Below are 72,089 nucleotides of genomic sequence, written 5' to 3' on the forward strand. Positions count from 1 at the left end.
ATTTTTTCAAGGTCAATGGTTTCGACATTCCTGAAGCTTCAGATTCGCAATCCCCATACAAGGATTGTACATCCATGTCCATATCAGGATGTAGGTTGTCTAACCAAACTTCCTCTATAGGAGCTGACTTTAGAGTTAGGCTCCCATCCATTGACCTCTTTAACTTTTTCCCATTAGTGTGATGGCCAGTCTTCCTCTACCAATGGAATTCCGTCTAAGGCATTTTCGTTGTCCGGCACTATAAGTTCTGGCTCTTTTGTTTTAATGTGGGGTTCTACCACCACTTTGGATTTTTCTTGATTGTCTCTTACCGCAAGCTCTTCAGGTTTTACCATACTTTCAAGCTTGGGTTTTTGTTTTTCCAGCATTTCTTGCGTGATTCTTACCAAATTTTGATAAGCTTCAAGCTTAGCTGCTTCCATGTCTGGAGAAGGATAGTTTTTCCATTTGTTTTTCATGTTTTGACCTGCTTTAAGTCCTGCTTGGTAAGCTTCCAAGACTGCATTAATTGGCTCAAAAATTTTATCAACCAAAATTGATCCCCCAAATTTCACGGTTGTTTTTTTGATTTTGCTTTCAGTTTCTTTCATCTTTTCTTGGAATAGCTTCTTTGCTTTCTCCTCGATGTCAGCCTTTTGTTTCTGCCTTCTTATCTCATACCTTTTGCTTCTACTTCTTTTAGTCTTTTGAAAGGCAATTTTTGTATTCTCCGAATCATCATAGGAGTTATGTTTCTTTCTCTTAGCTTGGGCACTAGTGATTACCTTGATTGGAACAATTAGTTTACTCTCAGATGAGCTATTAGGTATCACTTGGACTACATTTACTATTGTTTTACCCTTGTTTTAGGACAATCTTCTGGGAAGTGTCCTCCCTTTTTGCAACATTGTATGCAATAAGCTTCAACCGGCTTGAGGTTCTTGTCAGGCTCTGAGTATTCATTTTTCCAATGATCATCTGCACCACAGTTATGACAATTTCCCGTTCTTGGCTTAATCATGGGTCTTACCATAGGAGGTCTAACACCTTGATTAGCCACATAGTACATTGGTGCAAGCTCTGATGGAGCATAAGTCACAAGTTCTTTCATTGGTGGTGGATGTGAATTATACCAATCTTCTTCTACCATTACTATAGATGGACTAGGCTCAGCATAAGGTGTAACATACACTAGTACTTGTTCATCTATGACTCCTTCTGAATGCATGTACTTTATAGGCACTGCATTATGTCTTGGATACGGAGGTTGGTGCCCCAACACGGGTTGAGGTCTTTTCATACCCATAGGTTGTCTTTGAGCTAGTGCCATGTTAGGCTGGTACATGGGTTGTCCTTGTGGCCTCATGGACACATACCGAACATTCCCATCATAATTTGGTCGGTAGTAGCACTCATTGGTCTCATGATTGGTCCATTTATCCCGATCGCACACCATTTTTGCGGTCTAATTGGTTGTCCCTGTTGAGGTATCCCTTGCCCTGGTCCCCTCATATGTGCTTTTTTCATGTTATTCATCTAATCATTCGTTCTTTTGAGCATGTCTTCTATGGCTGACAGTGGTGTTGCAGCAGCCGTTCCTACTTGTGTTGGTTTAGTGGATGCTGTTTTCTCACTTTGGTTATCCTTAGGGACATCTTCTTCATTGAAAATATCGCAATTGTCTCCTAAGTCAATAGCATCTGACACACACTCTTCTATGGTTGTATGCTTCTTGCTATACAGTATAGCATGGAGTTCTTTGTTTAGCAGTCCCTCTAGAAACAATGAAACTAGTCGTTCTTTTGCAGGTATCTCTAGCCCTGGGCATCTGGCAATGTATTGTTTCATTCAAGTTGCACAATCCCTAACAGACTCACCTTGTTTCTGTTTAAAGCTGTAGATTTGAGCTACTGTATTGTGTTTGATCCCCGTTTTGGAACAAGCAGCTAAAAATCCTTGAGATAATGTGTTCAAGTCCATGATTGACCTTGGTGGAATGTTTTGGAACCATGTCAATGCTTTCCCTTCTAATGTCATTCCAAACCCCTCGAATTGAGTATGAAAATCGAATATGCATTCTGCTCTTAGCACTTGCTTAAAGCTTGCTAAGTGGTCATATGGATCCCCTGATCCACTGTATTTTGTGACCCATTTTTGTCAGCTGGTCTGACACGTCTATTGGGTTCAATTCTCGGTCTCCTAACAGTTGGTCCTGTTCCGAGTCCTTCAAACTAGTATGTTGGAAATAGTGACTCATGTAGCACTTGACTGGCTTTAGTGTCACCTGGTTTTCTTCGTGATGAGGTGGTTTCTGGTTTTTTAACATTACTCTCAGAAGATCTCTCACGGTGTTCATCTCTTGGAATAGTTTCTAGTCCTTGGTCCAATATCCAATCCCTTCTTGAATACCCTTGATATTTGGTTTGTTCCACCTCCTCAGGAGTCATCATAACAAAGTTGTTGTTATAAAAATCCCTAAATAGGTAGGTTGGTAGATCTGTTGATCCCTTATCCTTGATCTTGAAGATATAGATGATCTTCATGGGCATTAGTTGTCCTGATTTAGCATACGATGTCCACAGAAGCTCTTTTACATTTCGATCCTCCCAACAATAGACTCCAATCCTAGGATATGAGTACTAAGCCGTTTCAAACGCTTCAAATCAACTTGATCGTATCTCTCGAATTCTAAAGTTGGTGGTCCTTCTTTTGCGGCCATATCTGGAATTATGGTATTTACTTCTAACCCCCATTTGTCTATCACATCAGGGTTTTCGACTTGTAAATACTGAGTTCTGTTTCTATCCATGTATGTTTTTCCTTGTTTGTTTGCCCTGATCTCTTCTTCGAACTCAATGCCATGGTCATCAATGCGAATAGCATTCTCTTCGTTAAACTTGAGCTCCATGGTGATTATTCTTATAAAAAGAGAGTGTATGCTTATAGCGCATTGTCATTCTGGTTTCCGAGTGAGACGAATAAGAAGACATCTCAGATATTGAATCTGAGAAAGTGTCTGAGACTTCTTCAAGGATAGTGTGCAAACAATTGCCTCGATTCATGCTTTTTTCAGTGGATACTCTATTGGAGGTTTCTCCAAGTATGCCTTGATTTCCTAGTACACGACTAGATCTAAGGTTCATAAAGACTTATGAAGCCTTGGGTAGAGTACTTACCTTGGATTGACTTGTTGTCAATTTCTTCCACTTGACTGGATTGCACTTCTGTCAAGCTACTGATTCCTTGTCTACTACTTGATTCCTGTACAAATTTGATCAAGTTAGCTATTCTTTCACCAAGACCGTATAGTTTTTGCTAGCTATTGTGATTGGTCTATGTGTATCACTTTTTTGAGCTAATTAAGTCAACAATTGAAATTTTCAAATTCGACTTTGGCAAAAATCAAAGGACTAATCTGCAACTTGAAAACTGAGTGAACATGTACCAACTTGGATCCGATTGAACCCAAAATTTTCCGGTGGCCTTGTATTATGTTGGTCTAACACTGTACAAGTTCAAAAGTAAAAAATGGTGGCTCTATGTAGCAGTAGTAAATAATTGCGATTATTTACTTTTGTCAGTTTTTTCCACTATTTGGCTTGATTTGCCAAGTATACAACCTGTTAAGGTTTTTGGACAAGTTTCAACAAGTTTGGACAAAATATGTTCAAGTTTATCAACTGCTTTCTGTCCACAGACTCGGTTTTCAAGAATCTGGCTTAAGTCTCAATTTTGTGATCCAAATTTTACCAGAATTGATTTGTGTGGTCTACTTGATATGCTTGACCTTGTGGTATACTCAAATATGCAAGATTGTCAATTTTTGACGCAGATGTAAATAATCACTATTATTTACACTAGCTAATTTTTGCAATTTTTTGTCCCAACCTTGACACAAATTTGTTAAGCACTTCAACTTAAGGTCTCTAGCTAAGTTTCATCATGTTTGGACTATTTTTGATCAAATGGTCATCAGTTTTGTGTCCGTAGACTGACTTTGCAATTTTGGTCACAATTTTCAATCCAATGATCCAAATCTTACCAAATTTGGTTTGTGGACTTATTACAACATGGTAAAACTAGTGGTATGCCAACTTAGTCAAAAAAATTGATAAATGGGACAGATGTAAATAATTGCGATTATTTATATATGGTATCTTTTTGGTCAAGTGAGCATGTACACATGTCTATCACATCAATATAAGCCTACGAATCAAACTTCATTGAGTTTGGATTTTTTTTTTCAATTTACACTCAAGTTTCAGAAAGTGAGTTTAGTTTTTTCCCAGTTTGGTGATCCAAATACAATGTGCCTTCACAAAAGTTGTTTGTACACATGCAATGAATGAGTCAACCTTGGTCAAATTTGAGCTGAAAGTAAATAATCATGATTATTTACTTCAAGCTTAAAATGGACCATTTTTTGCACTTTTTTCATGGATGGTCTTTTCATGAGTTATTTTAAGCATAGGAATCAAGTCAAAACTTAATTTGGCCTAAAATGTCAAGAAAAAGTATATAATCAGAGTTTTTGCAAACTCTTGAAATTTTTACCTCAAAGTATCAAATTGAGCTTACCCACTGGTTCATACAACTTTTAAGCATACTTTCCAGTCGGATTGAGTGGTTTGGAGTCTTTTTGTGCTATTTCTAACCGCCGTAGACCTAAAATTTTGCACTTCAAATAACAACTCACAATGATTCTTTTGGAGAGAACAATGTTCTGAAATCCACCTCGGATCCTACTTACCCTACTCCTAGGTTCTCATACAATGGGGTTGTCCACAAACACTTGTTTTCTTGTTTTTTATGGTTTCCTGAGCATTGATTTTAAGGCTTGTCTCGTCTATCATACATTCTCAAAATCCTAATCTAGTTCTACAATCTTACAAACCTAAAGGCGCTCGACAAGTACGATCACTTCCAAGCTGCCTCTACACAGCAAAAGACGACAATCTTAAGCTATGCGGTTTTTAAAAAGAAAGTTTTTACTCTAGGAGATCATAGAGGAAGTTAAAGGATAACTTCACAAGATGCTCATGTTTTTTCCTAGTTTAGGTCTCTTTGATCCCCGGTATGCGGCGCCAAATGTGGGACGGGTGTCTAACCTCACTCCTATCTTATTGCAGATTTAGCTAGAACCTCGATTAAATTATCAATCCATGGGGCGAAGCTGACTCGACTAGTGCATAGAGGCTACAAGAGGTTGTCAATCTCTCAGAAAACAACAAACAACTTGCATCTAACTCAAGTGACTGAAATCACCAAAAGCCAATCGCTCATCGACAAACAAATCACATCCGTTACAACATCAAATGACATCCAAATGTAACGAAACTTCTAGGACATGTATATAAGACCTAATCACACATGCTTAGGGTCTCAAATTCCACTTTAGGTCAGGTGAAAAATCGCGATTATTAACAACAATGAATTTTTGACCTAGTCGTTTTTGACCCAAAATGCACCTAAATGCTTAGCCAGGATGCCCCAATACCTCGCCTATGCTTAGTTTTTTATTTTGAAGTGTAAATTCCTACTTATGATGAAATTAGGCCGCGGGTTGGTGACACCAAAAGGTACGAAATACTGTGATGTGTTTACGTCAATGCTAGAGCTCTTACCTGCGGTTGCAATGCAACAAACGCGACTGCAATGTGACAACGAGAGAGGGAGTAGGAAGCACAAGAAGGAGAGAAGTGAGCGCCGTTAGCTCACACTATGTATTTCAATATTCAAAACTTAATAATAACTTACAAAAATTGGCTTTTATACCTTAGCCAAGGTTTTTGGTGGTCAAAACTGATAATTTGGGAGCTCTAACTAAAGATAGGTAATGACAGGTTGATACAATCTGGAAGCTTGTAGCCCCGGCTCATCAATTACAAGGTCTACCCGAAAAATAAGAGTTACAATATTCCCTATTTTTCGCTTCGGCTCATCAATTACAAGGCTTACCCGAAAAATAGGAGTTAAAATATTCCCGATTCATAAAAAATAATAAGTGTTCTTACATGGGAGCTTCAAAAAATGGTATTCGAGCTAGCTTGCTGCTAACAATAACATTCTCATGTTTGAGAGGGGAGATGAATAAATCCTGTTTGTCCACATAGCTTTGGACATGAAGCATTAATTTTCCAATAAAAGAAGTAACTGAGACGTCTTGTCCCTTGATAGCTCCATTGGCTGTCAATGCATCTCCCACCTCATGGCTTGTATACCTAGCTTAGTAGTCAACTCCGTGGATACGAAGTTGTGAGTTGAACCAGGGTCAAATAAAATAAAGGCAGCATGCTCTTCCATCTTTCCCCAAGCATAGGAAAGGAGAAATCCTGGCAATGAGCATCCTCTTTTGCAGCTTCAAACATAGAGGCTCTAGGAGTCTCATTGCGGGCAATTCTCTTGGAGCAAGGACGATAACCATGGCCTTGCTCCCCACACTTAAAACATTTGTGGTCCTTATGAAAAGCTTCTAGCTCTTTAGGAGAGATTTTATATTTATCTTTGTAAACTCCCTTCTCCTTGGACCGATTGTTGTTGTTGTTGGAATAGTCTTGGCAAGAATTTTGGGTATTGGTTTTCCTCTTGGCACCACTTTTGTCTTTATTTTCCATGGGCTTGACATTCCGTCTAGCCCCTTGTTGGAAATTGATGCGCAAAGCAACCATGGTGTGGTGGATTACTGCGGTGATAGAACTAGGCCGTTGAGAGTAGACATACTTGGCCATCTGTTTGGGTAATCCCGTATAGAATTGTTTCTTTTGCACGGAAAAGTCTATCTTTTGAAAGACACTAGCCTTGAGATGTAAATCCCAAAACTTTTCTATATATTTGTGGATAGACTCATGAGAGAGAAGCCTCAAACTCTGCCATTTGGTGAGTACTTTGTCCTTTGCATCACTTGCAAGGAATTGCTTCATGATAGAAACTCGTAGAGTTTTCCATGTCTTTGGGGCTTCGCCGTTGCCACGAAGGCTAGCCCACCATTGATGAGCCAATTTTTGGAAGTGCAAAGCTACATGGCGTAGCTTGGAGGACTCCCTAAAGCCCTCGTCTCCAAAGGCCGCATCAAATTGTTGGATGAAGGTCAATACTTTGTCAGTAGCACCAAAGGTGCCATCATAGTGAGAAAAGAGATACTCTTTCCTCCCTCTTTGAACTTCTTTAGCTTTTGTGACCTTCACCATGTAGGGTAAGATTTGTGATGTCCTGCCCTCTTGTACTCTCTAAGAGAATAGCCATAGCTTTCATCGGTAGAGGAGGAAGGTGAAGAAGAAGGAGAAGAGGGTGACCTCTTTCTTGCCCTTTTCTTCCTTTGTTTCATCTCTTCCCTTTTGGAGTGACGAGGAGAAGGACTATGGGTTGACCGTTTCCTCTTGGGAGGAGTTGATGCTCGTTTAGTCCACCTTCTTCGTGGAGCCACATCTTCAAAGGAATTTAGGGATTCATTACTTTCTTGATCTTTGGATTCCTCTGCTCGTATGGGAGAGAGTCTTCTTTTGGGGTCTCATCAAGAGGCCTCTTAAGCTCTCTCTCCTCTTGGAGAGGAAAGGAAATCCCATAAGCACGAAGTTGTTGAGTAACTTTGGCTTGCAAAGCGGGGTTGCCCATAGCTTGTTGCAACCTAGTGACAAGAAAATTAATAAACATGGGGGCATCATCATTAGCATCTTCATGTGTAAAATCAAAGATATCAATGTTCATTCTACTCTCTTGGTTATTGTCATCCATGTTAATTAAATTTATGTGCTTACTTAGTGTATGCTTTGGCACTCCAAAACCTTAGTTGCTACTTCTCTTAGCCTTTGAAAATAGGCACTTAAGTATCTACACCCACGACTCAAATTGGTTAATTATAGAGAGTAGTGGAGTGAGTCTAACATAGCGAAGTTGCCGAGGGATAGCTCCTTTCGGACTTCTTATGGCTCAATAATGGTAAAGCCGTAGGCAAGTCTAAAAAGACTCCATTATTAAGACCAAATCTCCCGAAGTGTGCACCATATCCCACATAGTGGGCTCAACAAAACCGATAATAGATCCCAATCCCACTTACCCTAATATAATTAACAAAATCAACCATTAATAGGCTACTTAAGGACATCTCTTCTTAAGCAAGAAAAGAGAAACCAAATGCTCTAATACCAATGTAATGAGGGTAGCGGAATTAGGATATTAGGTGAAGCACTTTTGTGAGATTACTTTGTGAGCAGAGCGGGTGAACTTAATTGATGGTAGCAACATAAAAATGGTCCTTAGCTAACTTGGCATGAACAATACTTTTACAAGAGAGAGACTTTAAAGAACATGACAATAGTTGAGGACCGGATTCATATGGAGCCGGTTCCCCCTCCAATAGGCTTTTGTATTATAGTTTCTCCCATCAAGTGAGACTTGGTACAATACAATCTTTGTGTTCCTTGTAACCTAGGTGATGCAATGAAGATGAAAAGCTTCATGCATCACAAGCATAACATAAACTTTGTAGAAAGCATTAACTATTCCAAGCCTCAATCCCAAGGCCTCAAACGCCTTCGAAGGTGGAGAGAGCTAGCGGGGAATGCGGGTAGGGAAGAAGAAGAAGAAACATTCCATAGGAGAAAGAAATAGTTCCTCACTTATCATCACTCTTCTTGCTAGCATACATAATAGCATAGTAATGAAGATGGCAAGCTTAAGCATTGAAGCATGGCTCTTGGTTGGATTTGCATTCCATAGCCAAGAGTGTTGGTGTAGGATCTCACTTCTCACAAGCTTGGAGAAGGAGGTGGAGTTCCTCTACTTTCACCAAGTGAGAATCATCCACAAAATGAGTGTGTGTGTGTGTGTGTGTGTGGTGTATACCTCCCCAGCACCCCCTTGCTTGCTTGGGGCAAGTTCTAGCCTTTCCACATGCTTCAAGCTCATTGGACGCCTCTCCCCCTAGCCAATCACATGCATCATGCATTCAAGTACATGGGTAGTCTTTGGACAAGCGTCCTCCTTACCCCTTAGAGAGAGAGAGAGAGCTTGAAAATATCTAGATATTTGCTGGATGAAACTAGAAGCTCATTGGACCCCTCTTTAGCCCAACCAATAGCATTCAAGCACACCATGTGGCTAAGCATAGGGAGAGTCTGACATGTTTCCCATGTGCCCCTTGAGAAAAGGGGCGGCCTTTGGGTGAGTGGGAGGTTAAGTCAAAGATTCCCCTAACTTTGGGACTTTTCCCCTCCTTTGTAGGGTCTCTTTTTGAGTGAATCACCTTACCCCCCATGCATGGGAAGCCACTCAAGCACCTTCCTCATTAAGTTTGTAGGGTATCTTTTTGACTTAAGCACCTTACCCCCCCATGCATGGGAAGCTTCTCAAGCACCTTCTTCATTAAGTATGACAAGCACCTCAAGTACCTTACTCATAAAGCACGACAAGCACCTCAAGCACCTTAGTCATCAAGCGCGAGAAGCATCTCAAGCTTAGGTCGGGTTCCCACCTCAAGCTCAGCCCTAGCTTGCCTAAGGTCAAAGGATTGTTAACACTAACCATTGGAAGTCTCTAATGAAGCTAACCCTAAGGTCTTTTAAGCTCCATTAGATGCACGTTGCTCTTTGATAAACTACCTCCTTTTGGACCCGTATTGCGATGTAACCATCTCTCCTCTTGGTCCCCTATTGAGATAAGTCTAGAAGCACTTATTGCACATTGCTCTTTGGTAGACCGTCTCCTTTTGGACCCCTATTGAGATGCAACCATCTCTCCTTTTTGGTCCGCTGCTGAGATAGGTCTAGAAGCACATGTCTGTATTCTAACTCTTGTTCATGTTTATTCTCCCACATTAAATGATCAGTTTAATATGAAACAATCATTTGGGTTAGCTAGATATTAGATTTTATGACAGAAAGCTTCATGCATCACAAGCTTAACATAAACTTTGCAAAAAGCATTAACTATCCCAAGCCTCAGTCCCAAGGCCTCAAACACCTTCAAAGGTGGAGAGAGCTAGTGGGGAATGAGGGTAGGGAAGAGGAAGAAGAATCATACATAAGAGAAAGAAACAGTTCCTGACTTATCATCACTCTTCTTGCTTAGCATAGCATAATAGCATAGTAATGAAGATGAAGAAGAGGGCAAGCTTAAGCACTGAAGGATGACTCTTGGTTGGATTTGCATTCCACAACCAAGATGTTGGTGTAGGCTCTCCACTTCTCAACAAGCTTGCAGAAGGAGATGGAGCTCTTGTACTTTACACTCCACACAATGAGAGAATGTGTGTGTGTGTAAGGGAGAGTATACCCCCCCTCTTATGCTTGGTCCACCTCTCTCTCTCTCTCTCTCTCTCTCTCTCTTATTAATTAATTATTTCATTTGGACATGTGTCCTCTTTTTGTTGTTTGAGAGAAAGAACTTAATTATTTAATTTTATGTATTTAAATTCTCATTGGACCCCTTGAAAACCTATCCAATAGCATTCAAGAACTTCATGAGGGTCACATGTGGAGGATCATTTGAACATGTGTCTTTTATGCTTATTGATTCATTTAGCTTGAATTGAATTCTTCAAGCACTTAGTGAATAAAATGTTGAAGCCTCTTGAGAGTTTATCTTTGAATTGAACACTTCAAGAACCTTAGTCATTTAAGCATGTGTGAAACACCTCAAGCTTTTGGGCAAGGTTCCCACTAACACTTAGCAAGTCAACAAGCACCTCATGCTTGGGTAGGATTTCCACCTCAAGATCAGCCCTAGCTTGTCTAAGGTCAAAGGACTTTTGAACACTAACTTTTGGAGGTCTTTAATGAAGATAACCGTAAGGTCTTTAAGCTCCATAGGTAGCATTGCTCTTTAACATAACATCTCTCATTTCGACCCCTTGAACCTTGGCCTCGTGTTGAGACAGATCCATAAGCACATGTCTATATTCTAACCCTTGTACCTATTTTTTCTCCCACATTAAATGATCAGCTTAATATGAGAAAATAATTTGGATTGGTTAGATAGTAGATTTTATGAAATTACCTCTCTCTTGAAATCATAGTTGTCCTCGACTATGAGGTAGAAGAGATAAAAGTCTTACTCATTCGTCTACGTTTCTTAGCAGATAGAGGATCCTTTTCACCTTGCGACACCATTCTAGAATGAATGACTAGTCCATTTGGTTCTTGGGAGACGTAGCTGCGCAAGCACGTCTGCTCTTGAGTCCAAATCATACTCCCAAAGTAGAGTGACAAATTCTACTTGGTGTTTGAGTGACGTCGTAATCACAAACATGATTCTAAGCATGCATACTATTTAAATTTGTGCACAAAAGAGGATTAGTCTTATAACACAAAAACATTGTTCATTTAGAAAGCATTTACATTTAAATGCTTATCTAGTGCAGCATTGTAAGCATTGACAAGGTTCATACTATCCTTAAGCTGTATTCCTTGCATCCATCTAGCATCTTGAAATTGATAATTTTAAACTTAATAAGATACCGTCATATAATCTTACCATGTGGTAGTACCTTGTCTTCATGCCGAAGGATAGCTTTGGGCACCTCTTCTTGGTCTTTGATTTCTAGAGGGTCTTCAATAATTGGTTCTATTGGTGGCTCTCCTTTGTAGGGCTTAAGTAGGCTCACATGAAAAGCATTGTGTATGAGCCAATGGTTGGCCAACTTGAGTTGATAAGTCATGTCATTGATTGGCTTCAAGGTTTGAAAAGGACCATAGTATCTTTTTGCTAATTTAGCATATTACTTTTGATGGCCCGTAGGATTTTTGCCCGTCGTTTGCCTCAATAAAGCCTTGGGAAACTTAAGTAAGACCCAATCATTTTCTTTGAATGTTAAGGTACTTCTGTGCTTGTCAGCAACAGCTTTTTGCCTTTGTTGAGATATGGATATAGCCTCCTTGACCTTTTGAAAAGATTCTTGTAGGTCTTCTCATATACTTTAAGTAGCAAGGGACTTTTAGGTCTTCCCTCTATGATCTCAAAAGGTGCTTTTCCTGTAGTAGTATGGATAGTATTGTTATGCGCATACTCTACAAGGTGTAAGTACTTCTCCCATTGTGATCGTTGATCTACTTTTGTAACATGCGTCTTTAGTAGATCGAGTATCGTAAGATTCACTATCTCACTTTGGCCATCCGTTTGTGGGTGGTAGGCCGAAGAGAAATTCAATCTTGTACCTAGAATTTCAAAGAGACCTTTCCAAAAATTACTGGTCATTCTAGGATCTCTATCGGACACGATGGATGTTGGTAATCCATGGTGTTTGAAAATCTGAGATATGAAGATGGTTGCCATTTGGTGTGCCTTAATAGTCTGTTTGACAGGAATAAAGCGTGCTTGCTTGCTAAACCTATCGACTATTGTCCATATTCCCGTATTCCCATGGATAGACTTGGGTAATCTAAAGATAAAATCCATGGATATACTCTCCCATAGTGAATTAGGGATGGGCAATGGCTAGAGTAATCTAGGTTTCTTTCCTCTATCATACTTAGTCTTTTGGCATCCACACATTTTGAAGCATACTCTTGTATGTCCACTTTCAAGTAGGCCAATAGAAGTACGTCTCTACTCCTCGAAGAGTAGGTTGAATGCCTCTATGCCCCGCATAGAGAGGAGAATGGGATTCATACATGACTTTCTCATGAAGGCAGTGGGTAACACATAGCCTATTGCCATGGAGAAGATAACCATCTTGCAAGGTCAATGGTTCCTCTTTCTTCCCCAAAGCAAGGGCTGACATTACATCCTTTAAAGTCAGGGTCTATAGCATACTCATCTATCATAGAAGATAGATAATTGTGAGTTGCTATAGACACCGCATTGACTTTTGGTCATCGTGGAAGTGCATCAGCCACTTGGTTGTGCTTACCAGCAATGTTAGCAATATGAAAATAAAATTGCGAAAGAAAATTTGCCCACCTCATTTGTTTGTCGAAAAGCTTGGTTTGCATCATGAAGTACTTGAGACTTTGGTGATCTATTTGTAAAATGAATGGAGTCCCCAATAAATAGTGCTTCCATGTGTCTAGGGCATGTAGAACAGCTCAAAGCTCTTTCTCATAAATGCCCAAGACCTGTTCATCCGTATTGAGCCTTCGGCTCTCATATGCTATGGCATATCCTTCTTGAAGCAAGACTGCTCCAAGGCAATCACCACAAGCATCACATTGGACCTCAAATGGCTTTGAGAGATCCGGGAGCATGAGGACTGGTTGAGAGGTAAGCTTCTCTTTGAGTTTGTCAAAAGATTTTTTCTCCTTAGCAGTCCATGAATACTTAACGTTCTTCTTTGTCAAGTCATGTAATGGTCCTGCTATTTGAGAAAATTTTGCTATGAAGCATCTATAGTATGCACACATACCAATAAAGCTTCTTAGCTCATGTAGATTCCTTGGATTAAGCCATGCTTTTATTACCTCTAACTTTGATGGATACATACGGATACCATCTCGAGAGATAATATGACCTAGGTATTGAATCTCTTGAAGGAAAAATTCACTTTTCTTTTGGTTGAGAAAAAGCTTGTTCTCCCTCAATGCTTGAAAAATCACTTGAAGATGTTGCTTGTGTTCCTCCAAGGACTTGGAGTAGATGATGATATCATCAAAGAACGCTCTAGTGAACTTGCGGTAGGGTCTAAACATTTTCTCCATCAAACTATTGAATGTGGCTAGTGCATTGGTCAAGCCAAAAGGCATGACTAGATATTCATCATAAAGACCAAACGTTGTACAAAACGTGGTCTTTAGGATATCTTCATCCACTATCCTTATTTGATGATAGCCACTTTTTTTAATCAATCCTACTGAAGTAGGTAGAGCCTTGTAGCATATCAAACAGATCTTCTACCTGAGGCACAAGAAATTTATTTTTGATAGTGATATGATTTAGTGCTCGATAGTCCACACACATACAATATGTAGCATCTTTCTTTTTCATTAAAAGGACTGGAGAACAAAAGGGAGAAGAGCTAGGTCTCACCATCCCTTTGTCTACCAATTCTTATACTTGCCTCATGATCTAGTCTTGTTAAGTGTGGGAAACTCGATAAGGAGGCTTGTTAGGTGGTGAGCTTCCTGGTAGGAGCTCAATTCGATGGTCATCCCCTCGTTTTGGAGGTAAGTCCATAGGGATATCATTGATGAAAACATCTTGGAATCCATTTAGAAAAGTAGACAAGTCTAACTCTTCTTGATTTCTACCATTTTCATTTGATAAACCATTAGCGTCATAGTGGATTCTTTGAGAAAAATCATGTATGCAAAAATCAAGCTTTTCATTGACTTATCAAAAGTTGGTGAATTTACAAGTGGTATAGTACGATTAGACTCATCAGCATCTATATACATGTTCTTTCCCCTGTAGGTGAAGTAGGTTTTCCTTTCAGGGAACTTCATGTTGGCAGTCATGCGATCAAACCATGGTGCCCTAGGATAGCATCCTCATGTTGGAGAGTGTTGACGGGCGAGCGTCAACGACATGGATTATGCTTCCATTGGTGTGTACACATATGTGTATGCATATATTTTTTGTATTTACGGGATCCACAGTGGGTTCCAAGTTGTACATTGATGATTAGATGAGCCTAGATACCTGCACCATGTTATACATTTTTTGGCCGGCCGCCCATTTTTAAAAGCCCTTGTATATAAGTCAATTCACAAGATGTGAAAGGGCATTCTTAGAGAAGAGAGTGTGAGGGAGTGTGGAGAAGAAGAAGAGGAGTGGCTATGGAGCTTGGATCTTCCACATCATATGTAGTAGTCATTGGGATTAATGGAAGCTAAGTTCTCTCTACTTTCTCTTGTCTTTCAAGCTTATGTGTGTTAATGGTGTATGATTAGTGTTAATCTTCTCTTCTCTCTCAAGTTTTTCCTCTTGTTTGAGCATTCTTGCTTCACATGTGTACTAGATTAGAGTGTGTGTACGTGGGCTGCATACATTTCTCTCATTAGGCTTCCTTGTGTATGTGATTAGAGTGTGTGTGCTTGAGATTAGAGCAAAGGGATACACCATTGTCTGCATGATTAGAGAGTTAGAGTGTAGATTGAGAGTGTGTGTGCATAGATCTTGCTTCATCGGCTTTCCCTCTTCTCCTCTCTTGCTTTACCCCTCTTCCTAGAGTCCTCATTCCGTCACATTAGGTGCATCCATGCCTCCATGCACTAGCCGGGTTCCGATCCACCGGATTGACATTATGTCGGTGGGTTGTGCACTGTGCTATGACCACCAACATTGGCGCCGTTGCCGGGGATCGAGCGCCTAAGGTAGAGGATCACCTGTGTGATGGTTTGAGTTTCTAATTTTCATTAGGATTAAGTATTGGTGATGGTGAATGGTTGATTTGTGATGAGATTTTGTTAAAAAAGTTGTGTGTAATTTTCATGTTTTCTCTTCATTTTCACTAATTGATCACTAATTTACTACTAATCCGCTAACAATTGGAGTGTTTTACATATTTATGTGCCTAATTAGAGGCTTGTGCATCACTCTTACAGGTTGAAATTTCATCAATTTTGCATGATTTGAGTGATTAGAAAGTGTGTAATTATGTGTGATTTATGCTAGTTTTGATGTCTAATTACTCACTAATCTTGTGTGTTTTTGGTGCTACACATGAATGAATCTCTAATTGGATGTTTTGCCTTCATGATTATGTGTTTGATTTGAAGAAAAATTATGCTACACATGATGCTTTGTGATTGGTGCTTGTAGGTGGAGATGCGGTGAAGCGGTTGCTTACACACACACACACACACACACACGTGTGTAATCGTCAATTGGAGTGGAGAAATCGACGTGATTCTTGTTGTAATGTGAGTGCATTAACCCACTTTAAAATCTGAAATTAAAGTGTAGGTTTGAGAATTGATTAGGTGCACTTAATCAGTGCAAATCTATGTGCACTAGTGTATGCCAACGTGAGGGCAAATGTGTACAAATTGGTGCTTGTTTTTTGGCAATTTTGATGTAATGTGTTTGATGCAAAACCATTGATTGATTATGGTCATTATGTTTATATGGTTTATGGTTTTTGATTGCCAATTTTGCACCGAACTGCTATCCAAATTTCGGTAGAATTGTGTGTGATTAATTGGTGCATTTTAGACTTAATTGTGCTTGTGTATACACACATAATTAAACTAATTGCAAGTGACAAAGTGGAGTGTTTATGATTGTATTGTGATGTTGGATTAGTGGTAAACAAGTGTATACGTAGAAATTTTCTAATTGAACCACCAATTGCGCTAATTTTTGGGTCAAAAATAGACAAAAAAGAGGTTAAAACGGGTCTTGGTTTGATTGGCAATTGATGTGTTAAACACACACACACACACACACACATACACCCCTCTTCATTTTTATTACTTTCTCTATCTCTCTCTCTCTCTCTCTCTCTCTCTCTCTCTCTCTCTCGGATTCACACACACACACACACACACACACACACACACACACACACGTCCAAAAAAAGAAAAAGAAAACGTATACACAAAAATCGCCCCCCTTTAAATATTCCTTGATTTTCTCTTTGTTTCTTTCACTCACACACACCACTCATACACACACAAAAGATCCCCCACTTAAATATACCTTGACTTTCTCTCTTTGTCTCTTTCCCTTAATCACTTCTTGATTTTCTCCTTTTGTCTCTTTGCCCTCTTTCACTCACCCACACAAAAGATCTCCATTAAACACTCCCTTGATTTTCTCTTTGTCTCTTTCTCTCACTCCAATTTACACACACACACACACACACACACACACACACACACACACACACACACACCCAAAAAAAAAAAAACTTCAAAAAAAAAAAACGATTTTTTTTTTCTTTCTTTCATTGCTTCTCACACATATTCCACACGCATCACATGCCCCACATACTCGACGCTCGCGTGCATGTACACACGATTAGACACATTTAGAGCAGATACGTCCGAGAGTTAGGTTTTGCCAGATTTGAGTCCGATTGTACGCATAAACCTCGATATAGTGCAGATTTTTATTTTAGTCTACATTCGACGAGTTGACAAGGTTTAGAGGCCTATCACACGCCGAGAGTGCACATATGATGGCCATGACCACTTCGTGCTCTGAGTACACATTGCTCACACTTGTTGTAGGCAAGCACAGAGGCCGGCCCTTTTACACGGACACATATGGACATTTCTTTGTCCAGTGTCGCGTCTCCTTTGGCCCCACACAGACCCTCCAGATGGTGCGAGTCCTTCCCAACGACACGCGGGATGGCACATTTAGAGATGACTATCACGCCACGTATGTGGTCGACCATTTGATTATGCTAGAGGAGATAGAGCTAGTACACGCAGATGATTGCCTTGAGGCCTTCGACCATCCCGTGCAGGTTACATTACGGTGGGTAGGTCCTCGAGTGATCTATATAGATAGTGCTTAGCGCATATATCGATTAGAGTGTCACACTTCTAGTAGACGCCTATCCACAGATGTTGTGACACTAGTTGGCGAGCCTAAAGACAGATGCTACATGAACACCACAGGCACTGAGCTTTACTTTTTGACTTGTGGATTGCCGTACGATCCTCGACCGACCCAGTGCCCTACTTCGAGTAGGAGTGCCTCACCTCCTTTAGACACAGTGCCACCACTCACATCACTCAGGAAACCACCGCCAGGATTCTCCTCACCTAGACTTGATTTGCCGCCAAGCTTTTCAAGCTATCACGAGTCTAGAGCGATGTACACAGCGATTGCTAGCACTTTGCGTACCACTCAGAGTGAGCCACGGATAGAGACCCAAAGCCTTCGAGACACGTACTTTAGAGAGTCTCAACCTCGACACCTTGCACCATCTAGAGACCCATGCCAGCCTTTGATGACACAGATTAGAGAGCATACGAGAGAGTCTATGACGACCACATCACCCCAGTTGAGAGCACCAGAGGTAGGGCCCGGTAGATCACCCATTGTAGATATGAGTGCCCCTAGACCACTGACCCCCACCCTTCAGACACTGTCCGAGACCAGAGAGACTAGGGATATCATGAGAGATATAGATGGTCAAATCTTGCATGTAGTAGGCCGATCTCCACGAGAGGTTGCATATTATGTTGACACTTATGATCACCCCTTTGTGAGGCTAGCCACCCCGCAGTGCATGATGTCTACACCTAGTAGGCAGATTGTGAGAGCCTATCCACAGGCCGATAGAGCAGTTTTTATTGATGAGCTCGGAGAGCAGTATCTCTTGATTGAGACCCTTGATTTTGATGACATTGAGCGAGCACACCTAGATGACAGCCTAGACACACAGACACATCCTAGGCTAGTGGAGCTTCAGAGAGTTGAGCAGACTGTGACCTATCTAGATGAGCTTGGTCGTAGGTATAGACGCCTAATGAGTGGTGGATCCAGAGATCCTTCAGCCCGCCTTCTTGCATATTTGATAGGAGATCCATGTGAGCGAGTTTATAGGGATGTCGATCATGCAGTATATGTTTTGACTATAGGTCTACCCTACTACCCTCGACTTAGACATGATGATTTATGTTTACCCACGACGACCATGCTAGCCCCAAAGCTATCGAGAGCTCCGAGTCCTCGAGAGACACCACTAGAGAGATCACCTCCTAGGCTTCTTTTGTCACGTCGTATTCTACCACCTTGGGAGATGCCATATGAGGATGATAGTGTGCCACGAGAGATAGCTCCAGCACCTAGCCTGCCACACAGGTAGAGCCCCTGAGACTAGAGCCCAGTCAGAGTATTGTTAGGGAGTCTACACCACCTACCACACTTATCCACGAGACTTCCAACACACAGCGAGAGATCTCACAGAGTCATAGAGTGAGTGACTCCGATGGCTTTGTTATAGATGAGACCACTCCACAGATTCTAGTTGCCCTTGAGCATCCTTGTTTAGATCTGCCAACCTCACAGAGGTCCTTAGAGATAGCTGTCGAGCTAGAGCCATCTACAAGAGTAGATCCGCCTATGAGAGAAGATGCAGAGCCGACAACATCGCTATCCCACTCTTTTAGCTTGCATAGCGGTGTCATAGCTAGTGAGTCACAGAGAGAGCAGCCACCACATATATGCCCTAGTGCCATCTACGAGTGCCGATTCATGATCAGATCACCCAATTGAGCGAAGACCAGCCACGAGCCGTAATTTTCTAGATCAGGTTCCTAGAGACCACATTACTGACACCACAGAGATAGAGGTTACACCACAGATACATGGACGTACACGGACTAGAGTGACCTCTACTGACACCCTATGTAGGGATACGATAGTGCCTGCTCGATTTGTTTGGAGACCACGTACACAGGCATCTCAGCCATGTGTAGAGCCTTCTCTAGGCAGAGGCTCTGCGACGATGAGTAGTGCCACTGAGGAGCGACACATGATAGATCAGGCACGTAGCTCTCCATGTAGAGCTTCCAGGACAACCCAACAGGTATTTGTTCCCCGTGATGAGATACATGCTAGATTTTTACCTTGTGATGACACGATCATATTTCTAAGGAGCCATATGACCGACGACGGACTTTCACATGGTTGGCTCACATCTAGACGGTCACTTGAGGCACATGATTACTTTGAGGGACAAAGACATGTTTGGGTACCTAAGCCACGATCGATAGCACACCTAGCACATACAAGATCATACCCTACAACGAGACCTCCATGAGCCAGATGTCGAGAGATGAGACTACCCCTAGAGAGGTCGGTACCTTCACAACAGATAGTATGTCCTAGAGCTAGATGCACACGTAGACATGCTAGGAGAGCTCAGACTGACATCCCTACGAGAGTGCGAGCATTACAGATTTGGCTACCGAAGAGCCTTCCACAGACTATTGGAGTAGAGGTTGATGCCCCCCCTACGCCCATTCCTTGTGCTGTTGAGCAGACTTTACATATGGATCTAGGTGTTAGCTAGCCCTTGACTATTAGAGATCGAGCTAAGAGATTGCAGATCATGCTTCATGGTGAGAGCTCTCTCTTGACTCCTAGTTGCACGAGATTTGAGATTTGTACACATTGATATGTGCACTAGATTTATGTGCATATACCAGAGGCACTTTTTTCTCTTTTGGGTTTTTTCCCTTTGGATATCCAGGTTTTAGACCCTAGCTTAGATGTTCTATTTTATTATTCTATTACTTTTGGTATTTTATCTTGCTGCTGACATACCTCTTGGAGGTACAGTGCTTTTGTTGATCTTTTGATGTAGCACGTAGACAGACATTAGCTTGCCCATGGAGATTGGACGACCATGTAGACATGATGTATCTCCAGACACGAGGAGCTTCCATGACATCGACCTCTTCATCGAGCCCATGCACAGGTGTACTCCTTCCTATGCTTTATGGTTTTGTACATTTATATTTGTTGATTGTGGCTTCTTCTTGGTTTGATTAAGTGCATTTAATTATGTTTTGTTATCTGCCATTAAAGATGTATAAACTTGTCCTTTCTTTAGTTAATTGATTTAGAGTTTAGTTTTATTGATGAGCCTTGAGGTTAGGAGGCCGTGACTTTAGGTTAACGCATTTACTTGACTACTAGTCCTAGTTGGTAAAATTATTTGAGTGTTTGAAACCTTAGGAGTGTTTTAAGCATAGAGAGGCTTTCTCACCCAAACAACCAAGAAAACTAGTGAAAATACAAAGGAAATGGAAGAAAAACAAAAGTGCCACAAGTGTAAAAGCTTAAGCTGGAAGAGAAATTCTGGCTTGATTTGGTACTTCATGCACATGTATTGCCTATGGTACTAGAGCCCTAGAGGTTCCCAGTGTGGGTGCTTTTCTGTGAGAAGCAAAAAGCCCCGGGTATACAAATAAGCACACACGTCAAATGATTTTGCAAAATGTGAAAAATAACAAATGAAAAGCAAGAAATGAAATGAGAAAGACTTCCATTGAGCTTCAAGTAAGAAAAATTCAAGCTTTTGTTTCGAGTTGTGAGAGTTAGTTAGCTAATCTATGACAGACATAATTAGGGAATCTTGCATTGGGATAAATTTACTAACTTAGCTAGTACTAGAGTAAATGTTTTAACCCTTAGTCGTAGCTAACTAATTGATAGACTCATTCATAAGCTTAAAACTCTTGATTGATTAATTTCAACAAGTGCAATTTATTTTTTCTTAATGGCAGTGTAACATTTCATAATTCTTTGAATTTACTCATTACTACATGTGCTTTGCCTTTTCCTTATGCCTTATCACCATATATTTGAGCTTGCTACCTCATCCACCTTTTTCTTTTTGCAGGCACATTCTTTCTCAAGCATCTACCATGACATGGCTTTGTCATGGACGACAAAGCTTTGGAAGGGGAGAGTGTTGACGGGCGAGCGTCAATGACATGCATTATGCTTCCATTGGTGTGTACACATATGTGTATGCATATATTTTTTGTATTTACGGGATCCACAGTGGGTTCCAAGTTGTACATTGATGATTAGATGAGCCTAGATACCTGCAGTATGTTATACATTTTTTGGCCGGCCACCCATTTTTAAAAGACCTTGTATATAAGTCAATTCACAAGATGTGAAAGGGCATTCTTAAAGAAGAGAGTGTGAGGGAGTGTGGAGAAGAAGAAGAGGAGTGGCTATGGAGCTTGGATCTTCCACATCATATGTAGTAGTCATTGGGATTAATGGAAGCTAAGTTCTCTCTACTTTCTCTTGTCTTTCAAGATTATGTGTGTTAATGGTGTATGACTAGTGTTAATCTTCTCTTCTCTCTCAAGTTTTCCCTCTTGTTTGAGCATTCTTGCTTCACATGTGTGCTAGATGGGTTGTGCGCTGTGCTATGACCACCAACAGAGAGGAGAGATGAACAAATTTTCTCGTCGACATAGCTTTGGACATGAAGCCTCAACTTCCCAATCAAGGGAGTAATGGAGTCTTGTTGTGCCTTGAAAGTTGTGTCAGCCGTTACAATATCTCCCATCTCGAAAGCTTGAATGCCCAACTTGGTGACCAACTCCATTGATATGAAGTTGTGAGTAGAGCCAGGGTCAAACAAGATGAAGGCATCATGCTCCCTTACCTTTCCCCAAGCATAGGAGAGAGATGATCCTTTGCAATGAGCATCCTCTTTTGGAGCTTTGATGGTGGAAGCCCTAGGAGTCTCATTGCGAGCATTTTTCTTGGGGCAAGAACAATAGCCATGTCCTTGCTCCCCACACTTAAAACACTTATGGTCCTTGCAAAAAGCTTCAAGCTCTTCATGAGAGAGTTTGTTTTTACCTTTGTAAACTCCCTTCTCCTTGGACCTATTGTTGTTATAATTATTGTTGTAGAAAGTACCTTGGGAAGAATTTTGGGCATTGGTTTTCCCCTTTGCATCATTTTTGTCTTTGTTTTCCATGGGTGGGTTTGAGATTCTGTCTAGCCCCTTGTTGGAAATTGATGCGGGAAGAAACCATGGTGTGGTGGATTACTTAGGTAATAAAACCAGGCCGTTGGGAGTTGACATACTTGGCCATTTCTTCAGGTAATTCCGCACCAAATTGTTGCTTTTTCTCGACAAAGTATATCTTTTGGAATACAGTAGACTTGAGATGTAAATCCCAAAACTTGTCCACATATTTGTGAATAGACTCATGTGAGAGAAGATTCATATTGCACCATTTGGTAAGTACTTTGTCCTTTGCATCGCTTGCAAGGAATTGCTTCATGATGGAAACTTGTAGAGTTTTCCATGTCTTTGGGGCTTCACCATTGCCATGAAGGCTAGCCCACCATTGCCGAGATGATTTTTGGAAGTGCATAGCTACATGGTGTAGCTTGGAGGACTCCGTGAAGCCCTTGTCTCCAAAGGCCACATCAAATTGATGGATGAAGGCCAATACTTTGTCAGTGGCATTAAAGGTGCCATCATAGGTGAGAAAAGAAATGCTCTTTTCTCCCTCTTGGAACTTCTTGAGCTTTTGTGATCTTTGCCATGCAGGATATGATTTGCGATGTCCTCCCCTCTTGTATTCTCTAGGAGAATAGCCATAGCTTTCATCGGGAGAGGAAGAAGGTGAAGAAGAAGGAGAAGAGGGTGACCTCTTTCTTGACCTTTTCTTCCTTTGTTTCCTCTTTTCCATTTTGGAGTGATGAGGAGAAGGACTGTGTGTTGACCGTTTCCTCATGGGAGGAGTTGGCGATCATTTAGACCACCATCTTCATGAAGCCACATCTTCAGAGGAACTTAGGGATTCATTACTTTCTTGTTCTTTGGATTCCTCCTCTTGTATGGGAGACAATCTTCTTTTGTGTTAGGTTTAATGGCCATGTGGCCGACCGCCCATCGTGAACTGCTACTAACCCTAAGTGTACAACTATAAACTTGTGTGAGTCACTAACGATAAGTACAATGTGTATTGTGCTTTATTGCATAAGATAGAGAAGAAAAAAAGGGGGGCACACAGTACATGTTGGGTCTCCCCCTTCAACCTGTGTGTGTGGCTATGGTGGTGTGTGTGTGTGTGTGTGTGTGTGTGCGTTTCTTCTTCCGCTTCCACTGTGCTCTTGACTCCTTTTCCTTCATTTGGTATCAGAGCCATCTCATTCCCGAAATCATTTCTGCACGTGCTCGTATTTTCAAGAGTACAAACAGGGTTTTGATTTTGGAATTGGCAAATTCAGCTTTATGAGATCGTTTCCCCCACATGTCCTATGGTTTTATCCCCCTTTTGGATCCATTCAAGGCATCAGAAACCCCATTCATGCTACGGTTCAGGAGTTGCGTTTTTAAGCCCTCTTTTGGTAGTTTGTGCTGCAGAGCTTCCATAACAAGTTACAAGTACCATTGTTGCAGTCTCTTCCATCTACGAGAGCCCACGGCTCATTCGGGAGTGTGTAGCCTCTTTTGGAGTGGCCTCATACACACACATAGAGTGGGAGTTTGATGGCATTGTCTTCTTTGACTACAGATACAGGTACAGGTACGGTTACAGGTATAGGTACACGTACAAAAACATAGAGCGGCTTGGTTAGCTTTCTCTGTGCTTCTCGGCCTCGATCTTGGCTTTGGCTACGACATTGTCATCAACTCATAGGCTACATGTTTTAGTGCTTGAGATACTCTCGTTCTAGTGGGAGCAGTTGTTTATGCGTACATGCATATGTTGACACTTTTGACATTGTTTAAGCTCTTTTGAGAGTGGTTTGACTCCCCGTAAGGATGTTTATTTGTATGCACATGCTTTTGATGCCTGTTTGAGATACTATCATTGTATGCTTTTGTGGAGCCATCTTTTGGCTAGTACGACAATTTCAACCATTTTTGAGACTTAGCTATACATTTTGCTGTATAACCTACGTTGTTGAGGGTCAATAGCGTGAGGTTTTTGAGTTGGGGTATTCTCAAATGTGGAGATACTTTCGGCGATATAGGTAGCTGGAGCATCCCTTACGAGATCTTGCCATAGGACATGTATAGAGTGGTATAGGTGCTTTTGATGCCGAGATGGTGGTCTATGGTCAATTTGACAGTTTATGGACCTCAGTTGGTCTCTATACAGTGTGCTTTTGAGAGGCATTGCCCTCTTTTATGCTTTGTGAGTGACATACTCATTTAGTCTTGTATTTTGGTTGACATAGTCCCATATACAAAGGAGACTGTGTCGAAATCTTTCCAGAATCTTTTGGTAGTTTTATCACCATGTCTACTAGCAAAGACCGTGACATTTATGACATAAAGAATTTTGATGGCACTAATTTTCAGCTTTGAAAGAACCAAATGCATGCTGTGCTTGTCCAAAAGAAGAAAAAGTTGCATATTGCCTATGCAGCTAGAACTGAAGATATGCACATGATTTAGTTTCAGTGGGAGGAGCTTGATGAACTATGCAGGTCTATGATTAGACTCCACCTTGGTGAGTTGGTGTACTTTTCAATGTTAGAATGTGAGACTGCTCATGCTTTATGGAAGAAATTATGCGACACTTATGAAAAGGATATGGCTAGCAATAAGGTTTTCCTAATGCGAAAACTTTTCAACCTTCGTATGAAGGAGTCAACTAGTGTTGCGTGTCATAATAATCAATATCTAATTCTCCTAAATGATTTTCTCATGTTAAACTGATCATTTAATATGGGGAAGTGCCAGGGGAGAAAAAGCTAGAATATTGGTTAAGCTAGCAGACTAGCCACAATAGGGATCCAAAGGGGGGGCCATCTGTAAAAGAGCCATGTGCAACAATGAACTTAAAAGACCCTAAGGTTCAGCCCATTAAGACTTCCAAAATGCTAAGGTTCCAAAATTCAAAGGTTGTGTCCAAAGGTCAAACATTGGGGGAATTGGATGCTTTGTGTGTGTCCCAAAAGTCTTTGGCAATCCCTACATAGGAGGAGGCGAGACTTGCAAGTAGGGGATGAGAGATAAACTCTCTCTCTCACACACAAGCTCCCTTTACACAAAGGGAATGAGGGACACATGTCAGCTCCCTAGCCCAGATGCCCACAAGGTGTAACCAATTCCTATTGGATGGCCTTGGAGGTGGACCAATGAGAATTAGGCTAGAGTAAATCTAGTTTAATTGATTTTAAAACACTTAATAAAAGAACCAATAAGAATTAAGCTCTCTAGAAGACTATTGGACAGTCTCCCAAGGGGACCAATGAGCATTCAACAGCCCAATGGCTTGCCTGATTCCTATTGGCAAGGAGGTCCAATGAGAGTTTAGTTGAATAAAATAATTACCTAAAGCTCTCACAAAAGGCGAAAGGGGGACACATGTCAGAAGGCTATCACTTATGTTGCTTAATTATCATTGGCTAAGCCTGGGGAGGTCCAATAGGATGCTAGCAAGAGCAAATAGCAAGAGAGGTCGACCAAGAGAGAGAGGGGGATGATTTTTCAAAGGAATTATCACCTACACACTCACACTAGCTCATGTGTGAAGAAAAGAAGACTCTCTCTCCTTCTCAAGCTTTAATGGAAAGCTTATCACCTACTCCAAGCTTGTGAGAAGGGAGGCCTACACCAACAACTCTTGGCTTTGTGATGCAAATCCAACCAAGAGCCAAGCTTCAATGCATGCTCACCTCCTCTACCATGCTAATTATTATGCTAAGCTATGCTAATATGAGTGATTATGTGAGGAGATGTACATCTTTCTCGTAAGAACACTCCTTTTTCCTCTCAATCTACTCTCATACCCCACTAGCTCTCACCATCTTCGAAGGTGTGTGAGGTCTTGGGTCCGAGACCGTGAGGGAATTGATGTTGTGTTTGATAAGTGTTTTGTGTAGTGCATGAAGTTTACATCTTCATTGCACTAGCTAGTATTGAAGGAACACAAGAAATTGTATTGTAAAATGTCTCTCTTAATGGGAGAAACCATAATACAAAGCCTTTTGGAGGGGGGACCGGCTCCATGCAAATCCGGTCCTCAACTGTTGTCAATTGCTTAATTTCTCTCTCTTTTTTAAAGCATTGTTCATGCTATCTAACTAGGTGTTATGCTTTCTGTTGCTCTCTCCACCCAATCACTCTTGTTATTCTCATTAGAAAGTTATTCTAATGAAATTCTCACTATATTCATGCTATTTTCCGCTACACACAAGTTACTGTACCATTAAATGTTATATTGGTATCAGAGCACAAGGTTTCTCTTTTCTTGCTCAAGAAGGGAGGTCCTCAAGCTAGCTATAAATGGTTGGTACTATTAATTGCATGTGAGTAAGTAGAATAGGGATTTTTCAGCCTTGCAGTGCGCCTGCCTTTGTGCAGTTAACGGGGAATCACCGTCGAGAGCTATGGTCTTAATAGTGGAGTCCTACGGGGCTTGCCTACGACTTAACCACTATTGAGCTATTAGAAGCTTGACAAAAGCCGGTGCTGTTTTGGTGTTGAACGACCCTCTCTTCTATTCCTTGCAATTGATGGTATTGGAGCCACGGGTACAGTAGCTTGAGTACTTTTTCTAAAGGGGTAAAGAGGAGTAGCAACTAGGGCTTGAAGTGCCAAAGTAAACCTAAAAAGTTTACACCTAAAAAGTTTACACCTAAAAAGTTTACACCTAAAAGTTGTTAGAATGGTTGACAATAGTAAAGAGAGTGAAATTAATGTTGATAACTTTGATTTTGCTAATGATCAAGCTACTAATGATGCCCCGATGCTTGTTAACTATCTTGTTTCTAGGCTTCAACAAGCCATGGGCAATCCATCCCTCCAAAGTGAAGTGCAACGACAGCTTCGTGCTCATGGGATTCTCCAAGCTCCCCACCATGACAAGAGAACACCTAGGAAGCCTCCTTGAGAGACTTCCAAAAGAGGTCTCTCTCCGATTCGGGAAGTATGAAGGGCTCAAAAATTTGCTCCTTGATGACGCATCTCGTTATCAAAGGAGAATTCAAGAGCCTCCACCGAAGGAACGAGAAAGAAGCGAGTCTCCCGCCACCTCGGCAGAGATGGCTCCACGAAGACGGCGGGCTAAACACTCTCCATCACCTCCAGAATGAAGAAGAGCATCACATACTTCTCCACACCGTGCTTCAAAGAGGGATGACAAAAAGCAAGAGAAGAAAAAGGCGAGAAAGAGGACACCCTCTTCTCCATCTTCTTCATCCTCTTCCTCTTATGAAAGTGATGGTCAAGACAACAAAGATCAAGGCAAGAAAAAGGTGAGAAAGAGGTCACCCTCTTCTCCATCTTCCTCAAATTCTTCATCTTCTGAAGAAAGTGATGGTGCAACCTTTGAACCACCATCAAAAAGAAGAGGCGATAGGGAATCCTATGCTGCATGGAAGAGGTCATCCAAGCTCAAGAAGCTCAAAGAGGGAGGGAAGAGCATCTCTTTCCTTACCTACGATGACCCTTTTGGTGCTACGGACAAGTCTTGGCCTTTATCCAACAATTCGATGCAACGTTCGGAGATGAGGGTTTCAGGGAGTCCTCTAAGCTACGCCATGTAGCTATGCACTTTCAAAAGTCTGCCAGACAATGGTGGTCTAGTCTACGGGCCAACGGTGAAGCTCCACAAACATGGAAAGCTTTAAGAGCTTCCATTATGAAGTAGTTTTTGGCCACCGATGCCAAAGACAAAGTACTCACCAAATGGAGAATCTTGAAGCTCTCTCCCTATGAATCCATCCACAAATATGTAGAAAAGTTTTGGGACCTACAACTCAAAGCCATTGTCTTCAAAAAGTTAGATTTTGGAGAGCAAAAGCAACAATTTTGTGCATGCTTAACAGAAGAAATGGGGGAGTATGTCAACTCTCAAAGGCCACGTACCATATGAGCGGTAATACATCATACTATGGTGGCCTCTCGAATCAATTTCCAAACAGGGGCTAAGAGGAATTCTAAGCCCCCTGAAAACAAGGGTTCCAATGAGCCTAAGGGAAAGGACAATGTCCAAAAGTCTCCTAACGGAAATTCCAACAAAGCTAAAGAGAAGGGAGTTTGTAAAGGCAAAAATAAACTCTTTCTTGAAGAGCTTCAGCGTTATCGCAAGGATAACCGGTGTTTCAAGTGCGGCAAACAAGGGCATGCGTACCGCGCTTGTCCCCAAAAGGACAACCACCATGATCCTCCTAGAGCTACCTTGGTCGAAATCCAAGAGGAGGAACTCACCACAAAGGATCTCCTCCATGCCATGCTTGGGGAAAGGTAAGAGAACACGATGCTTTTATTCTCTTTGACCCCGGTTCTACTCATAAGTTTATATCTATAGAGTTGGCCACCAAGCTAGGCATACAAACCTATGAGATGGGAGATGCAAAGGAAATGGGTCACACTATACCCATTGTACATATGCAAGCTTTCAACAAGTCAATAAAGAGCTCTATTTTTGTGTACATGATTTTTGTTAAAGACTCTCAAAATGAACTTAATGTTTTAGCAAAAGAAAATATACACAATTAAATGGAAATAGAGTTATCCAATTTTCTCAAGGGGTTTCAAGATGTTTTTATTGACGACATCCCTTGTGAGCTACCTCCTAAACGAGGCAATGATGACCATGCAATTGAACTTCTTCCAGGAAGTTCACAGCTTAACAAACCTCCTTATAGAGTTTCTCAAGCTCAACAAGAGGAGATTATGCGGCAAGTGCATGAGTTAGTTGAGAAGGGCATGGTTAGGCCTAGCTCATCTCCATTTTGTTCTCCTGTGCTACTAGTGCAAAAGAAAGATGGCACATATTGTATGTGTGTCGACTATAGAGCACTAAATAGGATCACTATAAAAAATAGGTTTCCTGTTCCACGGGTAGAAGACCTATTTGATAAGCTACAAAGGTCCACCTACTTCAGTAGGATTGACCTAAAAAGTGGCTACCATCAAATAAGGATAGTTGATCAAGACATTGTAAAGACCGATTTCGCACTACGTTTGGTCTCTATGAATACATTGTCATGCCTTTTGGCTTGACCAATGCACCAGCCACATTCAACCGCTTGATGGAGAAGCTATTCAGGCCTCACTAAACCTTTACTGGAGTGTTCTTTGATGATTTCATCATCTACTCTAATTCATTAGACGAACACAAGCGACACCTCCAGGTAATATTTCAAGTTTTAAGAGAGATTAAACTTTATGTTAGTCGAAAGAAAAGTGAATTTTTCTTACAAGAGATTGAGTATTTAGGTCACATTATCTCTCAAGATGGCATCCAAATGGATCCATCAAAGTTAGAGGTAATAAAAGGATGGCCTAAACCAAAGAATCTTCATGAGTTAAGAAGCTTTATACGGCTGTGCGCATATTATAGACGCTTCATAGAAAAGTTCTCACTAATAGTAGGACCATCACATCCCTAATTGGCAAAGGTTGAAACAATCCAAGTTGCTTGCCTCTATCAAACTTTGTCTTTTGGCATACCACACATTTAGAAACATACTCTTATACGTTTGCTTTCATGGTAGGCCAATAGAAATATATTTCAATCCCCTTTAGGGTAGACTGAATCCCTCTATGCCCTACATAAGGAGGAGCATGAGATTCATACATTACTTTCTCACGTAGTGAGCTAGTAACACATAGTCTATTGCCATAGAGAAAATAACCATCGTGTAAAGTAAATGGTTCCTCTTTCTTCCCTAGTGCAAGGGCTGAAATCACATCTCTAAAATCGGGATCAATAGCATACTCATCTATCATAGAAGATAGATCACTGTGAGTTGCTATGGAAACCGCATTCACTCTCGGCCGTCTTGAGAGTGCATCGGCTACTTGATTATGCTTGCCAGCAATGTGAGCAATATGAAAATGAAATTGCGAAAGGAAATTTGTCAACCTCATATGTTTGTCAGAGAGCTTGGTCTGCATCATGAAGTACTTAAGACTTTGGTGATCCGTTCGTAGAATGAAAGGAGTCCCAATAAATAGTGCTTCCATGAGTCTAAGGAATGTAGAAGTACAAGGAGTTCCTTTTCATATATGCCTAGAGCTTGCTCAACAGGGTCAAGCCTTCGACTTTCATAGCCTATGGCATGCCCTTCTTGAAGCAAAATAGCTCCAAGGCAATCACCACAAGCATCACATTAGACCTCAAATGGCTTTGAGATATCCGGTAGTGTAAGCACGGGTTGAGAGATAAGCTTTTCGAAAGCATTGTTCTCCTTGGCAGACCATCAAATGGCAACCCTCTTCATTTCACAAATCTTTAAGTACCATGGCTTGCCAATGTCCATAGTGTCGGATAGAGATCCTAGAATGACCAGTAAATTTTGGAAAGGGTCTCTTTGAGAATTTAGGAACAAGGCTAAACTTCTCTTTGGCCTATCATCCGCAAACGGATGGCCAAAGTGAAATAGCTAACCTAATAATTCTTGATCTACTAAAAGCCTATGTAACGGAAGTAGATCAAAGATCCCAATGGGAGAAGTACTTACCCTTAGTGGAGTATGCCTACAATAACATTGTACATACTTCCACGGGAAAAGCACCTTTTGAGGTAATTGAGGGAAGATCAAAAAGTCCCTTGCTACTTAAGGTACATGGAAAGATCTTTGCTTCAGATGAGTATAGCCGAGACCTATAAGAATCTTTCCAAAAGATTAAGGACGCTATCTCTATCTCACAGCAAAGGCAAAAGGCTATTGCTGACAAGCACAGAAGAGCTTAAACCTTTAAAGAAAATGATTGGGTCTTACTCAAATTTCCCAAGGCTCGATTAAGGCACATGACGGGCAAGAATCCTACGGGACACCAAAAGTACTATGCTAAGTTAGAAAAAAGGTACTATGGTTCCTTCTAGATTCTTAGGCCAATCAATGAGATGGCCTATCAACTCAAGTTACTCAACCATTGGATCATACACAATGCTTTCCATGTGAGCCTACTCAAGCCTTACAAAGGAGAGCCACCTCAAGAACCAACTATTGAAGACCTGCCAGAGATCGAGGACTAAGAAGAGGCGCTGCAGTCCATTCTTCGACATAAAGACAAGGTACTAAGAGGTGGTAAGACTATCCGATGATATCTTATTAAGTTTAAGAATTATCCTTTTGAAGATGCTAGATGGATGCAAGGCATACAATTAAAGGATAACCTAAACCTTGTCAATGCTTACAATGCTTCCCAAGAGTAAGCAAATTTACAAATGTTAAAAATGAACAAAACTTTTGTCGTATAAGACTCTCTTTTCCTTTACTATGCACAAAACTGAAGTAGTATGCATGCTTGGATTAAGTTTGCGGAGACGACGTCTCTTGAACACCAAGTAGAGCTTGTCACGCAGACATGCTTGCGGCAGCCTCAGGCTCTTAAGCGCCAAATGGACTAGTCATCCAGTGTGGAATGATGTCGTAGGGTAACATAGGGATCCTCTACCCGCTAAAAAAAGGACTAATGAATATGCTTTATCTTCTCTACCCCATAGTCGAGGACGACTATGATTTCAAGAGATTGGTAATGTCATAATAATCAATATCTAATTCTCCTAAATGATTTTCTCATGTTAAACTGATCATTTAATATGGGGAAGTGCCAGGGAGAAAAAGCTAGAATATTGGTTAAGCTAGCAGACCGGCCACAGTAGGGATCCAAAGGAGGGAAAATAGGGATCCAAAGGGGGGGCCCATATGTAAAAGATCCATTTGCAACAATGGGCTTAAAAGATCCTAAGGTTCAACCCATTAAGACTTCCAAAATGCTAAGGTTCCAAATTCAAAGGTTGTGTCCAAAGGTCAAACATTGGGGGAATTGGATGCTTTGTGTGTGTCCCAAAAGTCTTTGGCAATCCCTACATAGGAGGGGGGCGAGCTGCAAGTAGGGGATGAGAGAGAAACTCTCTCTCTCACACACACACACACACACACACACACACACACACACACACAAGCTCCCTTTACACAAAGGGAATGAGGGACACATGTCAGCTCCCTAGCCCATATGCCCACAAGGTGTAACCAATTCCTATTGGATGGCCTTGGAGGTGAACCAATGAGAATTAGGCTAGAGTAAATCTAGTTTAATTGATTTCAAAACACTTAATAAAAGAACCAATAAGAATTAAGCTCTCTAGAAGACTATTGGACAGTCTCCCAAGGGGACCAATGAGCATTCAACAGCCCAATGGCTTGCCTGATTCCTATTGGCAAGGAGGTCCAATGAGAGTTTAGTTGAATAAAATAATTACCTAAAGCTCTCACAAAAGGCGAAAGGGGGACACATGTCAGAAAATCTATCAATTTAAGGATGAGTACAATTTCCTATTTTAGCAAAGAACATGGTTTTATAGTCAAGGGTAATATGGGTGGTGTAATACATGAAGTGTGACCCCTTGGATTTCTTAGAAGCCAAAAATACATAGGGGGTCATATGTGTGTGTAAGAGAGAGAGGGGGGGTGGGGCAGAGGAATATGGGGTGGGAGGGGGCCAAAGAGATAGAGGGTAGTGAGTTGGGGGGGGGGGGGGGGGGGGGGGGGGAGAGAGAGAGAGAGAGAGAGAGAGAGAGAGAGAGAGAGAGAGAGAGAGTTTGGAGAGATAAACAAAGTGAGCATAATGTGCATAGTTGATGTGACTCTTTTCCATTGATGCAATGTATTAGCTCGCATGGAGGGAAGAGGGATCTAAGCTGAATGTTTGAGATAATGTGTATCATCAACAAGGGAATACTCTCAAGCATATATGGGTGAGTACGGTTTTTTTTTCTAGCGAAGAACATGGTTTTTAGTTGCGAGAAATATGGGTACTGTAATGTATGAAGCGTGACTCCACTGAAGCCAAAAAAACATTGGTGTGTGTGTGTGTGTGTGTGTGTGTGTGTGTGTGAGAGAGAGAGAGAGAGAGAGAGAGAGAGAGAGAGAGAGAGGGGGGGGGGGGGGGGGGGGGAGGACGGATTAATACGGAGTGGGAGGGGGTCAAAGAGAGAGAGGGTAGTGGGAAAGGAGGGGGTTGGAGAGAGAGAGAGAGAGAGAGAGAGAGAGAGAGAGAGAGAGAGAGAGTTCTATTATTGTCCTCGGGTCAAATATGACCTATGGGACCAAATGAACATGTCAAGTGGTGTGAGTGGAGGTCATAAGTGACTCTCGATGCTCAAAAATGGCTGAAGTGATCGTCGCAATAGAGAGTCCACATCATGGTTGAGAGAAGAAGGTATGTAGGAGAGCTCATGGTTGAATATATGGGGAAAAGAGGACCTAATGTGGTCAAAAGCTGAGCACTCAAGTAGTGTGTGGTACTCACTCTCTCACACTTTACGAGGGCATAAGGTGCAAAGTTGATGACACTCCTCGCCAGTGCCCCAACGTCTTGTCTCGCAGTGTAGAGAATGGGAGCTAAGAGGAATGGAGGCAATGGTGCGGATCGCACTCAATGGGATGGGGTCAAGGATGTAGGGATGGGTTCAGCTACCTCGTTTGGAGAAGAAGAGAGATTTGTAGTTTGGGGCAACGTGTGTGGCGTAATGGCTAAAGCGAGAACCTCCGAATTTCTCGCAAGCCGTGATCCGTTGGCGTTGTAAGAAGGCCTCATTAACTTGGGAGTGGATTGACGCATCCTTGACCAAGTGACATGCATCCCATCTTCCAAACCATTTCTTGATGTCAAGCATCCACCCCGAACTTAGTATTTTGCTGTTGCATGTCTTTTGGACCTTTTGACTTGCTTCATATGCGATTCTAGGAAGTCAATGCAAAGGGCTACTTTGTGTCTTAAGCATGTACTCCACAACCCTTTGCATGCCCAAGACCTCAATGGGAAGTGATCCGGACTCAAGAAGTAAGAGCATGTAGGGTGTTTGTGTCTTGACTTGGAGGAAGTTGGTGAGAAAACGCTTTTGGACATTCTCAAACTCTTTCCAAGTAGACTTCCCGATGCTTCCACCCCACACCTCCACTCCATAGAGAAGCACCGGTGTCACCAATGTGTCAAAGAGGTACTTTTTGAGAGCCCAACACTTGATCTCTCCAGCATTGCACATGTTCTCAAATGCATAATAAGCGCTCTTTCCGGCTTCCAAGCGACACATTGCACAATCCTTCCATTTATGATTGGATGGAACCTCAAGGCCAAGGTACTTGCAGTGATCTACCACTTCAAGTTGCTCATTGTTGTATACAATGCATGGATTTTTGTCATTGAGGGTCTTTACAAGCATAACCTTGGTTTTGGATCCATTCACGATCAACCCGTTATGTAGGCAAAAGCATCCCAAGACACTCATAAGCTTTTGTGCATCTTTTAAGGTATGTGCCAAGAGCACTACATCATCAGCTTAAAGCAAAATCATGATCACCGCATTTCTGATCTTAATCTCTTCTATGCCTTCTTGCTGCATAAAATCAAGAACCATGCATTCCAATTCATCAATGAGTAGCCCAAAGAGGGTTAAGGAAAGTGGGCATCCTTGTTTGACACCAATGGTGCTTGCAAAAAATTTTGAAATTCCATCTCCCATACATAATCAACATATCAGTTTTTGGTTTTGAAGGCTTTGCATACATCTCCAAAGATTTCCTCGCGGTACCATGTCAAAAGCTTTCTTCAAATCCACAAAGCAACAATACAACCTTTTTCCTTTCAATCGAGACGCTTCCATAAGAACTCGAAGAGTGACAAAGTGATCAATAGTGCTATGATGCTTTCGAAAACCTGCTTGGCCAAGCGCACGTTTGCCATTCTTTTCAGTCCATTCACTTATCTTCATTTCCATGATACATCCAAATAACTTTTCCATCAAAGAACCAACCATTATAGTGTGATAGTTGTTCACATTGTTTACATCTCCTCCTTTGTGCATAGGTTTGATCCAATTTGCACTCCAAATATTAGGCATGCCATGCTGAAGTGCAAGGCTAAACATATCCCATATCCAATATCGTGTTTTCTTGCTTGTCCATTTAATCATTTTAGCCTTGACACCTTGAAGGTCCCTTGCCTTGCGAGTAGCAAGTTTCTCAAGCGCGCGGCATACATCTTCAATGGTAAAGAAGGGAGACATAAACGGAAGGAGCTACAACACTCCATCTTATCAACATTGAGTTGCTCATAGAGGTTATTGTAATGCATATACATATCCTCAAGAGTCAAGTCACCAAAACTCTCAACGCGCTTGCCTTTTAGATTTTGCCAAAACTTGCCACATGCATGTGCTTTCTCTTGTGCGAAAAGAAGTTGTTTTTTGACTTCCCACCTTCTCCTCTTCTTTTGAACAAGTGCTTTGTATGTGTGTGAAAATTCCAAGTAAACCTTGTCTTTGCTTGCATCCAATCTTAGCAAGTATTTTCGGGCTTGACTACATTCCATGTCAAACCATTTCTTCTTGGTGCTACCATTCTTAGACCTTTTGCAAGACATGTGTTTCACCGAAAAGCATTCCTTCGCACAAGAGCAAATTACTTCTTTGAAAACTTTCCACTTGCATTCTAATGTTGGGCTCTCTTGATGTTCTATCATGCTTAACATTTGGTCCACCATATCAGCATATATAAGTGCTTGTTTGAAGTCTAGACGTAGGTACAAATGATTTACATCATGATTGGAGGCTACATGCTCGGGCCGTTTACCACACTTAAGGTTAATACATAACATTCTATGATTCGATTTTGGATTCCATTCACCAAGTGTAAAGCTTTGTATGCATTCTAGAGTGGCTTCCGAGAACAACATATAGTCAATCACGCTATCACCATTGTGCTTTCTACATGTAAGGTCATTGGTGCCTTGCCATAGAGATACACCATTTACAATGAGCACGCCGGTACTATTGCACATATGTAGAAGTGACTTTCCATAGTGATCCAGTTCTTTTGCATCATTAGAACTTTGATTATACATGTATGAGTCATCCATTCTTCTTGAGACATGCGACATGTCGACTTTTTGTGTGTTATGTTGTAACATATTTGTGTGAGCATTCATGTCTCCAAAAACAATGACTTCACCTTGATCCTTGTAATGAGCAATGTCTTCCTCTAGTTCAACAAAGGGCTGATCTCTATCCTTATTCAAGCGAGCATAAAAGTTGGAGTCATAGTGAGGAATGTAGCAACCAGCCACAAACATGACTTGACCATTTGGTGGGCTGATTTTCAGCCATAAGTAGCATTTATACTTATCTTCTTTGACAATGGAAACATCTATCAAACCCTTTTTGGCCATACATGCTATGCCTCCTTGGCCTCTTTGTTTCTTTGCATTTTTGGCCCACATCAAAGAATGCACATCGTATTTGTCAAATCCAAGAATTCGTTGTGCATCATGCTCCCATGTTTCGACAAGAAGTATCACATCGGAATCATTGGTAAGCTCATCAATGCCAATTCTTGCATTCCATGGATACCCATTCCAATTCCAAAAGCTTATTCGCAAGCATGAGTTGGTCTCATAGATCATGTGTCCCTATTTGTTGGGTGGACTTGTATCCTCCTGAAGTGGCTTTTCTTCTTGAGATGACACCTTAACCTTCTTTTTTCTTTTCTCATATGCTTTGTGACGTACATTTTGTTGCATAAGAGTGCGATCCTCATATACATTACAACCCGTTCCTTTGAGGTAGATCCAACCATTGTCAAGGATGATCTTTCTCTTTACCTCATCAACCATTGTACATACAATAGGTCTTCTCCCGAGCGAGGGACTCCTTGTTTTCCAACTTGATGTGCACTATAAGCCATGATTCCTGACATGCCAAAGTGTGTAGCAAAAAATTCTTCAATAGCAACCGCAAGAGATTGGGGTGTTTCCATGCTTTCCTCCTTGATTCCATGAATGACGATGTTCTTTGAGCATTTTTGTCATTCTTGCAATTCTTGAGTGTCTCTCTATCTCTCTCCCTCTCCCTCTCTCTCTCTCTCTCTCTCTCTCACACACACACACACACACACACACACACATGCACCCACCCACCCCATTGTATTCAAGATTTTGAGGAATCCGACAGGTAAGGCTTCGTACATTACACCACCCATATTCCCCCCAACTACTAAACCATGATCTTTGCTAGAAAAGGAAATCATACTGACCCTTAATTTATTAACCTATCCGATTGTCAGCCATACACACTATCACAACCAATTGAATTAGTCTCACTTTTCTTAATGTTGAAAGGAAAGTGGGAATTTCTTTTAAACACTCTCTCTCTCTCTCTCTCTCTCTCTCTCTCTCTCTCTCACATACACACACACACACACACAATGTAAAAAACAAGGTTTGATGTATTTTTAATTGATTAAAATCACAAAATTTTGGATAAATTCCAAGATTTCCTTGTAAAAAAAGGTAAAATTTCATAAGTTTTTGCATGTAGTTATCTCCAAATGCTTGATATTTTTAAGCATACCCTTAATTTGTTTCATCAAGAAAAATATTTTTGGCAAAATTTGCATCTGCACATTCAATTGCTTCTCTCTCTCTCTCTCTCTCTCAAAATCATTTGTACTTTGCTCCCTTCCACCTTATTTTCCTCTTGCCAAAACACCTCTCTCTCTCTCTCTCTCTCTGGCCCTCTCCTTGTCCACTACCCTCTCTCTCTTTGGCCCCCTCCAACCTTATATCACCCGCAAGTCTATCTTCACCAAATTTTCCCTTTAGCAATATCACTAGTGGGGACGTGGTAGACTCTCTCTCTCTCTCTCTCTCTCTCTCTCTCTCTCTCTCTCTTACACACACACACACACACACACATGTATGTATGTATGTATCACCTCTACTATATTCTCATTTTCACTTCTCCCTCTCTCCCTGTGTTCATGGATAGAGATGGGGGGGGGGGGGGGGGGGGGGGGGGGGGGGGGGCGGGGGAGACATCATGGAACTGGGATCTTTCTAAAGAAAGGGATGGGATGGAGGGAGAAATAATGAGAAAGGGTGTATAAGAGGGATGCACAGAGAGAGAGAGAGAGAGAGAGAGAGAGAGAGAGAGAGAGAGAGAGAGAGAGAGGATTATGCAATGAAGGGAGGAAGGGAGGGGAAGAGAAGGAACGTGTGTGTGAGAGAGAGGAAATAAGTAGGTGAAAATGACATGTGGAGGCCAAGGGAGGGAGAGAGGGAATGGCTGAAAGAGAGGAAAGAAGTAGGCTAAAATGACACGTGGAGGCTAAGGGAGGGAGAGAGCAACAACGTTAAGTAAGGGGCACACGACGTGGTAGTGAGATCGAGAGGCTGATAGAGAGAGAGAGAGAGAGAGAGAGAGAGGGGGGGGGGGGGGGGGGGGGGGGGGGGGGGAGAAGTTAACGAGAAAGAGGTGTGAAGGCAAAGAGAGGGAGATAGAGCAGGAGAGTGGATAATAGAGGATAGGGAGGATGAGAGGGGATAAGTGGGGGTGGTGGAGGAGAAGAGTGGGTGGCTTTGGTAGCCAAGAGGGCAACAATAGTGGTGGCCAAGGAGGTGGTGGAGATGGAGAGGATGGATGAGAAGAGCTGGTGGCTTTGGTGGCCAATGAGGGTAGCAATGGTGGTGCACTGTTGGCTCCTCCTCCCAAAAAAAAAGCTCCCTCCAAATTTCACTTCAATAAGCTTGCTTCATATCCTAACTCCTAAAATGACACATAAACATTAAATAGAATGTTGGGGTATAAAATGGGAGAATCATATCATCCCAATTTAATACATGTACATAAAACCAAAAGATATGGTGACGCATGAGTTGGCTGCTGTGGTGAGGAGGTTTCCTCACATTGCAAGTGTGTTTGAGTCAGATTTTACAAAACAAATAATAATAATAAAGAAAGTTTAGATAACAACCCTATAGACAAACATAGTTTAACATAAATGAAATTAGTGATAAAGTTTATATGTTTTATACCTCACGAGGTTAGAACTCTAAATTTCCATGAGCTAAACAAAGCTACAACTTGCACCATAATTGCACTCAAATGGAGTAGGCTTGTGATTGGTCATCGCCCATTGTTTAAAATGATTGAAAGCAGCACAAAAATTAAATTAAGCAATGAATTGAAAAAATCAAGTCACAATTACTTACAAAAATTAAATGCAACTGTATTCATAAAATCACCCTCAAAGTTCGTCCATCTCCCACTATCCAAGTGGTGCGAACTCCTCAACTTCACTCATGCCTTTGATGCTTCTTTTTGTTGCTTGTACTTCTTGAGATTCTTGTGGAGTTCCTTCTTTGATTTCTTCTTAGATTCCTTGTCAACTCAACCCAAGATGGCTTAGGTGCACAAGTCTCTTCAATGTTTTGTATACTTCCAAGCACTTGTGCTTCAAGAAGTCATGCATCATGCATGCATCCATTTGGTGGAGAAACGATGCTCCACACTCTCCATGAAGCATATTGATTACCTTTTATTTGACATTGACTAGTATTTTGTTTTTCATTTCTTCATGAGGTGCTGATAAATTACCTATAAGCAAAAATTATGCATGGTAGTAGTCACCTTCCTACCATTCTCATCTGCCCAAATCTTGTTGGTGGTAGGGTCTATGGTGTAAGGGAGGGGAGGTCCACGCTTCTACCCTAGCAGTATTAAGGGGTCACAATGAGAGTCTTGGCAGGGGTGAGGTCATGAGTTGCAAGTGATGTGAGCGGAGGTGTGTCATGTGGTGTGAAGGAAAGAGTGGTCTACTATCATAAAAAAGCCGGGAAGTAGATGGCGCCCGTGCAGAAGCTATGGGGGCATCAAAATTAGGGGATATGAATGGGTGCTTGCTGACCACGAGGTGGTGCGGAGGCATTGATGGTGCCATCACCACAACATCCACCTTCTCCACCACCGAAGTGTCAAGCCTACGATGTCTCACGTGAGTGCCTGGTGGAGACAGATGACTTAGAGAAGTGTGATTGTTCTAAAGATGTAGAGTGTGAAGGTGATGGTTGGTGTGAAGTGCTAGCACTGTAAGGTGAAGGGGATGATTGGTGTGAAGTGCCAGCACCATCTCATGGTGTTGGGGATGGTAATTGTGATGGGTCAATGCCCTGAGCTAAGACAAATGAATGTCCTCATGCCATCCCCTCTGTGTGGGTGACAAAGATGATAAAACCTCCCTCATGTCCTATTAGTAGCAGCTAACATAGGCTACACCGATTATGCATCAAGCGAGAGATTTGCCATGGATGTGACTCACATTGTATAAAGTCTTGGGCTCATTGGGAGGTCCAAAGTTGTATATGCTAGCTAGAGGGCTCAAACTTAAACCCATAGTAGAAGGGATTGTGGTGAAAGCCTTTATGCAAGGAGGCTTCATTCTTGAGTATCCACTCTTGAGGATCCACTTTTGAGAGCTCTCTCTCTCTCTCTCTCTCTCTCTCTCTCGTGTTCACTCTATGGATTGTCTAACGTTAAGCTTAATGCCCATGCTTAAGAGGCTAGTGCTAATCCATTGTAATTAGTGAAGCTTTCTTAATCTAATCTTTACTTTCTCATTAGTTTCAATTCTTCTATTCGATTATGACTGTCATGAAGTAGTTTCACCTTTCTCATTATTCTAGATTTGAGTGCATGTGATGATTTCTTACTTATTAACCACTCTTATCTTTCTATGAACATTCAATTTGTGATATTTAACATCACTAATTAGGTTGATTAAGTTGATTCTTAATCTTATAATTAGTGTGACTGCCCTATTGTTTGCTTGTGTGTGGATAGGTTTTATGAAACTCTAGCACCATTCACCTTGTGTGTGTATCTTTTGATGAAGTGCCTTGATTGGCATGTGGTGAATGGAGAAGCCAACACCAATGCAATTAGTGTGTCCTTATCATTAGTGTCCTTTGGGTTTCTAGTCTATGGTAAGTTGACTTCAATGGACTTAATGTGTGTAGGAGATGCTTGGTTGATGATGTGATTAGAGTTAGTGTTTCATGGCTAATCTCTATTGCATTGGATGAGCATACTCTTGAATCTTCTCATTCGATACATCCGATGCTCGTGCTTCCATGCCCTAGCCGGGTTGTCAATCCTAGGATTGATAATTTTGTTGGTCTTGGGTCGATTAGGCTATGCTACAATTGTCCCCAACATTTGGTGCCGCTAGCAAGGATCGATAACGTAAGCTAGTGAGTATAGGATGTTTAAAATAGAGTAATTCAATTTTTGAGTGTGTGTAACTCAATTTTGGTTTGATTTGATGATGTTGTGCAAGTAATTGAAGCTAATTTTTGAGTTATGAATACCCCAAACCCCCAATTTCACTAACTTCTCACTAATCATTACTAATTTTGCTTCATTTCCATGCTAATTGTACTAATTTATGCTAATTTTTGACTAACTTTGCTAACCTAAGCACTAACATTTGAAGTATAATGTATGATTAATCCCCTTATAAGAGGTGGAATCATCACTCTAATCAAGTTAATTGTGCTAATTTATGCATAATTTGATGATTTGAGTGTTTGATTTTTGACATACAATGGTCAATTTTGGAGCGGATTTGATGGTGCAAACACTTGTGTGTGCAATGATGCGTCTTTGCATGGAGCAAAGGAATAGCTTGGAGTGTGATTACAATGTAAGTGCACTCACTTGCTCATGTCGATTCTTGATTGATTAATGTGGTTCAATGTGTGCTAATTATTTGCTAAATCTGGTGTGTAAATCAATTGACCTATACTTTGCACCTAATTTGATTCACTTGGAATGAAATTGATGGTCAAATTTTGATTATTGAACTTTGTGTCTGTCAAGATAATGCTTAATTCTCATCAAGAATTCATCTGTGTGCATAAAAATAATTGTGTGTGTAATGCACCAAAAGAGGGAAAAAACTGTCAAAAAATTCAAGTGTGTGTGCACCTAATATTGAGTGTGTGCATGCATAGAAATTGATAAACTTGATGATATATGAGTGTGCAATCATGTATTTGATATGTATGATACGCTAATTCAATCATTGGATAAGCTTAAATGCCAAAAAATTGGGCAAAATTTGAGTGTGTGCCCATCCAAGACCACTTGATTTTCAATGATTGATGGTTAATTGGGGGGCCCAAATGGATGTTAATTGTGAAAATGTGCATGGAAGTGCGTGCAAACATTAGGTATAAGCTTAAATCCATTGTCAATTGAGAAAAAATTGATCATTTGTGTTTAAATTTTGAAGTGTGTGTATTGCTTGATTGGGTAAAAATAGTGCTAATTTTTTAGAAATTAAGCATACATGCATTTACTTATGCTTGATTGATTTTGCAATTTCAACATTACATTGTGAAATTGATGGATTAGTTGTAAAAATATTTGGCCTAAATTTGGGTGTGTGTGCCGATCAATGGCATGTACAATCAAATTTGTGAATGAATAATTGGTATTTTTTACCAATTATGATGATGATTTGACCAAATAGTTGATATGGGTATCACAAATTGGGTCAAATATTGAGATAGATTGCTCAATTAATGCCCAATTGTAAAGATTTTTATGTGTTGCCATGCTAATGATTGATCTAGATGATGAACATGGCAATGATGCATTCATTTATGTGCTTAATTGTACCCAAAAATCACTCAAATTTAGACATACAAACTATAAGTGGCAAACCTAATATGGTTTGAATGATTAGGGTTTGGAGATATGAGCGAATAATTTTGCAATGATTAAAAATCGGGTTGAATAGGCGAATGTTTTGTGTCAATTGGGTTTGCCTAATTGTGGATATCTGCGAATATGGAAACTTATGGTGCAATGATTGAAAATTAAACATGGATTTGCAAATAGAGAGACGTTTTTCACTTAATAGTGTGTATGCGTTATGCTTAAATTGCGGTACGTATGTCTTAATTGATTTGTTTGTGTGCTATGAAATGATTGAAATTGGAGTGTGAATGTATCAATGACTCCAAAACAAAGGAGTTTTCATGGGTCGTTATTGAGATTTGTGTTGAAATCAAGTGAATATGACAATGAATATGCCATATGTGGCATTATCAATATGAATTATTGTGTGTGCTGCGTGCCAATCAATTGATACATGTTGGGAAGATTCACGGTGTGCGAGCATTTAATTATGCATATGAGAGAAATTTATCTTGGCCGTTTTGAGTTCTTTCTTGTAATCAAAGTCGTCTAAATGCCCAACTTAATTGATTGGAGGACTTAACAATTAACTGATTCAACTCACTTTTTAGTCTATCTAAGGAATTGGTTCATTTACACTGCCTCTTACACACAAGAAGCTCATTTTTATCCCAAGCTTCTTACCCTAAACATTGTGGGCTCATTACCCCAAGACCCATGCTCAGAGGAAGACTCCTATCGGTACAAAGACACACAAGATCTGTGTGGGAACCTCTCCTTAAGAGATTAATTGAAAGAAATAAAAAAATAAAAAAATAACACCACCATGCTCCTCGCTCTCTCTGTCTTGCACGCAACTTGCAGCTTTGTTTGGCTTGACCCGCTTTGGCTTCACTCACAAAACACCACACACACACACACACACACACACACACACACACACACACACACACACACACACACAAAAATGCCATGTAGGTCTTCTTTAATGTCGCCTACCAAACCCCCGTGCTGCACCTACTTTTTTGCAAGTCTTCGGTCTCCCTACTGGCCCACCACTTTTTGGCTCAATACACACACACACACACTCTCTCCCTGTAACACTTTTCTCCCACCTCTGCTCTACTGGCACATCCGCACAATCTTGCTAAGCCGCCTGTGAATTGCTCCCAGTTCTCCAATTGCATGCACTTTCTTCGCCCACTTGCCTCATGCAACACGACCCACCAACCCACTTTCACAGCCAAAAACGTTGTTGTTGAGCAATAATTGAAGGCTCCCAGTTCACATCCTAAAGAGTCTCCCATTGTAGTCTTTCTCCCGATTATGGCTCACCATGGCAAACTACACGACACGCACACACTCACAAGTAGCATGCATGCACTACCTGGCTCCATGGCCAATCACCAGTCCAAATCCTCAACCCTCACCCACACACACACACACACCAAGTATTCTCATCAGCTGGCCCGATCTGCTCCGCAAAGTCCTTCATGTTGCCATGTGCCTGCATCAGGTTAGTGCATACTGCTCCAAACCACCAGATCATCGAAATATGCCATTTTTGGCAATGCCTAGGACCATTGCACATTCAAACACTCTGCTTGCTGTGCTTGGTTGCTTTTGCTGCGTGACCAGCCAATCTCAATCTCGCGGTCCCACGCCCCTGCCCTTGGCTGCATCGTGGTGCCCTGGATTTTTCCGAGCAGAGAAACATAACAAAAATTCTAAAAATTCTTTGTTTGAAGAGTGTTCCCAACCTCAGCCGATACACACTCTTCATCACACCACTCTCAAGACTCTGAGCCAAAGATAATGGGATCTAGCCTCACAATTAAAACAAATGGATTACAATTGAGAATTTTGAATGACAATATTAGAAAAAAAATGTTCATGTATTTTTGTTGTGCATTGTTTTGTGAGCTAATTGAGTGTGCACTTACGATGTTCGAAAGTTGAACCGTTTTCATTGTCATCATGGCTAGTGGTAGCTAACATTTCGATTGCTTCTTGGTAGATTTGACAAATGAAGTCTATCAAAGATCCATGATTTGAATATTATTGCAATAGTGGATCTAAAAAAATGGGGCTAAAAACCCCTTGCACTAGATGATTAGCCAACTAATGATCATTTGATGGAGTTTAAATTCAAAATCTCTCTTCCTTCTACCATCCTACTATAAATAAGAAAGCATGTGAGCATCAATTATATGCACATCCATTATGATGATTCATGAGTGCATTAAAAAGATTGAGGGTATGATTGACCATGCATTGACGAATTGAAAACTTTGGTTGCAGTAGAAGAAATTTCATTTTTGGCATGCATATGGGTTTTGTTTGGGAGTTAGATTGATGATGCGCTCATGCTTGATCGAGACATGTTGTGCTTGGACTTGGTTTTCTTGTACATTTTAGTGCTTAAATTGAACGAAAAATCATTGGAAAGCACTAAAATTGAGCTTCTTGATAGCAAAAAGAGATCACTAAAGCTTGGTCTTGGCATTGATTGTGCATTTTAAGTGCTTGATTTGATTGCAAAATCTGTACATAGCGCTAAAAATTGAGCTTCTTTGAATGACAATGAGAGAACAGTAAAATTCTGGGCTTGTGGTTGATTTTTCATTCTTTTAGTGCTTGTGTTGAATTTCCAAATTCTTAAGAGCACTAATGATTTGTTTTCAAGGGTTGTGGCAAGGTTGAACTTTCATTGATCCAAGAAGGGGTCATCATTGCAATACAATGCAAAATGTGGCTAGTTAGAGCCATTCCAATTCTTTGGATTAAAAGTTGTATATATGCTAGCTCATAGCTTGGTCTAAAGTGAATGTTTTCATTTGAGCTAGTGTTTACCCAACTTTTTTGAGAGATTTTCAAGTACAAAATTTGGCTATTGAGAGCCATTCACTTTCATTTTATTAAAAGTTGTAGTCATCTTTAGCTCATAGATTTCTCTAAAATTGCAAAATTTCATGTGAGCTAGTTGTTAGCCAAATTTTTTGGCGGGCTTTAAAAATGTAAAATTTTGCTTTCAAGAGCCACTTCATCTCATCAAAGTTGTATTATTTTTAGCTCTTGGCTTGTTTTTAATTCCATATTTCATTGAGCTAGTTCAATTAATCAACTTTGAATCATGTATGAGAGACTGTAAAAATTGTAAAATTTGCTTATGTAGAAGCTCATTCTCTCTCATTTTAATATGTATGCATAAATTTGCTATCAAAGAGCATAAGTGTGCATAACTAAAGGCTTTTTTTTCCCTAGGGTTTTTCTCCTTTGGCAAATTTGGGTATGCAAGAACCTACCTTTAGGTTTTCATTAATATTTTTTGTGTGCTTTTGGATTTCAATAAAAGGACTTTGGAGATTGTGTTTATACTTAACTTCAATAAGCTTGGATTTGTAATAAAAGGATCAAGAGACTTCTCTACAAAGGGGATGCTTGCTCAAGGATGCTCAAAAGAGCATGAATAGGTGTAATCCTTCCATGATTTTGGTCTTTTGTTCATCTCTCCATTCTCTATGCTTGGATTAAGTAATTTTTGCTTCTAAGCTATGGTTATTGCATGCTAAGTATCTTAAAGTTTTAACACTTTGCTCATCAAAAAATTAAGTTTTATGTGTGATAATCATAGGTAATTTTCCTTGACTTAGATTAATGTAGGTTCATTTCTCATTAGTCCTAGACTCTTAATGATAGTCTTAATAATCCATTCATTTTTAACATGACCTAGGGCTATGATTAGACTTTAGTCCCTTAGTCCATTTTCCATTAGCAATTCATGATGGAAGTAATAAAATGGTGCAAAAAGCAAAAAGGTGTCAAGAAAAAGTAGCAAAAATGCTACTAGACATGAAAAGAAATTTCTATGTTACGTTGTGTCTATGTGAGGCCTATCGCCTTATTGGCCAACACTTGGCAGGCGAGGGGAAACACCTTGATTTGTTTGGTCAAGGCCTTACATCGATGCCCTGGGTTGACAGGGGTTAGCCGCCGCCTTGGTAGGCTAGTAGGCTTTCGGAACACCTTCTTGAAGGTTCAAGGAGCCGAGAGTCATACCTAGACTTGCCTTGGGGTGGTAGCCTTGTGATGTATTTTACTTTTTTCTACAAATGACAAAAACAAACTTCCATGAGCTTAAAAAAGTTGTGACAATGTACTAATAGATTAGGAGCTTTTTTATAGCCCATAGACATGATAGACTTGAATGATTTATTAAGATTGGTCACGTAGTTTTTAGGCTAGTAGGTTATGAGCTTGCATTAGCCTAAGGTCTTAATTGATTGTTTGTGTTTCATGCATAAAACTGAAATTTCAAGTGGTTTAATCTTCATGATAGTTAGGTGTTTTTTTTGCTTTATGTTGTCTAGTTTTTGACTATGTTTCACCCATCTTTTAGAAGCAAAATATTTACTTTGCATGATTGCTCATTGTACCTTTTTTAAAAAAAATCCTTGTTGGCCTTTGATGCTCATTACTTGTTCTTATGATTTGCAGCTCAACATTTCTTCCATGGACTTGCTTTCTGTCCATGTCACCGTATTTTGCTTCACTGGCACACAAGGACGTGTGCCAAATTAGAAAGGGGGGAATGTTAGCAGTGGCTAACATAGGCTACACCGATTCTGCATCAAGCGGGAGATTTGCTATGGATGTGACTCACATTGTATAAGGTCTTGGACTTATTGGGAGTTCCAAAGTTGTATATGCTAGCTAGAGGGCTCAAAGTTAAACCCATAGTAGAAGGGATTGTGGTGAAAGCCTTTATGCAAGGAAGCTTCATTGTTGAGTATCCACTCTTGAGGATCCACTTTCGAGAGCTCTCTCTCTCTCTCTCTCGTGTTCACTCTATGGATGGCCTAGCTTTGAGCTTAATGCCCATGATTAAGAGGTTAGTGCTAATCCATTGTAATTAGATAAGCTTTCTTAATCTAATCTCTACTTTCTCATTAGTTTCAATTCTTCTATTAGATTATGTCATGAAGTAGTTTCACCTTTCTCATTATTTTAGATTTGAGTGTGTGTGATGGCTTCTTACTTATTAACCACTGTTATCCTTCTATGAGCATTCAATTTGTGATATTTAACATCACTAATTAAGTTGATTAAGTTGGTTCTTAATCTTGTAATTAGTGTGTGTGCCTTATTGTTTGCTTGTGTGTGGACAAGTTTTATGAAACTCTAACAACATTCACCTTGTGTGTGTATCTTTTGATGAAGTTCCTTGATTGGCATGTGGTGATTGCAGAAGCCAATACCAATGCAATTAGTGTGTGCTTATCATATTGAGGATGGACTTTTGGGAGGATAATTAGTTTGAAAGATTTTGAGTTGATTTATGGTATTAAAGCAAGGCATTTGCTTTCAAACTATTTGGATTCCCAAAGTTCCAATGAGTCTCAATGATGAAAAAAGGTGTGTGACATAACCACCTACCAATGTAACAAAGCACCTTTGGAATCAAGCATGCTCATTTGTAGCAATCTATTGACAAGTTGTTTAGTCTACTTGAGAAGGGAAAACAACCTCTAATGTGCTCTCTAGCTTGAAGTTCACAATCAACACTTTTACATCCCAAATGGTTGATGTTGGGAAAAATCACACATAACACATTACATGGTGGGCAGGACACCTAATCTTTATAGTGGAATTGTATGTAGATTTGACATAAAGTCATCTATATTTTTTTGCAGCACATACTTTTTGCACATGGTGTATTTATCTTTAACATATATGGTTCATTGGGCATTTGGAGTAGACAAAGAATGGAGCGCTCACACTATCAAACAAAAGCAATCTACTTCAAAATACACATCATGTAGGTGGGAGGCAAAGGAGCAATGCTATGCACAAGATTTTCAAATGGTTTTATAGATAAAGTTTCAGTGGGATGAGAGAGGAAGAAGTCTTGAGTCAAAACTACTCTTATATGCAGGATCACAAAAATGTAAGGCAATCACAATTATATCATGCCTTAGGTAGAAGAAATTGTTTTTGGAAGTGCTTGAAAATTAGACGATGAAACAACAAGTGTTGGGTAGAAAATTGACAACTTTTTGTCAAATCTAGCATTTCTATTGTAATCTTACATAGTAATGCCAAGTGATTTTTTGCAACACAATGGATGGTATTGTGCCTATAGTTTCATTTTTCTTTGAGTTTTTTTAATTCTAAATAGTTTAATTAAGTTTTTAATGTTTTAATGAAATTTTAAGTGCTATATAAGTCAAAACTCAAAACTTATAGTTCATATCTCATTTCCCCCAATACCCCGCCTATGCTTAGTTTTTTATTTTGAAGTGTAAATTCTTACTTATGATGAAATTAGGCCGTGGGTCGGCGACGCCAGAAGCTATGGAATATTGTGATGTGTTCACGTCAATGCGTAGAGCTCTTACCTGTGGTTGCAATGCAAAAAACGTGACTACCATGTGACAACCGGGGAGGGAGTAGGAAGCGTGAGAAGGAGAGAACTGAGTGCCGTTCGCTCACACTGTGTATTTCATTATCCAAAACTTAATAATAACTTACAAAAATTGGCTTTTATACCTTAGCCAAGGTTTTTGGTGGTCAAAAGTAATAATTTGGGAGCTCTAACTAAAGATAGATAATGATAGGTTGATACAATTTGGAAGCTTGTAGCGCTGGCTCATCAATTACAAGGTGGTGGGCAATATTCCCGATTTATAAAAAATAGGAGTTACAGTATTCCCGATTTATAAAAAATAATAAGTGGTTTTACAACAAGAGCTTAGAAAAATGGTATCCGTGTTAGCTTGCTGCTAACATTCCCCCCCTCCTCGCCTGTGTCATCCCTTGACACAACTTTATGGACTGAAGTAGTCTTCGGGTTGACAGCTGGTGAGGCTGTCTTTAAGCGCATTTAGTACCTTGTGGTATTTGATCTTCCTCTCTTATCAAGCACTTGCAAGAACTGCATAGTGACTCTATTTTTCAACTCCACTACTGAGTAGCCTACAAATCTTGATGTCAGGTTACTGATCACTGGCCCAAATATCTTCCTTCACGAAGTGAAGAACCTTGTGTAGAATGCTTCCTCAAACGCCAACATATTGTGAGAAGGTAAAAATATACATCTGGTGTAAAAGCCATAGAGGACTTCTTTGGAAGGTTGGCCACTGAGATTGTAGCATAAACCTTTATTACCCTCGAGGAATGACATCCAAGGGGCGCCTACTTGCTCTGGATCATGGAAAACCTCGATGCAAGTGAGCAACATTCGATAGATCCGGAAGACTTTTGAAGAAGGACATGGCACCAATTAGGGTTTTCACCATGTACTCTTCTGTCGGCGGTTCCTTTTCTGGAGCAGACAATCTTGGGTAATCCAGCCAGGTTGGACGCTTCTTTGTTAATGCCTCATGTGCATGCCAGGCCCTGACTCTTGGTACATGACAGAAAGTAAGATCCTTTTGTAGGGCCGCAGGTGCTCTTGTGAACAGAATCAAATAACTTGGATTCTTGTTCAACCAACTCAACCTCCACTTTGGGTGGTCTTGATCTGCGCCTTCTATTTGCATGTCCTTGTACAACGTCTCTTTGACTTGGAGCAACTCCACCTTTATCAAAGGGTAGGGCAGGGATTGTTGGTGCCATTACGCATTGATTTGATTGGGAGTGAGTTGTGTAATGTTGACATAGTGAAGAACTCTCAACTCCCAATCCATCGCTGCCTTCCACTGCTCATCTACCTCTTGTGTGATCTTTTCTTTTAGTACATCTTACTCAGCCTTTGACAGCTGCACCATTGGCACTGTATCCATTTTGGTTATGTGTACTTGAAATTTCTCCTCGTCACTTAGCTCTATTGTTGGCTGTGTCTCTATCTCAGCGAATGAAACTGAGGGGATCTCTATCTGTGGCTACTTTGAAGTTCCTGGCTCTTCTTGTGTTTTTGGCCGTCCCTCTCTCAACGGTTGGTTGACTCTTTTAAACTCAGCTATTTCTTTCAGCAGCTCATCTTCTCTTTGCATCCGCATTAAAGCCAGGTCTCTGCGCTGAGACTGATCCCGTTTGCTGGATTTTCTCGTATTTGTCGGATTAAAGCTAGGCCATTGCAGGATTTTCTCGTATTTGTCGCAAGAAAATTACTTGATCATTTATTCTCTGCTATGAGTATTGCAGGGAGGCATTCGCTACATCTAACTATACTTGCATTTTCTGAACTGACAGGGTTGTCGTTATAAGTTCGTTGGTAACTTCTGTCAGTTGTTCATCGTTTGCTTTGCAAGCATTTACCAAATTCAATTTACGACTTGTTTTAGGTGTATAGAATGTGTTTAAGTCAAAATTTACAAGTTTTGCAAGAAAATGTTGACTGTTGTAAATAATTGTGATTATTTACTTTTGCACTATTTTGGCTTGAAAATTGCATCATCACCTCACCTATTACATGCCAAATTTCAAATATGAGCCAAAATGATCAACTATAACTTGAGAAATCGCCAAAAAATGCAAAGAAGTCCTTGCAAGCAAAATTCTGAGTTATGACCCATATTTTTTGATCCAAATCACCTCATATCACATACGGGGTCTACACCATGCTTAGAACCAAGTTGTACCGAAAAATGTCTATTTTGGTAGAAAAGTTAATAATCGCGATTATTTGCTTTTTGGCCAAGATGAAGGAAATTTTCAACTTTGCGATCATAGATCCAAAGTACATGATGTCCTAAGCCCACAAAGCCAATCTTGAACAAATTTGGAGCTCAAAATCACAAAATCTCTTTACACCTACTGTTTCAGAGACCTAAAGCCCAAATCTGGCACCATTTTCACCCTGTGCATCCAAATGAGCCCATATTTTCACTCAGAGTATCTATTTGGTATATACTTCAAGCCTGTAATGCCAAATTTGCAAAAAGCTGAAAAATTACTCAACTGTAAATAATCGTGATTATTTACTTTTGTTGCAAATTTTTGTTTGGCCTTCACAATTTGATTCTTTATATGTTTTTTATGCATCTATGCATGTTTAAAAATTCATTTGAAGCCAATTGGACCAAATTTGTCAGCATTTCAGACTAAAGGACATTTCAAAGAAAATCTGTCAAATTTGCTAACTTTGACACTCTATTGATTCACTCGACAGGAACCATGCAAGCCGCAAAAAGGGCCGAGAAGAAGCTCTCGCAAAAGGAGAAGCTGCAAGAGCTACCACCATACCAATTGGAGTCCGAATCAGTCAAGACTGCCGAAGCGACCTACTTCTCGAAGGAACATCTTGAAGAGCATAACACAACAGCGTTCACAGGAAGATTCAAGAGCGAAAAAGGACATCAGGTAGCACTGTAACTTCTACCCAAAGAAGTATATGATGTCGCCGCCAAGCCCGAGACCAAAAAAGCCAACAGGAGGCTTGGTCTCAGAGAATTTTATGAACAAGAGCCATGTGGAGTGGACTTCCAAAAATCTTATGATCTTTTTTCCCGATCAAAGAAGGTGAACCGCTCAAATCTTTGACCGATAAGAGAAAAAAGTTGAAGTGGTGATTACCAAAGAGACAGTGGCAAAAGCACTCAAACTGGCCAACAGAGGGAATGACCATGAGGGCACGAGATAGAAAGACGGCAGGAACTTTCACCAAGGAAACTGCCACTACCACATTTGTCGGCCTCTGAACTGACAGGGTTGTCGTTATAAGTTCGTTGGTAACTTCTGTCAGTTGTTCATCGTTTGCTTTGCAAGCATTTACCAAATTCAATTTACGACTTGTTTTAGGTGTATAGAATGTGTTTAAGTCAAAATGTACGAGTTTTGCAAGAAAATGTTGACTGTTGTAAATAATTGTGATTATTTACTTTTGCACTATTTTGGCTTGAAAATTGCATCATCACCTCACCTATTACATGCCAAATTTCAAATATGAGCCAAAATGATCAACTATAACTTGAGAAATCGCCAAAAAATGCAAAGAAGTCCTTGCAAGCAAAATTCTGAGTTATGACCCATATTTTTTGATCCAAATCACCTCATATCACATACGGGGTCTACACCATGCTTAGAACCAAGTTGTACCGAAAAATGTCTATTTTGGTAGAAAAGTTAATAATCGCGATTATTTGCTTTTTGGCCAAGATGAAGGAAATTTTCAACTTCGCGATCATAGATCCAAAGTACACGATGTCCTAAGCCCACAAAGCCAATCTTGAACAAATTTGGAGCTCAAAATCACAAAATCTCTTCACACCTACTGTTTCAGAGACCTAAAGCCCAAATCTGGCACCATTTTCACCCTGTGCATCCAAATGAGCCCATATTTTCACTCAGAGTATCTATTTGGCATATACTTCAAGCCTGTAATGCCAAATTTGCAAAAAGCTGAAAAATTACTCAACTGTAAATAATCGTGATTATTTACTTTTGTTGCAAATTTTTGTTTGGCCTTCACAATTTGATTCTTTATATGTTTTTTATGCATCTATGCATGTTTAAAAATTCATTTGAAGCCAATTGGACCAAATTTGTCAGCATTTCAGACTAAAGGACATTTCAAAGAAAATCTGTCAAATTTGCTAACTTTGACACTCTATTGATTCACTCGACAGGAACCATGCAAGCCGCAAAAAGGGCCGAGAAGAAGCTCTCGCAAAAGGAGAAGCTGCAAGAGCTACCACCATACCAATTGGAGTCCGAATCAGTCAAGACTGCCGAAGCGACCTACTTCTCGAAGGAACATCTTGAAGAGCATAACACAACAGCGTTCACAGGAAGATTCAAGAGCGGAAAAGGACATCAGGTAGCACTGTAACTTCTACCCAAAGAAGTATATGATGTCGCCGCCAAGCCCGAGACCAAAAAAGCCAACAGGAGGCTTGGTCTCAGAGAATTTTATGAACAAGAGCCATGTGGAGTGGACTTCCAAAAATCTTATGATCTTTTTTCCCGATCAAAGAAGGTGGAACCGCTCAAATCTTTGACCATTAAGAGAACAAAGTTGAAGTGGTGATTACCAAAGAGACAGTGGCAAAAGCACTCAAACTGGCCAACAGAGGGAATGACCATGAGGGCACGAGATAGAAAGACGGCAGGAACTTTCACCAAGGAAACTGCCACTACCACATTTGTCGGCCTCTGAACTGACAGGGTTGTCGTTATAAGTTCGTTGGTAACTTCTGTCAGTTGTTCATCGTTTGCTTTGCAAGCATTTACCAAATTCAATTTACGACTTGTTTTAGGTGTATAGAATGTGTTTAAGTCAAAATGTACGAGTTTTGCAAGAAAATGTTGACTGTTGTAAATAATTGTGATTATTTACTTTTGCACTATTTTGGCTTGAAAATTGCATCATCACCTCACCTATTACATGCCAAATTTCAAATATGAGCCAAAATGATCAACTATAACTTGAGAAATCGCCAAAAAATGCAAAGAAGTCCTTGCAAGCAAAATTCTGAGTTATGACCCATATTTTTTGATCCAAATCACCTCATATCACATACGGGGTCTACACCATGCTTAGAACCAAGTTGTACCGAAAAATGTCTATTTTGGTAGAAAAGTTAATAATCGCGATTATTTGCTTTTTGGCCAAGATGAAGGAAATTTTCAACTTCGCGATCATAGATCCAAAGTACACGATGTCCTAAGCCCACAAAGCCAATCTTGAACAAATTTGGAGCTCAAAATCACAAAATCTCTTCACACCTACTGTTTCAGAGACCTAAAGCCCAAATCTGGCACCATTTTCACCCTGTGCATCCAAATGAGCCCATATTTTCACTCAGAGTATCTATTTGGCATATACTTCAAGCCTGTAATGCCAAATTTGCAAAAAGCTGAAAAATTACTCAACTGTAAATAATCGTGATTATTTACTTTTGTTGCAAATTTTTGTTTGGCCTTCACAATTTGATTCTTTATATGTTTTTTATGCATCTATGCATGTTTAAAAATTCATTTGAAGCCAATTGGACCAAATTTGTCAGCATTTCAGACTAAAGGACATTTCAAAGAAAATCTGTCAAATTTGCTAACTTTGACACTCTATTGATTCACTCGACAGGAACCATGCAAGCCGCAAAAAGGGCCGAGAAGAAGCTCTCGCAAAAGGAGAAGCTGCAAGAGCTACCACCATACCAATTGGAGTCCGAATCAGTCAAGACTGCCGAAGCGACCTACTTCTCGAAGGAACATCTTGAAGAGCATAACACAACAGCGTTCACAGGAAGATTCAAGAGCGGAAAAGGACATCAGGTAGCACTGTAACTTCTACCCAAAGAAGTATATGATGTCGCCGCCAAGCCCGAGACCAAAAAAGCCAACAGGAGGCTTGGTCTCAGAGAATTTTATGAACAAGAGCCATGTGGAGTGGACTTCCAAAAATCTTATGATCTTTTTTCCCGATCAAAGAAGGTGGAACCGCTCAAATCTTTGACCATTAAGAGAACAAAGTTGAAGTGGTGATTACCAAAGAGACAGTGGCAAAAGCACTCAAACTGGCCAACAGAGGGAATGACCATGAGGGCACGAGATAGAAAGACGGCAGGAACTTTCACCAAGGAAACTGCCACTACCACATTTGTCGGCCTCTGAACTGACAGGGTTGTCGTTATAAGTTCGTTGGTAACTTCTGTCAGTTGTTCATCGTTTGCTTTGCAAGCATTTACCAAATTCAATTTACGACTTGTTTTAGGTGTATAGAATGTGTTTAAGTCAAAATGTACGAGTTTTGCAAGAAAATGTTGACTGTTGTAAATAATTGTGATTATTTACTTTTGCACTATTTTGGCTTGAAAATTGCATCATCACCTCACCTATTACATGCCAAATTTCAAATATGAGCCAAAATGATCAACTATAACTTGAGAAATCGCCAAAAAATGCAAAGAAGTCCTTGCAAGCAAAATTCTGAGTTATGACCCATATTTTTTGATCCAAATCACCTCATATCACATACGGGTCTACACCATGCTTAGAACCAAGTTGTACCGAAAAATGTCTATTTTGGTAGAAAAGTTAATAATCGCGATTATTTGCTTTTTGGCCAAGATGAAGGAAATTTTCAACTTCGCGATCATAGATCCAAAGTACACGATGTCCTAAGCCCACAAAGCCAATCTTGAACAAATTTGGAGCTCAAAATCACAAAATCTCTTCACACCTACTGTTTCAGAGACCTAAAGCCCAAATCTGGCACCATTTTCACCCTGTGCATCCAAATGAGCCCATATTTTCACTCAGAGTATCTATTTGGCATATACTTCAAGCCTGTAATGCCAAATTTGCAAAAAGCTGAAAAATTACTCAACTGTAAATAATCGTGATTATTTACTTTTGTTGCAAATTTTTGTTTGGCCTTCACAATTTGATTCTTTATATGTTTTTTATGCATCTATGCATGTTTAAAAATTCATTTGAAGCCAATTGGACCAAATTTGTCAGCATTTCAGACTAAAGGACATTTCAAAGAAAATCTGTCAAATTTGCTAACTTTGACACTCTATTGATTCACTCGACAGGAACCATGCAAGCCGCAAAAAGGGCCGAGAAGAAGCTCTCGCAAAAGGAGAAGCTGCAAGAGCTACCACCATACCAATTGGAGTCCGAATCAGTCAAGACTGCCGAAGCGACCTACTTCTCGAAGGAACATCTTGAAGAGCATAACACAACAGCGTTCACAGGAAGATTCAAGAGCGGAAAAGGACATCAGGTAGCACTGTAACTTCTACCCAAAGAAGTATATGATGTCGCCGCCAAGCCCGAGACCAAAAAAGCCAACAGGAGGCTTGGTCTCAGAGAATTTTATGAACAAGAGCCATGTGGAGTGGACTTCCAAAAATCTTATGATCTTTTTTCCCGATCAAAGAAGGTGGAACCGCTCAAATCTTTGACCATTAAGAGAACAAAGTTGAAGTGGTGATTACCAAAGAGACAGTGGCAAAAGCACTCAAACTGGCCAACAGAGGGAATGACCATGAGGGCACGAGATAGAAAGACGGCAGGAACTTTCACCAAGGAAACTGCCACTACCACATTTGTCGGCCTCTGAACTGACAGGGTTGTCGTTATAAGTTCGTTGGTAACTTCTGTCAGTTGTTCATCGTTTGCTTTGCAAGCATTTACCAAATTCAATTTACGACTTGTTTTAGGTGTATAGAATGTGTTTAAGTCAAAATGTACGAGTTTTGCAAGAAAATGTTGACTGTTGTAAATAATTGTGATTATTTACTTTTGCACTATTTTGGCTTGAAAATTGCATCATCACCTCACCTATTACATGCCAAATTTCAAATATGAGCCAAAATGATCAACTATAACTTGAGAAATCGCCAAAAAATGCAAAGAAGTCCTTGCAAGCAAAATTCTGAGTTATGACCCATATTTTTTGATCCAAATCACCTCATATCACATACGGGGTCTACACCATGCTTAGAACCAAGTTGTACCGAAAAATGTCTATTTTGGTAGAAAAGTTAATAATCGCGATTATTTGCTTTTTGGCCAAGATGAAGGAAATTTTCAACTTCGCGATCATAGATCCAAAGTACACGATGTCCTAAGCCCACAAAGCCAATCTTGAACAAATTTGGAGCTCAAAATCACAAAATCTCTTCACACCTACTGTTTCAGAGACCTAAAGCCCAAATCTGGCACCATTTTCACCCTGTGCATCCAAATGAGCCCATATTTTCACTCAGAGTATCTATTTGGCATATACTTCAAGCCTGTAATGCCAAATTTGCAAAAAGCTGAAAAATTACTCAACTGTAAATAATCGTGATTATTTACTTTTGTTGCAAATTTTTGTTTGGCCTTCACAATTTGATTCTTTATATGTTTTTTATGCATCTATGCATGTTTAAAAATTCATTTGAAGCCAATTGGACCAAATTTGTCAGCATTTCAGACTAAAGCACATTTCAAAGAAAATCTGTCAAATTTGCTAACTTTGACACTCTATTGATTCACTCGACAGGAACCATGCAAGCCGCAAAAAGGGCCGAGAAGAAGCTCTCGCAAAAGGAGAAGCTGCAAGAGCTACCACCATACCAATTGGAGTCCGAATCAGTCAAGACTGCCGAAGCGACCTACTTCTCGAAGGAACATCTTGAAGAGCATAACACAACAGCGTTCACAGGAAGATTCAAGAGCGGAAAAGGACATCAGGTAGCACTGTAACTTCTACCCAAAGAAGTATATGATGTCGCCGCCAAGCCCGAGACCAAAAAAGCCAACAGGAGGCTTGGTCTCAGAGAATTTTATGAACAAGAGCCATGTGGAGTGGACTTCCAAAAATCTTATGATCTTTTTTCCCGATCAAAGAAGGTGGAACCGCTCAAATCTTTGACCATTAAGAGAACAAAGTTGAAGTGGTGATTACCAAAGAGACAGTGGCAAAAGCACTCAAACTGGCCAACAGAGGGAATGACCATGAGGGCACGAGATAGAAAGACGGCAGGAACTTTCACCAAGGAAACTGCCACTACCACATTTGTCGGCCTCTGAACTGACAGGGTTGTCGTTATAAGTTCGTTGGTAACTTCTGTCAGTTGTTCATCGTTTGCTTTGCAAGCATTTACCAAATTCAATTTACGACTTGTTTTAGGTGTATAGAATGTGTTTAAGTCAAAATGTACGAGTTTTGCAAGAAAATGTTGACTGTTGTAAATAATTGTGATTATTTACTTTTGCACTATTTTGGCTTGAAAATTGCATCATCACCTCACCTATTACATGCCAAATTTCAAATATGAGCCAAAATGATCAACTATAACTTGAGAAATCGCCAAAAAATGCAAAGAAGTCCTTGCAAGCAAAATTCTGAGTTATGACCCATATTTTTTGATCCAAATCACCTCATATCACATACGGGGTCTACACCATGCTTAGAACCAAGTTGTACCGAAAAATGTCTATTTTGGTAGAAAAGTTAATAATCGCGATTATTTGCTTTTTGGCCAAGATGAAGGAAATTTTCAACTTCGCGATCATAGATCCAAAGTACACGATGTCCTAAGCCCACAAAGCCAATCTTGAACAAATTTGGAGCTCAAAATCACAAAATCTCTTCACACCTACTGTTTCAGAGACCTAAAGCCCAAATCTGGCACCATTTTCACCCTGTGCATCCAAATGAGCCCATATTTTCACTCAGAGTATCTATTTGGCATATACTTCAAGCCTGTAATGCCAAATTTGCAAAAAGCTGAAAAATTACTCAACTGTAAATAATCGTGATTATTTACTTTTGTTGCAAATTTTTGTTTGGCCTTCACAATTTGATTCTTTATATGTTTTTTATGCATCTATGCATGTTTAAAAATTCATTTGAAGCCAATTGGACCAAATTTGTCAGCATTTCAGACTAAAGGACATTTCAAAGAAAATCTGTCAAATTTGCTAACTTTGACACTCTATTGATTCACTCGACAGGAACCATGCAAGCCGCAAAAAGGGCCGAGAAGAAGCTCTCGCAAAAGGAGAAGCTGCAAGAGCTACCACCATACCAATTGGAGTCCGAATCAGTCAAGACTGCCGAAGCGACCTACTTCTCGAAGGAACATCTTGAAGAGCATAACACAACAGCGTTCACAGGAAGATTCAAGAGCGGAAAAGGACATCAGGTAGCACTGTAACTTCTACCCAAAGAAGTATATGATGTCGCCGCCAAGCCCGAGACCAAAAAAGCCAACAGGAGGCTTGGTCTCAGAGAATTTTATGAACAAGAGCCATGTGGAGTGGACTTCCAAAAATCTTATGATCTTTTTTCCCGATCAAAGAAGGTGGAACCGCTCAAATCTTTGACCGATAAGAAAAAAGTTGAAGTGGTGATTACCAAAGAGACAGTGGCAAAAGCACTCAAACTGGCCAACAGAGGGAATGACCATGAGGGCACGAGATAGAAAGACGGCAGGAACTTTCACCAAGGAAACTGCCACTACCACATTTGTCGGCCTCTGAACTGACAGGGTTGTCGTTATAAGTTCGTTGGTAACTTCTGTCAGTTGTTCATCGTTTGCTTTGCAAGCATTTACCAAATTCAATTTACGACTTGTTTTAGGTGTATAGAATGTGTTTAAGTCAAAATGTACGAGTTTTGCAAGAAAATGTTGACTGTTGTAAATAATTGTGATTATTTACTTTTGCACTATTTTGGCTTGAAAATTGCATCATCACCTCACCTATTACATGCCAAATTTCAAATATGAGCCAAAATGATCAACTATAACTTGAGAAATCGCCAAAAAAATGCAAAGAAGTCCTTGCAAGCAAAATTCTGAGTTATGACCCATATTTTTTGATCCAAATCACCTCATATCACATACGGGGTCTACACCATGCTTAGAACCAAGTTGTACCGAAAAATGTCTATTTTGGTAGAAAAGTTAATAATCGCGATTATTTGCTTTTTGGCCAAGATGAAGGAAATTTTCAACTTCGCGATCATAGATCCAAAGTACACGATGTCCTAAGCCCACAAAGCCAATCTTGAACAAATTTGGAGCTCAAAATCACAAAATCTCTTCACACCTACTGTTTCAGAGACCTAAAGCCCAAATCTGGCACCATTTTCACCCTGTGCATCCAAATGAGCCCATATTTTCACTCAGAGTATCTATTTGGCATATACTTCAAGCCTGTAATGCCAAATTTGCAAAAAGCTGAAAAATTACTCAACTGTAAATAATCGTGATTATTTACTTTTGTTGCAAATTTTTGTTTGGCCTTCACAATTTGATTCTTTATATGTTTTTTATGCATCTATGCATGTTTAAAAATTCATTTGAAGCCAATTGGACCAAATTTGTCAGCATTTCAGACTAAAGCACATTTCAAAGAAAATCTGTCAAATTTGCTAACTTTGACACTCTATTGATTCACTCGACAGGAACCATGCAAGCCGCAAAAAGGGCCGAGAAGAAGCTCTCGCAAAAGGAGAAGCTGCAAGAGCTACCACCATACCAATTGGAGTCCGAATCAGTCAAGACTGCCGAAGCGACCTACTTCTCGAAGGAACATCTTGAAGAGCATAACACAACAGCGTTCACAGGAAGATTCAAGAGCGGAAAAGGACATCAGGTAGCACTGTAACTTCTACCCAAAGAAGTATATGATGTCGCCGCCAAGCCCGAGACCAAAAAAGCCAACAGGAGGCTTGGTCTCAGAGAATTTTATGAACAAGAGCCATGTGGAGTGGACTTCCAAAAATCTTATGATCTTTTTTCCCGATCAAAGAAGGTGGAACCGCTCAAATCTTTGACCGATAAGAGAACAAAGTTGAAGTGGTGATTACCAAAGAGACAGTGGCAAAAGCACTCAAACTGGCCAACAGAGGGAATGACCATGAGGGCACGAGATAGAAAGACGGCAGGAACTTTCACCAAGGAAACTGCCACTACCACATTTGTCGGCCTCTGAACTGACAGGGTTGTCGTTATAAGTTCGTTGGTAACTTCTGTCAGTTGTTCATCGTTTGCTTTGCAAGCATTTACCAAATTCAATTTACGACTTGTTTTAGGTGTATAGAATGTGTTTAAGTCAAAATGTACGAGTTTTGCAAGAAAATGTTGACTGTTGTAAATAATTGTGATTATTTACTTTTGCACTATTTTGGCTTGAAAATTGCATCATCACCTCACCTATTACATGCCAAATTTCAAATATGAGCCAAAATGATCAACTATAACTTGAGAAATCGCCAAAAAATGCAAAGAAGTCCTTGCAAGCAAAATTCTGAGTTATGACCCATATTTTTTGATCCAAATCACCTCATATCACATACGGGGTCTACACCATGCTTAGAACCAAGTTGTACCGAAAAATGTCTATTTTGGTAGAAAAGTTAATAATCGCGATTATTTGCTTTTTGGCCAAGATGAAGGAAATTTTCAACTTCGCGATCATAGATCCAAAGTACACGATGTCCTAAGCCCACAAAGCCAATCTTGAACAAATTTGGAGCTCAAAATCACAAAATCTCTTCACACCTACTGTTTCAGAGACCTAAAGCCCAAATCTGGCACCATTTTCACCCTGTGCATCCAAATGAGCCCATATTTTCACTCAGAGTATCTATTTGGTATATACTTCAAGCCTGTAATGCCAAATTTGCAAAAAGCTGAAAAATTACTCAACTGTAAATAATCGTGATTATTTACTTTTGTTGCAAATTTTTGTTTGGCCTTCACAATTTGATTCTTTATATGTTTTTTATGCATCTATGCATGTTTAAAAATTCATTTGAAGCCAATTGGACCAAATTTGTCAGCATTTCAGACTAAAGCACATTTCAAAGAAAATCTGTCAAATTTGCTAACTTTGACACTCTATTGATTCACTCGACAGGAACCATGCAAGCCGCAAAAAGGGCCGAGAAGAAGCTCTCGCAAAAGGAGAAGCTGCAAGAGCTACCACCATACCAATTGGAGTCCGAATCAGTCAAGACTGCCGAAGCGACCTACTTCTCGAAGGAACATCTTGAAGAGCATAACACAACAGCGTTCACAGGAAGATTCAAGAGCGGAAAAGGACATCAGGTAGCACTGTAACTTCTACCCAAAGAAGTATATGATGTCGCCGCCAAGCCCGAGACCAAAAAAGCCAACAGGAGGCTTGGTCTCAGAGAATTTTATGAACAAGAGCCATGTGGAGTGGACTTCCAAAAATCTTATGATCTTTTTTCCCGATCAAAGAAGGTGGAACCGCTCAAATCTTTGACCGATAAGAGAAAAAAGTTGAAGTGGTGATTACCAAAGAGACAGTGGCAAAAGCACTCAAACTGGCCAACAGAGGGAATGACCATGAGGGCACGAGATAGAAAGACGGCAGGAACTTTCACCAAGGAAACTGCCACTACCACATTTGTCGGCCTCTGAACTGACAGGGTTGTCGTTATAAGTTCGTTGGTAACTTCTGTCAGTTGTTCATCGTTTGCTTTGCAAGCATTTACCAAATTCAATTTACGACTTGTTTTAGGTGTATAGAATGTGTTTAAGTCAAAATGTACGAGTTTTGCAAGAAAATGTTGACTGTTGTAAATAATTGTGATTATTTACTTTTGCACTATTTTGGCTTGAAAATTGCATCATCACCTCACCTATTACATGCCAAATTTCAAATATGAGCCAAAATGATCAACTATAACTTGAGAAATCGCCAAAAAATGCAAAGAAGTCCTTGCAAAGCAAAATTCTGAGTTATGACCCATATTTTTTGATCCAAATCACCTCATATCACATACGGGGTCTACACCATGCTTAGAACCAAGTTGTACCGAAAAATGTCTATTTTGGTAGAAAAGTTAATAATCGCGATTATTTGCTTTTTGGCCAAGATGAAGGAAATTTTCAACTTTGCGATCATAGATCCAAAGTACATGATGTCCTAAGCCCACAAAGCCAATCTTGAACAAATTTGGAGCTCAAAATCACAAAATCTCTTTACACCTACTGTTTCAGAGACCTAAAGCCCAAATCTGGCACCATTTTCACCCTGTGCATCCAAATGAGCCCATATTTTCACTCAGAGTATCTATTTGGTATATACTTCAAGCCTGTAATGCCAAATTTGCAAAAAGCTGAAAAATTACTCAACTGTAAATAATCGTGATTATTTACTTTTGTTGCAAATTTTTGTTTGGCCTTCACAATTTGATTCTTTATATGTTTTTTATGCATCTATGCATGTTTAAAAATTCATTTGAAGCCAATTGGACCAAATTTGTCAGCATTTCAGACTAAAGGACATTTCAAAGAAAATCTGTCAAATTTGCTAACTTTGACACTCTATTGATTCACTCGACAGGAACCATGCAAGCCGCAAAAAGGGCCGAGAAGAAGCTCTCGCAAAAGGAGAAGCTGCAAGAGCTACCACCATACCAATTGGAGTCCGAATCAGTCAAGACTGCCGAAGCGACCTACTTCTCGAAGGAACATCTTGAAGAGCATAACACAACAGCGTTCACAGGAAGATTCAAGAGCGGAAAAGGACATCAGGTAGCACTGTAACTTCTACCCAAAGAAGTATATGATGTCGCCGCCAAGCCCGAGACCAAAAAAGCCAACAGGAGGCTTGGTCTCAGAGAATTTTATGAACAAGAGCCATGTGGAGTGGACTTCCAAAAATCTTATGATCTTTTTTCCCGATCAAAGAAGGTGGAACCGCTCAAATCTTTGACCATTAAGAGAAAAAAGTTGAAGTGGTGATTACCAAAGAGACAGTGGCAAAAGCACTCAAACTGGCCAACAGAGGGAATGACCATGAGGGCACGAGATAGAAAGACGGCAGGAACTTTCACCAAGGAAACTGCCACTACCACATTTGTCGGCCTCTGAACTGACAGGGTTGTCGTTATAAGTTCGTTGGTAACTTCTGTCAGTTGTTCATCGTTTGCTTTGCAAGCATTTACCAAATTCAATTTACGACTTGTTTTAGGTGTATAGAATGTGTTTAAGTCAAAATGTACGAGTTTTGCAAGAAAATGTTGACTGTTGTAAATAATTGTGATTATTTACTTTTGCACTATTTTGGCTTGAAAATTGCATCATCACCTCACCTATTACATGCCAAATTTCAAATATGAGCCAAAATGATCAACTATAACTTGAGAAATCGCCAAAAAATGCAAAGAAGTCCTTGCAAGCAAAATTCTGAGTTATGACCCATATTTTTTGATCCAAATCACCTCATATCACATACGGGGTCTACACCATGCTTAGAACCAAGTTGTACCGAAAAATGTCTATTTTGGTAGAAAAGTTAATAATCGCGATTATTTGCTTTTTGGCCAAGATGAAGGAAATTTTCAACTTCGCGATCATAGATCCAAAGTACACGATGTCCTAAGCCCACAAAGCCAATCTTGAACAAATTTGGAGCTCAAAATCACAAAATCTCTTCACACCTACTGTTTCAGAGACCTAAAGCCCAAATCTGGCACCATTTTCACCCTGTGCATCCAAATGAGCCCATATTTTCACTCAGAGTATCTATTTGGCATATACTTCAAGCCTGTAATGCCAAATTTGCAAAAAGCTGAAAAATTACTCAACTGTAAATAATCGTGATTATTTACTTTTGTTGCAAATTTTTGTTTGGCCTTCACAATTTGATTCTTTATATGTTTTTTATGCATCTATGCATGTTTAAAAATTCATTTGAAGCCAATTGGACCAAATTTGTCAGCATTTCAGACTAAAGGACATTTCAAAGAAAATCTGTCAAATTTGCTAACTTTGACACTCTATTGATTCACTCGACAGGAACCATGCAAGCCGCAAAAAGGGCCGAGAAGAAGCTCTCGCAAAAGGAGAAGCTGCAAGAGCTACCACCATACCAATTGGAGTCCGAATCAGTCAAGACTGCCGAAGCGACCTACTTCTCGAAGGAACATCTTGAAGAGCATAACACAACAGCGTTCACAGGAAGATTCAAGAGCGGAAAAGGACATCAGGTAGCACTGTAACTTCTACCCAAAGAAGTATATGATGTCGCCGCCAAGCCCGAGACCAAAAAAGCCAACAGGAGGCTTGGTCTCAGAGAATTTTATGAACAAGAGCCATGTGGAGTGGACTTCCAAAAATCTTATGATCTTTTTTCCCGATCAAAGAAGGTGGAACCGCTCAAATCTTTGACCATTAAGAGAACAAAGTTGAAGTGGTGATTACCAAAGAGACAGTGGCAAAAGCACTCAAACTGGCCAACAGAGGGAATGACCATGAGGGCACGAGATAGAAAGACGGCAGGAACTTTCACCAAGGAAACTGCCACTACCACATTTGTCGGCCTCTGAACTGACAGGGTTGTCGTTATAAGTTCGTTGGTAACTTCTGTCAGTTGTTCATCGTTTGCTTTGCAAGCATTTACCAAATTCAATTTACGACTTGTTTTAGGTGTATAGAATGTGTTTAAGTCAAAATGTACGAGTTTTGCAAGAAAATGTTGACTGTTGTAAATAATTGTGATTATTTACTTTTGCACTATTTTGGCTTGAAAATTGCATCATCACCTCACCTATTACATGCCAAATTTCAAATATGAGCCAAAATGATCAACTATAACTTGAGAAATCGCCAAAAAATGCAAAGAAGTCCTTGCAAGCAAAATTCTGAGTTATGACCCATATTTTTTGATCCAAATCACCTCATATCACATACGGGGTCTACACCATGCTTAGAACCAAGTTGTACCGAAAAATGTCTATTTTGGTAGAAAAGTTAATAATCGCGATTATTTGCTTTTTGGCCAAGATGAAGGAAATTTTCAACTTCGCGATCATAGATCCAAAGTACACGATGTCCTAAGCCCACAAAGCCAATCTTGAACAAATTTGGAGCTCAAAATCACAAAATCTCTTCACACCTACTGTTTCAGAGACCTAAAGCCCAAATCTGGCACCATTTTCACCCTGTGCATCCAAATGAGCCCATATTTTCACTCAGAGTATCTATTTGGCATATACTTCAAGCCTGTAATGCCAAATTTGCAAAAAGCTGAAAAATTACTCAACTGTAAATAATCGTGATTATTTACTTTTGTTGCAAATTTTTGTTTGGCCTTCACAATTTGATTCTTTATATGTTTTTTATGCATCTATGCATGTTTAAAAATTCATTTGAAGCCAATTGGACCAAATTTGTCAGCATTTCAGACTAAAGGACATTTCAAAGAAAATCTGTCAAATTTGCTAACTTTGACACTCTATTGATTCACTCGACAGGAACCATGCAAGCCGCAAAAAGGGCCGAGAAGAAGCTCTCGCAAAAGGAGAAGCTGCAAGAGCTACCACCATACCAATTGGAGTCCGAATCAGTCAAGACTGCCGAAGCGACCTACTTCTCGAAGGAACATCTTGAAGAGCATAACACAACAGCGTTCACAGGAAGATTCAAGAGCGGAAAAGGACATCAGGTAGCACTGTAACTTCTACCCAAAGAAGTATATGATGTCGCCGCCAAGCCCGAGACCAAAAAAGCCAACAGGAGGCTTGGTCTCAGAGAATTTTATGAACAAGAGCCATGTGGAGTGGACTTCCAAAAATCTTATGATCTTTTTTCCCGATCAAAGAAGGTGGAACCGCTCAAATCTTTGACCATTAAGAGAACAAAGTTGAAGTGGTGATTACCAAAGAGACAGTGGCAAAAGCACTCAAACTGGCCAACAGAGGGAATGACCATGAGGGCACGAGATAGAAAGACGGCAGGAACTTTCACCAAGGAAACTGCCACTACCACATTTGTCGGCCTCTGAACTGACAGGGTTGTCGTTATAAGTTCGTTGGTAACTTCTGTCAGTTGTTCATCGTTTGCTTTGCAAGCATTTACCAAATTCAATTTACGACTTGTTTTAGGTGTATAGAATGTGTTTAAGTCAAAATGTACGAGTTTTGCAAGAAAATGTTGACTGTTGTAAATAATTGTGATTATTTACTTTTGCACTATTTTGGCTTGAAAATTGCATCATCACCTCACCTATTACATGCCAAATTTCAAATATGAGCCAAAATGATCAACTATAACTTGAGAAATCGCCAAAAAATGCAAAGAAGTCCTTGCAAGCAAAATTCTGAGTTATGACCCATATTTTTTGATCCAAATCACCTCATATCACATACGGGGTCTACACCATGCTTAGAACCAAGTTGTACCGAAAAATGTCTATTTTGGTAGAAAAGTTAATAATCGCGATTATTTGCTTTTTGGCCAAGATGAAGGAAATTTTCAACTTCGCGATCATAGATCCAAAGTACACGATGTCCTAAGCCCACAAAGCCAATCTTGAACAAATTTGGAGCTCAAAATCACAAAATCTCTTCACACCTACTGTTTCAGAGACCTAAAGCCCAAATCTGGCACCATTTTCACCCTGTGCATCCAAATGAGCCCATATTTTCACTCAGAGTATCTATTTGGCATATACTTCAAGCCTGTAATGCCAAATTTGCAAAAAGCTGAAAAATTACTCAACTGTAAATAATCGTGATTATTTACTTTTGTTGCAAATTTTTGTTTGGCCTTCACAATTTGATTCTTTATATGTTTTTTATGCATCTATGCATGTTTAAAAATTCATTTGAAGCCAATTGGACCAAATTTGTCAGCATTTCAGACTAAAGCACATTTCAAAGAAAATCTGTCAAATTTGCTAACTTTGACACTCTATTGATTCACTCGACAGGAACCATGCAAGCCGCAAAAAGGGCCGAGAAGAAGCTCTCGCAAAAGGAGAAGCTGCAAGAGCTACCACCATACCAATTGGAGTCCGAATCAGTCAAGACTGCCGAAGCGACCTACTTCTCGAAGGAACATCTTGAAGAGCATAACACAACAGCGTTCACAGGAAGATTCAAGAGCGGAAAAGGACATCAGGTAGCACTGTAACTTCTACCCAAAGAAGTATATGATGTCGCCGCCAAGCCCGAGACCAAAAAAGCCAACAGGAGGCTTGGTCTCAGAGAATTTTATGAACAAGAGCCATGTGGAGTGGACTTCCAAAAATCTTATGATCTTTTTTCCCGATCAAAGAAGGTGGAACCGCTCAAATCTTTGACCATAAGAGAACAAAGTTGAAGTGGTGATTACCAAAGAGACAGTGGCAAAAGCACTCAAACTGGCCAACAGAGGGAATGACCATGAGGGCACGAGATAGAAAGACGGCAGGAACTTTCACCAAGGAAACTGCCACTACCACATTTGTCGGCCTCTGAACTGACAGGGTTGTCGTTATAAGTTCGTTGGTAACTTCTGTCAGTTGTTCATCGTTTGCTTTGCAAGCATTTACCAAATTCAATTTACGACTTGTTTTAGGTGTATAGAATGTGTTTAAGTCAAAATGTACGAGTTTTGCAAGAAAATGTTGACTGTTGTAAATAATTGTGATTATTTACTTTTGCACTATTTTGGCTTGAAAATTGCATCATCACCTCACCTATTACATGCCAAATTTCAAATATGAGCCAAAATGATCAACTATAACTTGAGAAATCGCCAAAAAATGCAAAGAAGTCCTTGCAAGCAAAATTCTGAGTTATGACCCATATTTTTTGATCCAAATCACCTCATATCACATACGGGGTCTACACCATGCTTAGAACCAAGTTGTACCGAAAAATGTCTATTTTGGTAGAAAAGTTAATAATCGCGATTATTTGCTTTTTGGCCAAGATGAAGGAAATTTTCAACTTCGCGATCATAGATCCAAAGTACACGATGTCCTAAGCCCACAAAGCCAATCTTGAACAAATTTGGAGCTCAAAATCACAAAATCTCTTCACACCTACTGTTTCAGAGACCTAAAGCCCAAATCTGGCACCATTTTCACCCTGTGCATCCAAATGAGCCCATATTTTCACTCAGAGTATCTATTTGGCATATACTTCAAGCCTGTAATGCCAAATTTGCAAAAAGCTGAAAAATTACTCAACTGTAAATAATCGTGATTATTTACTTTTGTTGCAAATTTTTGTTTGGCCTTCACAATTTGATTCTTTATATGTTTTTTATGCATCTATGCATGTTTAAAAATTCATTTGAAGCCAATTGGACCAAATTTGTCAGCATTTCAGACTAAAGCACATTTCAAAGAAAATCTGTCAAATTTGCTAACTTTGACACTCTATTGATTCACTCGACAGGAACCATGCAAGCCGCAAAAAGGGCCGAGAAGAAGCTCTCGCAAAAGGAGAAGCTGCAAGAGCTACCACCATACCAATTGGAGTCCGAATCAGTCAAGACTGCCGAAGCGACCTACTTCTCGAAGGAACATCTTGAAGAGCATAACACAACAGCGTTCACAGGAAGATTCAAGAGCGGAAAAGGACATCAGGTAGCACTGTAACTTCTACCCAAAGAAGTATATGATGTCGCCGCCAAGCCCGAGACCAAAAAAGCCAACAGGAGGCTTGGTCTCAGAGAATTTTATGAACAAGAGCCATGTGGAGTGGACTTCCAAAAATCTTATGATCTTTTTTCCCGATCAAAGAAGGTGGAACCGCTCAAATCTTTGACCATAAGAGAACAAAGTTGAAGTGGTGATTACCAAAGAGACAGTGGCAAAAGCACTCAAACTGGCCAACAGAGGGAATGACCATGAGGGCACGAGATAGAAAGACGGCAGGAACTTTCACCAAGGAAACTGCCACTACCACATTTGTCGGCCTCTGAACTGACAGGGTTGTCGTTATAAGTTCGTTGGTAACTTCTGTCAGTTGTTCATCGTTTGCTTTGCAAGCATTTACCAAATTCAATTTACGACTTGTTTTAGGTGTATAGAATGTGTTTAAGTCAAAATGTACGAGTTTTGCAAGAAAATGTTGACTGTTGTAAATAATTGTGATTATTTACTTTTGCACTATTTTGGCTTGAAAATTGCATCATCACCTCACCTATTACATGCCAAATTTCAAATATGAGCCAAAATGATCAACTATAACTTGAGAAATCGCCAAAAAATGCAAAGAAGTCCTTGCAAGCAAAATTCTGAGTTATGACCCATATTTTTTGATCCAAATCACCTCATATCACATACGGGGGTCTACACCATGCTTAGAACCAAGTTGTACCGAAAAATGTCTATTTTGGTAGAAAAGTTAATAATCGCGATTATTTGCTTTTTGGCCAAGATGAAGGAAATTTTCAACTTCGCGATCATAGATCCAAAGTACACGATGTCCTAAGCCCACAAAGCCAATCTTGAACAAATTTGGAGCTCAAAATCACAAAATCTCTTCACACCTACTGTTTCAGAGACCTAAAGCCCAAATCTGGCACCATTTTCACCCTGTGCATCCAAATGAGCCCATATTTTCACTCAGAGTATCTATTTGGCATATACTTCAAGCCTGTAATGCCAAATTTGCAAAAAGCTGAAAAATTACTCAACTGTAAATAATCGTGATTATTTACTTTTGTTGCAAATTTTTGTTTGGCCTTCACAATTTGATTCTTTATATGTTTTTTATGCATCTATGCATGTTTAAAAATTCATTTGAAGCCAATTGGACCAAATTTGTCAGCATTTCAGACTAAAGCACATTTCAAAGAAAATCTGTCAAATTTGCTAACTTTGACACTCTATTGATTCACTCGACAGGAACCATGCAAGCCGCAAAAAGGGCCGAGAAGAAGCTCTCGCAAAAGGAGAAGCTGCAAGAGCTACCACCATACCAATTGGAGTCCGAATCAGTCAAGACTGCCGAAGCGACCTACTTCTCGAAGGAACATCTTGAAGAGCATAACACAACAGCGTTCACAGGAAGATTCAAGAGCGGAAAAGGACATCAGGTAGCACTGTAACTTCTACCCAAAGAAGTATATGATGTCGCCGCCAAGCCCGAGACCAAAAAAGCCAACAGGAGGCTTGGTCTCAGAGAATTTTATGAACAAGAGCCATGTGGAGTGGACTTCCAAAAATCTTATGATCTTTTTTCCCGATCAAAGAAGGTGGAACCGCTCAAATCTTTGACCATTAAGAGAACAAAGTTGAAGTGGTGATTACCAAAGAGACAGTGGCAAAAGCACTCAAACTGGCCAACAGAGGGAATGACCATGAGGGCACGAGATAGAAAGACGGCAGGAACTTTCACCAAGGAAACTGCCACTACCACATTTGTCGGCCTCTGAACTGACAGGGTTGTCGTTATAAGTTCGTTGGTAACTTCTGTCAGTTGTTCATCGTTTGCTTTGCAAGCATTTACCAAATTCAATTTACGACTTGTTTTAGGTGTATAGAATGTGTTTAAGTCAAAATGTACGAGTTTTGCAAGAAAATGTTGACTGTTGTAAATAATTGTGATTATTTACTTTTGCACTATTTTGGCTTGAAAATTGCATCATCACCTCACCTATTACATGCCAAATTTCAAATATGAGCCAAAATGATCAACTATAACTTGAGAAATCGCCAAAAAATGCAAAGAAGTCCTTGCAAGCAAAATTCTGAGTTATGACCCATATTTTTTGATCCAAATCACCTCATATCACATACGGGGGTCTACACCATGCTTAGAACCAAGTTGTACCGAAAAATGTCTATTTTGGTAGAAAAGTTAATAATCGCGATTATTTGCTTTTTGGCCAAGATGAAGGAAATTTTCAACTTCGCGATCATAGATCCAAAGTACACGATGTCCTAAGCCCACAAAGCCAATCTTGAACAAATTTGGAGCTCAAAATCACAAAATCTCTTCACACCTACTGTTTCAGAGACCTAAAGCCCAAATCTGGCACCATTTTCACCCTGTGCATCCAAATGAGCCCATATTTTCACTCAGAGTATCTATTTGGCATATACTTCAAGCCTGTAATGCCAAATTTGCAA

General features: G+C 40.1%; 1 protein-coding gene across 1 annotated transcript; it reads left to right on the top strand.

Moving 5' to 3' along the window:
* The first annotated feature begins 17,035 nt into the window (after positions 1-17,035).
* Positions 17,036-18,673, top strand: LOC147458755 (uncharacterized). The gene has a single exon (XM_086511504.1). The coding sequence runs from the start codon at positions 17,465-17,467 to the stop codon at positions 18,671-18,673; it is 1,209 nt and encodes a 402-aa protein (XP_086367630.1). The 5' UTR covers positions 17,036-17,464.
* Positions 18,674-72,089: the final 53,416 nt, after the last annotated feature.

Source organism: Adiantum capillus-veneris, chromosome 4 (assembly GCF_014529385.1).
Source record: "Adiantum capillus-veneris isolate H3 chromosome 4, ASM1452938v2, whole genome shotgun sequence".
NCBI classification, from domain to species: domain Eukaryota; kingdom Viridiplantae; phylum Streptophyta; class Polypodiopsida; order Polypodiales; family Pteridaceae; genus Adiantum; species Adiantum capillus-veneris.

What these genes read in the sequence shown, in the direction of transcription:
- LOC147458755 (XM_086511504.1), top strand. Translation starts at nt 17,465, where the DNA reads ATGAACACCACAGGCACTGAGCTTTACTTTTTGACTTGTGGATTGCCG.